This window comes from Cucurbita maxima, unplaced genomic scaffold (genome assembly GCF_002738345.1).
Source record: "Cucurbita maxima cultivar Rimu unplaced genomic scaffold, Cmax_1.0 Cma_Scf00056, whole genome shotgun sequence".
Classification (NCBI taxonomy): Eukaryota; Viridiplantae; Streptophyta; class Magnoliopsida; order Cucurbitales; family Cucurbitaceae; genus Cucurbita; species Cucurbita maxima.
In genome coordinates this window covers 268677-340765 of record NW_019272072.1, presented here as the reverse complement: position 1 = coordinate 340765, position 72089 = coordinate 268677, and the positions used below count along the sequence as shown (strand labels likewise).

The 72089-nt window shown below is 34.2% G+C and overlaps 3 non-coding genes across 3 annotated transcripts; 1 reads left to right on the top strand and 2 right to left on the bottom strand.

Moving 5' to 3' along the window:
* Nucleotides 1-11615: 11615 nt before the first annotated feature.
* Nucleotides 11616-11688, bottom strand: TRNAA-AGC. Its single transcript has one exon. It is a non-coding gene; the product is annotated as a tRNA-Ala (tRNA).
* Nucleotides 11689-47923: 36235 nt separating this feature from the next.
* Nucleotides 47924-47996, top strand: TRNAF-GAA. Its single transcript has one exon. It is a non-coding gene; the product is annotated as a tRNA-Phe (tRNA).
* A 5703-nt stretch (nt 47997-53699) lies between these two features.
* TRNAA-AGC lies at nt 53700-53772 on the bottom strand. The gene has a single exon. It is a non-coding gene; the product is annotated as a tRNA-Ala (tRNA).
* Between the last annotated feature and the right edge of the window lie 18317 nt (nt 53773-72089).

Genomic DNA, 72089 nt, shown 5'->3' with positions numbered 1-72089 from the left:
TTGCATAAGATCGGACCATGAAGAAAATCACTCTAACTTTATAATGTCGTTTACTGTTGAGACTGATTTTCTTTTCATTCGATGACCTAAGTAACTCGATCTTAATCTTGAGCTAACCATGAACTCCTTGTTTATTCGGAATTATCCTTAGATTTGCATGGGTGAGAGTGGCTCAAGTTCGCCAACTCAATAGGTCTCTCATTTCAGGGGTAAGACTGGGTAAATGGCTGAGGACGTGGGGTGCAAGATGGAATTCACACCTACCCACTTTTAGGGATAGAAGAGAGGTAGTTCCCTTAATTATTGACTCCAGGTCTTGAATAAGGAGCCCCACCCTCTCATTGGCCTGAGAGGGATCCGGTTTACTAGTTGGACCACAAACCAATTGTTCATTAGAGAATCAGTGAGACATAAGAAACAAGAAGTAACTTCAGGGGTAAAACGGTAAATTGACCCAGCTTTAGTTACGAACGACCTTCGAAGGATCGACTTACTAATCATGGTTATATCAAATGGACAAAAATATATCTATAGTGAGGGGAGTGCAACTACTAGGCTATAGTGGAATGTCCTAGTACTTAACGAATGTTGGTTAACAAAGATAATGAGTTTAACTGGTTAATCTTGGATCGTTGGAGCCCATGATCTATAGGTCCATTAGGTCCCTCTGGTAGCTCATATCAGACTAAACCATAGAACAGTGTGACGAGTGAGTTCGAAGTGTTCGAATTCAAATTAGGGAGAATGCACTACATATATACGATATATTTAACTGCATTTTTGTTTTATTTACGAATTAAACAAAAAGAAAGAATCTGAGATATTTAAATAAAATTTAATATCTTAATCAAATATGTGTCAGAATTAATTGAGATTGACATTTGAATTAATATTAAATATTAATTAAATATTTAATTAATCATTAAATATTACTTTAATTTGAAATTTATAATTCAAATTGATTGTTGAATCAAAATGAAGAAAGTCAAAATGTTGACTTCATTTAATAGAAAATCCATATTAGTGGAATTTTTGAGGTGTCAAAATTTTGTTTAACCAAACTTGCATGTTTGCCAAATAAACCCTACAAATTTGAGTGTCAAAATTTGGTTAACTCAAAGTATGCATGCTTGCCACGTAATCCCAAACATTTGAGTGAAATTTTTAGTGTCAAAATTTGGTGATCTCAAATTTGCATGAACATGCAAACATGACTCTATAAATAGAGTGATCATAAAACATGAAATGTCTTCTTCTTGGTGAAAAACCTTGAGAAAAACCTCTCACAAACACTCTCTTCATATATACAAAATCCCTCCCAAGTTTAGTCACTCACCGGATTCCACAATCCCGTTCTAAGGCCGGAGGATAGTGGAGAAGACACTAGTGGTGGTTCGAAACTGGTTTGTGAGGAAAAAGGAATTTGAACTAGAAAAGGTTAGTATTCAAACTCATTAAGTTTTAATACTCATGAACATGCTAGTTATTTACTATAATTGATGTTCTAAAAGTGCCTAAGATCCAAATTGCTTCCGCATGTGTTATATTAACACCATCATTATAATCTCATGTATTTGCTAAAACCACCCGACATAAATGAAGTTCTCAAATAATCAAATAAATTATAAAGGATAGGGGAATAACAATAAATGAAAAGAGCTATGATAGAACACAAATATCCTATAATAAAAGATCAAATATGATATATATTGTAAGTTATACTTTAGGACTAAATATCCTTAACATTAAAGAAAGACTTCTGACCTCACGAACCATTAGTATTTAATCATAAGGAAGAGTATTTGAAGCATTACATTGTTGCTACATGACTAAGCTATTGCAAACATACTAAAAGGGTTCCTCTAAATTTTCACAAAATTTACATTAATCTTTGAAGATTCAATCTAGCTAATTTTCATAACACTACATTATCCTCGAGCACTAAGATTCTTTCCAATTTACACCTTTCACAACTCAAGTTTTCATATTTCTTTTATAATTTCTTTGTGTTGACTTTGTTGCCTAACAATTGGTGTATTTCCCTCATTGACCTTATTATGATAATATTTGATATGGACCAACATACATCAATCATACAATATTCTTCAATGAAGATATGAAGAAAATATTGTTGAAATTATCAAAAGATATTTCAATTCATGGCACATTGAAGAAGAATGAAGTTTCATGTTATAAATTTTGGTGGATTACATTTTAGAGTAATTTAGAGTTATTGTATTTCATTAATGTATTTTAAGACTTTTTATTTACTTTAGGTTACAATTACATAATAGTTAATTATAGTCATAAAGGAACATAATTCTACCACTAAAAATACTTTTGTTTTCTTTGGAGATCATTTATTTGCACTTATCATGTTAAGTTTTTTTACTATTGTTTTTACAACACACAAAACCATTTGATAGAGCTTGTGGGGCATTCTGATTATGGAATTCCTGACCTCTTACACAGGAATTGAGAATCATACTATTTGACCAAATGTCTTTCTTACTAATCTATCATTTTTCGTTGCTAGTCCATGTGCTTTATGCACGTTAAGGTTTGAAATTTATCATTGTGTTTTTAGAATTTGTTCTCAAATCATTTGGATGTATTTCAATTAATATTGTTAAGAAATGTTGACATAAATAAAGTTCATATCATATCATGTTAAGTTTATTTAAGTTGTAATATGTAATCAGGTTCAATTGACTTGAAATGTCTATTTTATAGAGATAAAATTATTGGTTCTTGCTTGATGTATGTCTTGAAACTTAACCGAGTCAACGAACTAAATTAGCTTTTGTACATTTTCATTAATCCATGTTCAAGTTCTATGCAGACACATAGGCCCATGGATCCATACATCTCAATCGAAAAACAATAAATAGAAAAAGAGAGAATCGGAATTGATCGATGTGTTTTTTCAAACAAACTAAAAGAAAATGAAAGACAACATAAATCATGTATCAACTAAGTCAAGCCCACTCAAAAATTTGATTAAGAATAAGAAAGAGGAATCTCTCATCAAAATACTAAACCTAGTGTAATAATTTTGAACTCATTCAAACAATTTATAAGGAAAATTTTAATTATCTCACAATAAATTAAGAATTCAACCCATTGAATAATAAAAACATAATTTTTTTTGATTGGATGAGAACTAAGGAAGAAATACTAAGTTGTTCTATATTAATCTAGAACTTTGATTTAGAGTAATCCATGGATCATACCAATCAAATTCTTTCTTTTAAATTTGAATAAAAAAGAAAATTCCATTATTAGTAAAAATAAAAAAGAAAGTAATTGAAAAGAAAAAAAAAAAATCTCCTCTAATACTAGGCAAGAAAAAAACTCTGGAATGATTAACTTTTTTTAATCAATTGTATGATTAAAGTTAATCAATGGACTCTAGTGGCAATGCTGCTACTCTAGATGGATACGAATGATGCTTGCAACTTCATCTGCTCCTTCAACCGTGTAAATATTCACTTCTGAAGCTTCAAATGGTTCTTTCTCAATCTAATAAGGTTGTAACACATAAAATAATAGTTGAACTGAGCCTATCCAATTTTGTAGATGAAAAATGAATGCTTGTTGAATCTTCTTGGCCTTGGATCGTGTAATAGGTTCAGTTGGAACATTTGGAACAACGTGATCCTTATCATCTTCCCCCTCTTCAAAAAGATTCTTCCTCGAATCAGAAAATCATCACCTACATCAATAAGACTCAAATCAGCAACATTGAAAGTAGGATGTGCTGAAAATTCTCATGGAAGATCATTTTATATGCATTGTTATTAATTATTTCAAGAACTTGATAAGGGTCATCCCCTCTTGGATGTAACTTTGTCTTCCTTTGAGATGAGACTCACTCCTTGTGAAAATGTATCGAAACCCAGCTACCGGGTTGAAAAATGATTTCATTCCGTCCTTTGTTAATTCTTGAAGCAACATTGAAATTTTGTTTCTCAATTGTCTCCTTCCCCTCTTTATGCAATGTTTTGATCCCATTTGCCTTACTTGTGGCTGCTTTACTCACAAAAATATTAGAATGAATAGAAAGCAAATCAAGACACGTAAGTGGATTAATTCCATACACAACTTCAAAAAGAGAACAATGCGTGGTAAACATTCACCCCAAGACTTAATATTCTTACAAATAATAGCCCTAAGCAATGCTTCTAATGTTCTATTAACCATCAATGTTTGTTCATTAATCTGAAGGTGACATGCAGTTGAAAACAATAATTTGTTACCCAATTTATAACTTACTATTCTTATGAATAATAGCTCTAACTAATGCTCCTAATATTTTATTAACCACCTCAGTGTGCTCATGAGCGTGAGGATGACATGTAGTTGAAAACAATAATTTGTTACCCAATTTATCTATCATACTTCCCAAAAGTGACTTAAAAATTTAACATCCCTATTTTTTTTTTTTGTGTGCAGCAAACATTGGCAACATTGACTTCAAAACTTATAAACATCGTGCTTTATGGAAAAAGTCATATGGATAGCATTTTCTCCCATATCTTGGTTTTGCAAACTAAAGTTTTCCAATAACTCCCAAACTTCATTACCTTATATAACCTCTTGGGATAAGGATTCATATAACATTTCATAAAATAATATCTACTGATTAATTTCATAGCATTTGAAGGTCATCTAGATCATGAGCTGAAGGTAAATTACCTTAGGGGCATTGTGGTCATTTTACACAGTTTCTTGGTTTACCTACTTATCCTTATCCAATGACCACCAAATTTCATATCTAACCTCAACATACATTGTGGGTTATTTTAACGTTACTTAAATCTCGAGCTATTTGATCGGTTCAAGGTCTTAACTCAGGGTTCTTTGGGTTTTTTTTTCATATATCCTTAATTCATACTTGGTTTAGGATTCATATGAAAATTCAAGCGATTTCTACAAGTATTTCTTAACAAAGAGTCCAAGGTGGCTACTTTCCTCGTCGCCGACGTTTGGGATCTCTATTCTTGAGCTTCCAATATCTGAATTACTTCAAATTTCCTTCCACGTACTCCTTATTGTGTCTAGTTTATGAAACCATAATGTTTTTTTGAGAATCAGTCTGGAATGGGGTTAAAATTGAGAAAACCCAAAAAAAGGTCAAAATTTGAGTTGACTTGGATAGTTTAGTTTAACTGGCCATATCATCATTTTCTTCCTCTGAACAGGAAGAAGATTCACATTTTTCGCTTCGCCGCTATCTGAAACTCAACCTGGACAGCCACATTTACAGCATTTCTCTCCTTGATGTCTTCTTGAAACTTAAAGATGGGTGTTACAAGGAAGGGCTAGGGATTGATTTGATACCTTCTCGTAGATCGTAGCCTAAGATATTCTCTTCTAAAGTTTATCCAAAATATGATTTATCGCTGGAGATAAAAGAAAGTTTTTTTTATTGGGTAGCAGATTCTAGGGATTTCAAGGCCCTATTTCTTCATTGAACCTCTTCCATATCTTATATTCAAGCCAAAGGAATTGGTTTTGGAGGAACGTCTTTGAGTGTAGGACCTTAACTTCTACAAATCGTTCTCGGTATGCTACTCACTCGAAACGCCAGATTTCGATCTCGTGGGTAGTTTGTTCTACGACGTTTCAGCTCTCAATTCCTTCATCAAGTTTACTAAACTTCTTCCTCTGAAACTAGAGGAATCCTTAATTTGAAGGAAAAGAGATCGTAGATAGGAATTCGACTCTTATCCCTAATTTAATTTTGAAACCTATTTCCTTCAATTCGGCACGCTCTCGAGGTTATTTTTCTTCGTGGTCTTCTATGGAAGCATTCTTTGGAGGTGTAAAAACTGATTGGAATCATTTTTGCTCGACGAGTCATCATGTATCCTCGGATTGGATTTTCAAGTTTTTCTTAAAGTTCTTCAATGGCGGATTGAATTGGGGGAATGGTTTCTGGGCACTTTCAGCACTCTATTCCTTCATAGAACTTGTTGGTAATCTTGTTGAGAAACTGTAGGAATAAAATTGAAGAGAAATGGTGGAAGATTGCTCTCGAATTTGGAAGAAATCTAAGAGTAGGAGACCTATAATCTAAACGCTCATTGCCTTCAATTAGGGATCGACCTTTCTCGATTCTTAATTCGTATTGTTGCTCCTACTTCAGACTTTATAGGAGATGCTTAAACCGACTTTGAGAGCTCCAGAATCTTTGTTATTTAGAAGTTCGAAGATAAATGGTGGAGGATTGCTCTCGAATTTGGAAGAAATCTGCGAGTAGGAGACCCATAATCTAAATGCTTATTGCCTTCGATTAGGGGATCGACCTTTCTCGATTCTTATTTCGTATTGTTGCTCCTACTTCACACTTTATAGGAGGAGCTTAAACCGACATTGAGAGCTCTAGAATCTTCGTTATTTAGAGATCGAACTCTCTGGATAATTTTTCGGAGATATCAACTCGGATCATAGCCTTACCGACCTTGGCCTTGAATACTAGTCGTTGGATGTGATGATCCGTGCGTGTTCGTTCTAGATCATATCAAAATTTGGAGGAGATCCAACAGTTGAGATTTGTGTTTGAAGGATTTTGCTCGGATGGTCACAGTAGATGCTCTGATTCTAATTAGAGTGGCATTTCTCTAATTATCCATTCTTTCAGGGGTATTTTGGTAATTTTCCACTTTTCGAATATTTTATTATTATTTTTCTCGAAAAAAATCCATAATTTTTCTACAAATTCCTCATTGCTTTTTGATCATTTCCCCCTTATTTTGAATCTTGAGATTCCTTCTAGATAAGGAATTACAAATCGGGAAAGATTTTTTATAATTGATAAAATGACTTTTTTGCCGTTTTCATTTACTTTTTCATTTCCAATCCTTTTTAAAAGGCCTTTTAACTCCTTGAAATCACTTGTTAGGGTACTCAATTGACTAAGTCCCTTGTTCTTGCTTAAAACTTTAATTTTTTCCTTTCTATCCTTTGGGTCTTTCATGACTGGCTTATTCTTATGGGAGCTAATTTTCTTCATGTTTGGGGTGTTACATATACATACTCGTTACAAACACAAAATAAAAAGCATACTCAAAAGAAGAATAAAAAATACTATTTTAAAAACAGAGGTTAGTCCATGGCCACACTCCAAAGTCTGCTCTCATCCACGACCAACTCTTAGTTACTTGAAAAAAAAAAATGATAAACATGGAGTGAGTAAAACTTAGTAAGTAGCCTACTAATAGGGTCTTAATCGCGACCTTAAGCTAGGATATTACTTCTTGTTATGTTTACAGGATCTTGTAGCTAAGAGGTCATCGTGTCATGTATCATATACTGATCTTGAAAACCTTCCCCTAAAATAACCTTCAATTTTCTCCCCATGAACACATGAGTGGTGTCGTCATAATCATGTAAGCCTACTGGTAAATCGTGGTGCAGGACATCTCGTTTAGCTGATGGGAAAGGTAGGTCTATCATAACATCCAGCTCATGATACATATTGCAGGATATCCTACCTAAAGAGGAATAGGGGCCTTTTAGTACACATCGTAATGACAGATAATGGTTACTTATGAGTATGGATCCTAGCAACTTATTTAGCATGTTATTCACATAGTTCTAGGTACTTGGTACATGGATTATTGATGAACCTAGGTTTATACATAATGTCTTGGGATAGGCTTTAGGAGTTGAGGTTTTAGCTTAGGAAAACATTAGAGGGTAACCTAACATGGACTGATTTGTGTGAAAACCTACTAGCACTTTGAGGACCACTTTTTTTCACCAAACTTATGGGTAAACTTATTTAGAAGGTGCAGGAACAAGTTTGGAAATGAATAGTGGACTATAGTTCTCGAATTCGAGGTAAACCCATGAACACGATACCCCAAAACAAAAAACTTGTATCTCTCGATTGGGTACTCGATTAAGCTTGTTTCTTGCCCCTAATAGTCTACCCTAATTCATAATTTATAGACGGATTTTTCACTACCATTGAAACATCTAGAATTTCTATAATTTCATTATTGATTTTTATTAATCTTCTGCCAGAAAAATCTTCTCCCAGAAAAATCTTCTCCGATCGGAGCCTTCCTTTTTTAAGCACCTTGTAATTATTGTTCTATAAAAAATTGAATGATTCGGGAAGTTTATAAAAATTAGAAAAATTACCATTTTCTCAATGTTTTTTCAATTGTACTTGTTCTTTGCTTCTAGATACAACTTAATAAGGATTATACACGGTCTCTTATTGGAGACCTTGAGTGTTGTAAATTCTCCTCTCCTTTGAAAACTTTCGGTCATCGAAAGTGCTTATTCTAAAATAGATCAGGGTACAAGGTTCTTATTTGCCTTCTGTTTCCCAAGTGGCTTCTTCTACTCTATGATTCTTCCATAGGACCTTAACAAGAGCGATTTCCTTGTTTCTCAATCTTTTGAATTTCTTGTCTATTATTTGAATCGGGTCTTCTTTATACGTTAGGTCATCTCTCAAGAAGAGAGTTTCATGAGCTAGTACGTGCGAAGGATCTAGGGTATACTTCCGTAGTATGGATACATGAAAGATATTACGTACTGCAGACAAATTTGGGCATTGCCCGATTCTATAGGCCACATATCCAATCCTTTCTAATATCTCAAAAGGACGGATAAACCTAGGGCTTAGCTTACCTTTTTACCCTACCTGTGCACCTCTCTCATGTAGAACTTTTAGGAATATATGATCCCCTACCTACAATTCCATGTCCTTGCGCCTTAGGTCTACATAGCTTTTCTCTCGGCTTTGTGTGGTTTGTATCCTAGCTTTAATCTTCTGGACTGCGGCGTTGGTAATTTGCACCAGCTACTGCCCAATAGTTGTCGTTTGTCCCCTTCTTCCTAAAAGATAGGGGTTCGAAATCTTCGTCCGTAGAGAACCTCGTATGTGGTCATTTGTATGGTGGCTTGACAACTATTATTATAAGCAAATTTCATAAGGGGTAGGTACTTATCTCATTTTCCTGCAAAATCATTCACATATACCCTCAACATGTCTTCCAATATTTGCTTGAGCATTTCTGTTTGACCATCTGTTTATGGGTGGAATGTCGTACTATAACTGTGTACCCAATGCCTTTTGTTGAATTTTCCAGAAGCGAGATTTAAATCTGGCATCTCGGTCTAATACTATTGCCTTCTGTTGAATTTCCAGAAGCGTACCGAATACCTTTACTGATGAATATTCATTTTTAATGTTAGCAAGAGTAGCTTAGTTGGGAGATTGTTAGACGGAAGATTTGAAGGTCACACGTGTTTTATCCACGTTCAACGCACCTGATACAAGATTATTACCTGACCATACAATCTAAAAACATAACTTGCTTATTCAATCTAAAATTATTGATTATTTCTTTTTTAAATATAATGAATTAGTGGAAGTACCTTTACTTATGAATTTTCATTTTTAATATTAGCAGGGATAGCTCTATTGGGAGAGCGTCAGATTGAAGATTTGAAGGTCACGTGTTTGATCAACACGTTCATCACACCTGATTCTAGTTGCATAACCCGACTATTCAATCTAAAATTAGTCACTATTCCTTTCTGAAATCTCAATGAATTATCGGAAATACCTAATGTGTTCTAGTTCACCACACCTTATACATGTTGGATAACTTGTATATCTTATTAAAAATGAGTGATTATTTCTATTTAAAATTAAAATGAATTAGCGAAAATACCTTTAGGATGAATTTTCATTTTTAATGTTAGTGTGGATAGCTCAGTTGAGAGAGCGTTAGATTGAAGATCTAAAGGTCTCATATTCGATCTTGCATAATTTGACTCTTCAATTTAAAATTAGTGATTATTTCTTTCTAAAATTTCAATTAATTAACGGAAATACCTTTACTTAAAAACTTTCATTTTTAATGTTAGCAGGGATAGCTCAGTTTGGAGAGCGTCAAATTTAAGATTTGAAGGTCACGTGTTCGATCTCCATGTTCACCACACCTGTTTCGCAAAACCTGACTATTCAATAAAAAAATTAGTCATTATTCCTTGTTAAAATCTCAATGAATCAGCTAAAATACCTTTACTGATGAATTTTCATTTCTAGTGATTGCGGGGATAGCTCAGAGAGAGCGTCAGATTGAATATCTGAAGGTCACGTGTTTGATCCACTTTCACCACACTTGGTTCACGTTGCATAATTTGACTATAAAATTAGTGATTATTTATGTTTTTGATCCATGTTCACTACATTAGCGATTATTTCTTTTTAAAAACTCAACTCTAATGTTTCACCACACTTGGTTCACGTTGCATAATTTGACTATAAAATTAGTGATTATTTATGTTTTTGATCCATGTTCACTACATTAGCGATTATTTCTTTTTAAAAACTCAACTCTAATGATTGCAGGGATAGCTCAGTTGGGAGAGCGTCAAATTATAAATACCCACAAATTATTATGTAAAAGCATATTTGTGATCAATGAAATTGATCTCTCAAGTTGAGAGGTTCCCTCTTATACAAATCTGAGCATATCTTTGTCGTTTTCAAGTTTCATGCAATTCCTGTGGTAAATTGCATCTGAGATATTTAATCAAGCCTTGATGAAGTTTGATTGTGGAGTGACTCAATTTAGAAAAAGGTTTCAAATCTTGCTTCTCACTCTTGGATCTCATAATCTAATTCTAGCTTTATCTCTTGGTTTATCCAAAATTTGTATAAGAAGGTGTTAATTTCTTCAATTAAAGGTTCTTGCTTCTACAAAAGCTTGGCTTGTTGGGCTGAAGATTACGGTTGGTCTATCGTCCTTCAACGGGATCTTCTATCCCCATGACTGCTCTGTTGCAGTCGTTCTTCTAACGCCAGCGACACGTCCAGTTGTCGAGATTGGTAATGTGAGTTTGTAACGAATCCATTGAGGTTCTTGGAATGATTCTATAGCTTATCATTTCCATGTTGGAAGTTGGATCATGGGTCTAGGGCGAAGGAATCCTTGGTTGACCACCCCTTCGAGTTGAAGGAAGTGTCATAAGGCTAATTTTTTTTCAATTTTATTGATTTGTTTGAGTGATTTTATTTGATTTTATTTCAATTTTTTCAAACTCAATCGGGTGCTCATCTCAATCATTTCAGCCTTGTTGGCGTTCAATAAGAGAGACCTTGGAAATAACTGGTAACTGTTCAACTGGATTATCACATTAACAATTTGAATCAAATAAAGTAACATTAACCATTTGAATAACCTCAACCCCAATTGTTGAACTTGACCAAATGTCTATAACATAGCACTAACAAAGGTACGAAGTAATACAAACAAAAGTACAAAGTAACACTAATAAAGGTACAAAGTAATACAAATAAAGGTACAAAGTAACACTAACAAAGGTACAAAGCTCATAAAAGTTTTTTTAATCTAAAATACCATTGAACGGTCTTTTCAGTCTCATATAGGCTTTGTTCCCAAATTTTATATTATTGTGATAGAAACTATAAATGACCATTATATTCATTGGTCAGATATTGCAATTGTGAAGAAGTGAAGAAGTCCTCCTTATATAAGTATCTTTTCTTTTTCTCTCCTACCCACCTTATACATAACATGTTAAATTAACTCATACTGAAAAAAATCATTTCTTTCTTTTGGAGATGCGGGGTATCGATCCCCGTACCTCTCGCATGCTAAGCGAGCGCTCTACCATTTGAGCTACATCCCCACAATATTTGCATCACAAAACCCTAAATTTTTCATCATCAATAATAGTGAAAATGAAGAAATATTGCTACACAACAGGTCATGAATAAGGAAAAATTTGAAAAGAAACAATATATTTAATAATAGATAATCTTATTTTTGGAGATGCGGGGTATCAATCCCCGTACCTCTCACATGCAAATCGAGCGCTCTACCATCTGAGCTACATCCCCATGATTCTTACATCATAAAACCCTATTAATGTCCCATCATCAATAATAGTGAAAATAAAAAAATATCAAAATATTAATAACAAATAGTTTAGATATCCCCACAATTCTTACGTCACAAAGTCCTATGCATCTCGTCATCAGTAATAGTGAAAATGAAAAACTATCTCAGCTCATTATGTCCTAAATAAGAAAAAATTGAAAAGAAATAATATATTTAATAATCGATTCAATTGAAGATGCAAGGTATTGAGCCCCATACTTTCCACATGGGAAATGAACGCTATACCATTCGAACTACGTCCCTACGATTTTTACATCAAAAAACCCTAAACGTCCCTTCATCAATAATTATGAAAATGAAAAAGTATATATGCATATTATGTCATAAATAAGGAAATATTGAATAGAAATAAAATATTAATAATAAATAGTTTCTTTTGGAGATGCGAGTATCCATCCCCATACCTCTTGTATGCTAAGTCGTAACTCTCGCATGTTAAGCGACTTGCATCACAAAATCCTAAATTTTTCATCATCAATAATAGTGAAAATGAAGAAATATCACTACTCAACATGTCATGAATAAGGAAAAATTGAAAAGAAGTAATTTTCAATAATAGTGACATGAAAAACTATCCCTACTCATTATGTCGTATCCACATATTAGAAGTGAGCGCTCTACTATATGAGTTACATCCCCATAAATTTGTAATACAATCTCTTGAAGGGGCATTTTGAGAATCAAACTCGAGACCTCTCACTCCCAAAGCGAGAATCATACCACTAGACCAAATGCCCTTGTTATACCACTTGAAACGTATGTATGAAACCTTAGGCCTAGGTATTAAGTTTGTATTTTTTCGTATTGTAGGAAACACGTGAAGTCCTCAAAGGTAGAATGTGTCTTGGAGAATAAAGCCTTGGGATGGGATGTTGTATTAAGAGCATGATGGTAAGTATAAAATGTTGAATATGAAGTTAGGTTGATGTCGAATATGAAGTCCTTCGAAAAAAAAAGAATTAGACATAAGAGCATTTCAAGAATTGAACTCAAAACCTCCTCTTGCACCACAAGTGAGAATCATACCACTAAACTAAATGTCTTTTCTTGAACACCCAATATTTTTAACATCTACTTAAATATATTTTTCTCTCATGAAAAGTTGAATTGTTATAATATAAAAGGGTTATCAAACAACCCAACAAAAGAAACAAACTAATCAATTTGGGTTGGATTGATTCGGTTTAGTTCATCAGTTTGTTTGATTTAATTTTTCTATTTTGTCTCATATGACAAGAAAATAAAGTTGTATTGAATGCACCTTAGTTTCATTTATGACAAACTCATATGAAACATAATTGCATTAATAGTACTCAAAGTTGGAGTCTATAAGCATTTCATAAACTTTGGTGCAATTCATGCTTTATTAAAGATGAGATAAAATTTGGGGAATTTTAAATTACTTCATGTTGAGCTTCAATTACTATATGCTAGTTACAATCGTTAGGATTAATTAATTGGACACAAATTCATGAATTTAGGGAATTTTTTGTGTAATTATCAACTACAACTTATGTTTTCAAATTTTTAGGACATAATTTAGGTAGTTGTTTTTATGAGTCGTAAACTTGTTTCTTTGCATAATATGAATTTATTTAAACTATTATTATCGATAAGATGGAGAAAGAAATTTTCTTTGAAATGACTAATAGACTTAGGTTCATCGCTGTTGTTTTTTAACTTGTGATTTTGCAGAAAGTTTAACTAATATGAACTGTCATGTCACAAGAACTTTAAAGTAAATCAAGAATATACCCTAAACATCATTCAAGATGGCAATAAAATTGAGTTAAATTGAACGCACGTTAGTTTCATGTTTGGCGTGTTTAAGATAAAGCATAATTGTCTTAATGATCTTAAGAGAAATTCCTATTTTATTAGAGGAGACCAACTTTATTTAAGGTACTAGGAGTTTAAGAATCTGGATTTGAATCGGGTTAAGAAACAGTAAGATTTGTAAATTTTGAATTTTAGACCAAATTTGTATCTAATTATTTCCTTTTATGACTAATCATAAATTAAGAGAAAAATATTTTTGTAAAGATAGATTAAACTCTAAAACTTTGGTGACGAAACCATGTTTAGACTAGCAGTTTAAAGTCAGGAGATGCGGTCACAGGTGTGATTATTTTGGATGGGTTCGTATGAGGGAGCCTTCAAAGATTGTGCACTCACAGATGGGGTTGTTATGCAGCGTTAGTTTGTCTCTGTGTTTGATTTTTTTTGTACTTTTTTTTTTTTTTGTAATTCTATCCCAAACACTTTTTTTTTGTTTGGATAAATTTGAACAACACGGTCTTATAATTTAATTTAATTTTATATTTAATGTGGTGTTGTTTTTTCAATCTTATTTTAATTTTACAGCATTATTTTATATTAATTTACTTTTATTTTTATTTGTTTTAACTTTCAATTTTAGTTTCTATTTGAGTTTTGAACCCTTGAAATTTGGGTTGTGACAGATTGGTATCAGAGCAGCCGGATTTTAAATTATATAGATTTTTTCTTAAGATAAAGAGTCGTATATCTCTATGACTCATCTCGATGACACGTCTCTCCGCGACCAAGTAAGCAGTCTAACCCTATTTTGTAGTATATGATATGTTGTAAAACTTGTATGAATTTATTGTATGTTTTGATTTTCGTGGTAGTTATAAAATGTCCTTGGACATTAAAGAGTGAACGTTAACTATATAAGACCATAATGGATCAACGTTATAGTGTCTAGATATGGTGAGGAGAAAAAGAGTGGTCATGAGATATATGACTAGCCTTAGGAAAACAGAGAGTTTTCGTTGCAGAGTGCGAGACATCTAATCCATGAAATTTTGGTACTAGAAATGAAGAAACTGGAGATGGTCCCCAAACGTCTATATGGACCATTTCCAATCGCACTTTCTTTGGTTCTCTAGCAATTTTTGTGAAGCTAACTCGTTTATATTTTTCCATAACGCAGCTCTCACAAACACCCATATCAATAGATTTTAGGCCTTCTAAAACTCCATTTGCACCCATCATCTTCATTTCTTTGATGCTCATATGTTCAAGTCTATTGACACTACTGTATCATGCATAAACATGGTTGTTGTTGCTGTTACTTGAATTGGAAGCACTCTTAGCAACAACAACCATGTTTATACACTCTACATTAGTGTATAGGGTTCCCGATTTTAGGTCATGCTACCACCATGACACCCATCACAATATTCCCAAAACTCTTTCCAAACTCGGCTGCATAACCTGTGCTATCCAACTGACAAATAGAGATTAGATTCTTCCAGAGATCAGGAATATATCTGACATCCTATAATATCCACACACTCATTTCCTGTTAGAGTTTATATGTAGACATCTTTATTCTCTTCAATCTTCAACGTTTTGTTGTCGGCAATATACACCTTCCTAACATTTCCTTATTGGAAATTTTGAAACAATTCCTTACTTGGATTCGAATGAAACGATGCAACTGAATCTAAAATCCAAAATTCAATTGGGTTGTTCATGCTAAGGATTAAAGCATTCTCAGTATCTTCTGCTGAATATATGGAATTATCGTTATCTTCAAATTTGTGATTTTTCTTTTCATCAATTTTGTACGATCTGTCCGAAAGTGTTATTTTTCTTCACAATTTCAACACTTTACGTTTTGTTTGTTTGGAGATTTTTCCCAGTTTCTTAATTTTGATCGTCCATGTTTGTTTGGGCTCTTTGATTTACTTCTTCCCCTTCGATCAACAATGAGAGCATTGCCTGATGAATCTTCAATTTCCCGTTTGGGCTTTCGCTGACATCTCAAATTTCATTAAATTTCAGTTTAATAGATCCTCGTGAACTGTTGATTGCAGCAACAACAGTATACCACGACTCGAGTAAAGATGGCATCAAAATAAATGCTTTAATCTTATTTTTTAACATAATTTTCACCCAACTCAATTGACTTACAATCATGTTGAACTAATTTAAATTGATCTGCAACAAATCAACATTTGTAGATTGAACAACCTCTGCATCAAATACACCTTGTTCATAGCCGACATATTTTCGTACATATTTAACATCTTCAATAGGCCCGATGTCGTCTTCTCTTTGATGATGTTGAACGTCATGTTTCTGGACAGCGTCAACCACATTAACCCTATAGCATGACAATTCTTGAGCTTCCACTCCTCCGTGGTCATGGTATCCGGCTTCACCCTCAAAAGGGGTTCCTGAATATCTTTCTCGTACAGATAATCTTCAATCTGCATCTTCTAGAAATTGATATCAAATCCATCAAACTTTTCAATTCTTGAACTTTCCATCTTCACAGATCGTGATGAATCTCTCCTCGCTCTGATACTAGTTAATAGGATCACACAACATCGCACACAGTTGATCTAAATGAACACAAAAAACATGATAGAGAAATGTAAGAAGAAATATTCTAATGGTTTTGTATTAATGACTTCAGGGTTGTAAATAGAGAATATGGAGAATGAGAAATGTACATTTAGGAAGCACCAACAAATTGACTAATGGGTATATATATGATTTCAGTTTATTATATATAGCTTCACTATATGTAAATGCCTACTATATAGTTAGCCTTCATATCCAACATTCTAGAGCCCAAATAGTCAGGGATTGACATTCTACTAGAACACAAAGTCATTTACATGCCCCTAAAAAATGCCTAGTAGTAACGGAGTCTAACCTAATGATCATTCAGACAAACATCCATCAACCAAGAGGGGTGAAAATGATGATGATAGTACAGTTGAGAAAGAATCTTAGCCATGATGAATCTACACTTGCTGCCATTGTTGTATTTGAAAAGGGGAAGTGCAAGTGTGCGAACCTCAACAAAAACTTTATTTCCACTACATGAACACCACGACCCAAAACAAGAAGGTCAAATATTGGGTTTAACTTCACCAAGAGAGATAAATCACAAGATTAGTTTTATGTCGCCTGCCACAAACAGATGTCATGCGGCTTAGCCTGAGCTAGTTTAATTCTACAAATAGCAAAATGGCATGTTCACAGTCGGGTTTATTTGACCTGCAAAAGCTCTTGTCAGTGATCACTCAAATGCTTGGCAAAGACACCAAGCCAACACCTGTACTAAAGAAGCGAGACAAAAACAAACCACTAAAGCAACACATGTTCACGAAAAAATACCATCCATACGAATGAAGAGAAGGGTCGACCACAATAATTTCAAAGCAAATAGAGAATTAAAATAAGTTAAGGTCAGATCAACATTGAGTTCAAAGCAACAAGAACCAAAGACTGGTGCGAAAATTCTATGGACTAGTTGAAGTTATACACAAGATTAGAAAGACATCATATAAAATCCAATTGCTCTTATGGATACAGACTAACCCTGTTGTCCACGTCAGTAACTTGAAACGTTATTATTCCGACCAAGAAAACATCAAGTAGAAGCAGGTGGTATCACGTCATGCAAAGAAGAAAATGTTTCAAGAAAAGAAAGTAGGAAAGACACCAATAGAGAAGAGTTGAAGAGTTAACAAACCGAGAAGTGATTTTCAACAGCTTCTAGTAGGTTGGAAAAGACTCCTCAATACTGAGATCAGCTAGAAGCGCATCGCGAGACCTAAAGTCAGCCTCATCCTACAACGTTGAGTTTATGAAGAGCCAGTTGATAGAGATATTGACAAATTGTGTAAGGGCAGATGTCGCGGTCATGATTGGCCAAGGCGTGTTGCCTGTGGCTGCATGTTAGACGACTCAGCTATTCTTGTAAATGATTTGTGGTTCATGGTGGCATGCTCATTCCAAACCCCTTTTACTTGCATTCATCTTAGATAGACTTTTACTATTATTTTTGTGCCAATACGGGGTGTATGATTAGTCATCAAAATCATATCTACACCCATCATTACTAAAATGTCCCAAAATGTACTATGGGAGAACGTGACCAGTTGTTGTTTGTTCACTTTTAGCTTATAACATTACTCTATTTGAAAATGTTTTTAACGTATTTCCTCACTCACGTTTTCTAAAATATTTCTTCTAAACGTGATTCGAGCATACACCGTTATTGTTCCTTCAGTCTAAATTTTGCATGGTTGACTTGTTCATTGGATTAGAACAAATGTCACATAATAAGTGTCTCACTACTGCAAGAGTGCGATTGTGACACTTGTCTTCCGTTCAGTTGTGAGCTGCATCTTCTGACTAGTTACGTGAGTTTGGCTTGGAGCATACATGTAGATTGAAAAAGAAATGGTTGGATGCGGACTGCGAATAAGGGTTGGGCCACGGAAGGATTGTGACCACAGATGACCTATGTAGAAAATTTGTACTCCTTTCCTAAAACCTTTAGCAAACAACATACCCAAAACAGATGCGCTACACCTCGTCTCACCCCCCCGGAGCATATGGATCCACCCAATCGATGAACACTCAAACCAAACTCGCCCATACTTTTTGGCATAGGGACGTGAGAACCAATCCGAGTAATCTATAGTGGGGAGACCCCTTAAAGCAACAAACGAGAATGACTAGGTTGATAGCAAGGTTAAAGAAAATGTGAGTATAAAAAGACGTATCGCATAACCGTCCCTGTAATCAGCTTCATTTTTTCTTGATCTATGCACCGACTTTATGAAAAAAATCAGTCTTTCTGCTAAAAGTGTGACTATTGAGTATGGATAAGCGAACCTCTTGGTTCGGGAGAAACTGGAGATGTTGGCTAAGAAAACTAAGCAGGCAAGTATGGGATGGACAAAATGCACATACAAATTGATTGATATGATCCCTCTCTCTCTCTCTCTTTGGCTAGTTTGCTAGCTACGCGATAAGCGGGAAAGCATACCAGACAAGAAAAGAAAGGTTGCTCGATCTCCTGTAAGGCCAACCCTCAATGGCGAGCTCAACAGGCAATGCTATAAGTTCAATAGAAGTCCAAGGTTTCGTCTACTACGGACCTGGAAGCTCTTGGAGGAGCTAACATAAAATGAGAAATACATTCGATTACGACAACTAATAGATAGCAAACTTTTTGGTAGAAACTGATTGATCCCTTGGCTCCGGCAAGAAAAGGAAAAGGTAGTCGTAATCCTTTCTTTTTCGTCGGACGAGAGGAAAGTTTGAGCTGAAAGATTGAATCACACTTGGTAAGAAAGATGGGCTTAGCAGGTTTCTCCAAACATATAAACAAAAAGAGGATATCGATACGCATACATTCTCGCATGGAAAAACCTAGCTGAACCAGAACAAGGGTTCTAATCTAGTTCGACTGACCTTCTTTGGCTAGCCCCCGCACCTTGTAATGAGGTCAACCCGTATGTTCTTTTTCTTTTCGTTTAGCGAGATAACTTACCAGCTCTTTCAGCTCGTAGCAGGAGTATGAAAAGTGGAATCCTCATCTTGAGTCGAGTCCGCATTGCCATACGAATCGACATCAGCCAAACCAAGGGCTCCTATTTTTTCTTTAACGAAAGAAGATTTAACAGTTTCAATAAAACCAACCTCTTTTAAAGAAGGAGTCGCTCTACCTTGATCATTGTGGACATACGCAGCTCCCACTTTACCTTTCCCTACCGTGAAAAGGAAAGTTCCCTCACGATTGGCCCTCCCAGCTCCCGAAAGTCTTTCAATCAATCAAGAGAGGTATAGAATAGTACAACAAACCAAAAAGACAAGAATGGACTCATAAGATGGGCAGTCAGGGAATCGATTTCATTTGTGTTATCCGCCAAGGAAATGATCAAGGAATTCTCTATACACGGCTGAGAGATGACCATATTGTTGCACATCCCTAATAAAGTACCGTAGGCAAGCGGAGCTTTTGAAAATGAAAGCGTGTAAAACTCAGATCCACTTTCTCTTCAATTCATGAACTTCAGATCTGATCTTCCTTTCATCTCCGGGTGACTGAGAGAGAATTTAGGCCTGGCGTGCATCCTATTCAGTCAACAATAAGGTACAAAGAGGATTGATTAAATGGGCTTGAAGTACCATTATCGTTAGGTCGAAGATCTCTACTAGGTTTAGTGCACTTTGGTAGTTGCAAATGTTGCTGTAATCGAATGTCTTTCTCATTCGACATTCTCTCTTACCAAGCACTCATACTCGCCAGGGTTGAGGAGACAGTCCGTGAGCTAATTGGGCTTTGAGATTCCGCATACGCGAAAAGAGCTCGCTTTCGACTTTCTACCTTAACGTTTTGTGCTCGGTTCTGGTTCAGGAAAGGGTATGATCTCTTTCATCGGAGCACATTGATGCCGAAGGAGTCTTCGGAACCGGTGGAGAGGCTATTATGACTTCAGGCTATTCAAATAGCATGACTGATACCACAAAGAAAGAATATTTAAGTCACACTCGTGGAATTGCTTTTTCATAATAATTATCTCAATATATGATACAAAAAACTGATGACTGATAAGATAAGAGGTTTTAAAAGACAAAAGAGTGACAATTCTAGGTGTGATAGAAAAGGAGAACTTTTTTTTTTCAGTGTGCGCGGTTCGGTTCGAACCTATTGAAACTTTTTCATCGGTTATTTGGGCACATCTTCTGGGATTGTGATAATAGATAACCTATTTGGCCACATTTAAAATCATATTATCTTGCATAAATCATTTTGATATAATATAGTTGGGGGCATTTTGAGAATCAAACTTGAGACCTTTCACACTCAAAACGATAATCATACCACTAGACCAAATGCCTTTTGTAGCAAATCTATAATTCTTAGTTGCTAGTCTATGTGCCTCAATAGATGAAATTTATTTAAGTAGTGCATTGCCACGAATTCCTTTGGGTTAGGCCTCATTGAAAATTATTTTAGTACCTTATATAAGGTACAAAGCGGATTGATTAAATGGGCTTGAAGTACCATTATCGTTAGGTCGAAGATCTCTACTAGGTTTAGTGCACTTTAGTAGTTGCGAATGTTGCCGTAATCGAATGTCTTTCTCATTCGGCATTCTCTCTTACCAAGCACTCATACTCGCCAGGGTTGAGGAGACAGTCCGTGAGCTAATTGGGCTTTGAGATTGCGTATACGCGAAAAGAGCTCGCTTTCGACTTTCTACCTCAACGTTTTGTGCTCGGTTCTGGTTCAGGAAAGGGTATGATCTCTTTCATTGGAGCACATTGATGCCGAAGGAGTCTTCGGAACCGGTGGAGAGACTATTATGACTTCAGGCTATTCAAATAGCATGACTGATACCACAAAGAAAGGATATTTAAGTCACACTCGTGGAATTGCTTTTTCATAATAATTATCTCAATATATGATACAAAAAACTGATGACTGATAAGGTAAGAGGTTTTAAAAGACAAAAGAATGACAATTCTAGGTGTGATAGAAAAGGATAACTTTTTTTTTTTAGTGTGCGCGGTTCGGTTCAAATCTATGGTTCTCTGAAACTTTTTCATCGATTATTTTGGCGCATCTTCCGGGATTGTGATAATAGATAACCTATGTGGCCACATTTAAAACCATATTATCTTGCATAATTCATTTTGATATAATATTGTTGGGGGCATTTTGAGAATCAAACTTGAGACCTTTCACACTCAAAACGATAATCATACCACTAGACCAAATGCCTTTTGTAGCAAATCTATAATTCTTAGTTGCTAGTCTATGTGCCTCAATAGATGAAATTTATTTAAGTAGTGCATTGCCACGAATTCCTTTGGGTTAGGCCTCATTGAAAATTATTTTAGTACCTTATATAAGGTACAAAGTGGATTGATTAAATGGGCTTGAAGTACCATTATCGTTAGGTCGAAGATCTCTACTAGGTTTAGTGCACTTTGGTAGTTGCAAATGTTGCCGTAATCGAATGTCTTTCTCATTCGACATTCTCTCTTACCAAGCACTCATACTCGCCAGGGTTGAGGAGACAGTCCGTGAGCTAATTGGGTTTTGAGATTGCGTATACGCGAAAAGAGCTCGCTTTCGAATTTCTACCTCAACGTTTTGTGCTCGGTTCTGGTTCAGGAAAGGGTATGATCTCTTTCATTGGAGCACATTGATGCCGAAGGAGTCTTCGGAACCGGTGGAGAGGCTATTATGACTTCAGGCTATTCAAATAGCATGACTGATACCACAAAGAAAGGATATTTAAGTCACACTCGTGGAATTGCTTTTTCATAATAATTATCTCAATATATGATACAAAAAACTTATGACTGATAAGGTAAGAGGTTTTAAAAGACAAAAGAATGACAATTCTAGGTGTGATAGAAAAGGATAACTTTTTTTTTTTAGTGTGCGCGGTTCGGTTCAAATCTATGGTTCTCTGAAACTTTTTCATCGGTTATTTTGGCGCATCTTCCGGGATTGTGATAATAGATAACCTATGTGGCCACATTTAAAACCATATTATCTTGCATAATTCATTTTGATATAATATTGTTGGGGGCATTTTGAGAATCAAACTTGAGACCTTTCACACTCAAAACGATAATCATACCACTAGACCAAATGCCTTTTGTAGCAAATCTATAATTCTTAGTTGCTAGTCTATGTGCCTCAATAGATGAAATTTATTTAAGTAGTGCATTGCCACGAATTCCTTTGGGTTAGGCCTCATTGAAAATTATTTTAGTACCTTATATAAGGTACAAAGCGGATTGATTAAATGGGCTTGAAGTACCATTATCGTTAGGTCGAAGATCTCTACTAGGTTTAGTGCACTTTAGTAGTTGCGAATGTTGCCGTAATCGAATGTCTTTCTCATTCGGCATTCTCTCTTACCAAGCACTCATACTCGCCAGGGTTGAGGAGACAGTCCGTGAGCTAATTGGGCTTTGAGATTGCGTATACGCGAAAAGAGCTCGCTTTCGACTTTCTACCTCAACGTTTTGTGCTCGGTTCTGGTTCAGGAAAGGGTATGATCTCTTTCATTGGAGCACATTGATGCCGAAGGAGTCTTCGGAACCGGTGGAGAGACTATTATGACTTCAGGCTATTCAAATAGCATGACTGATACCACAAAGAAAGAATATTTAAGTCACACTCGTGAAATTGCTTTTTAATAATAATTTCTCAATATATGATACAAAAAACTGATGACTGATAAGGTAAGAGGTTTTAAAATTTGAAACTTTTTCATCGGTTATTTGGGCGCATCTTCTGGGATTGTGATAATAGATAACCTATGTGGCCACATTTAAAACCATACCTTTCACACTCAAAACGATAATCATACCACTAGACCAAATGCCTTTTGTAATAGATCTATTATTTTGAGTTGCTAGTCTATGTCCCTCAATAGATGAAATTTATATAAGTAGTGCATTGTCACGAATTCTTTTGGGTTAGGCCTCATTGACAATTATTTTAGTGCTTTTTTTCTTTGGAGTGACATTTCGAGAATCAAACTCAAGACCTCTTGCACCCAAAGCAAGAATCATACAACTAGACCAAATGCATTTATTATGGGCTATATATTAAGTTTTTTTTATGGAATGTACATCATTATTTCATTTATTTTCTTTGTTAATGAAATCCATGAGCAATAATCATTATTATATCTTTTAGATCTAGACTGCTGTTAAATTATTTACATAGGGTTTGCGACAATTACTATAGAAAGAAGAAAATAGTGTAAGTTTTAGTTTGAAAATAGTGTAAGCTTTAGTTTGATAGTTCCATTTGAGACACATATCGTGGAGACTCCACAAGTAAAGCAAATATCGAAAGTGGAAAAGATAAAATGATATTAAAAGAGCATCATCATTATAGTTTTAATTGCCTTAATTTTTTGTTTTTGAAGATTAAGATGGAAGAATATACACTAGGTTGTTGAGTTCTTTTCTCAAAGGCTCATTCTTTTGAGAATTGAACTCGGAACCTCTCCCACCTTAAACGAGAATCATACCACTAGACCAAATGCCCTTTCTAAAAAATTGCAACATTTTTAACTCATTATATTTTTTTCTCTCAAGTTTGAAATCTATTTTCTTGAGCAGTTGTTGGACTATAAAACAAGAAAAAGGCTGGCCCAACTTCAATGGGATATGGAACTTTGCTTATTTCTTTTTTTAAGGATCGACAAATCAGATTTGTGTTCCAATTTTGCCCTCTTCTTCTCCCTCTCAGTAAGTAAGGCATGTAATATTGAATTTTTCTAATATGCAAGTGTTCAAATAAACTACAACCCAACAAATGAATCAAATTAATCAGTTTGGGTTGGGTTGGATTTATTCGGCTCAGTTCATCAGTTTGTTTGATTTAATTCTTCTATTTTGCTTCCTATGACAAGAAAATAAAGTTGTATTGAATGTACCATAGTTTGATTTATGGCAAACTCATATGAAATGTAATTGCATTAATAGTACTCAGAGTTGGAGTCTGTAAATATTTCATGAACTTGAGTGCAACTCATGTTTCATTAAAGACGAGATAAACTTTAGTTAAGTAACTGGAACTTTAAATTACTTCATGTGGAGCTTCAATTACTCTATGTTAGTTACTATCTTTAGGATTGACTAATTGGACACAGAGTTCTTGGATTTAGGGGATTGTTTTATGTAATTTTGAACTACAACTTATGTTTTCAAATTTATAGGTCATAATTTAGGTAGTGGTTGTATATTATGGATGAACACTAGAGTTTCTATCCCGTTCACCACAACTACTCTAGTTTTTGTTTGAAGGCTATAATTGTCATCTATGTTGTATGACAATAAAATTTGTTTCGATGAAATTTTAGTTAAAGTTGCATATTTTACTTCTTGGAGTAAAAAATTTGTTTCTTAGCATAATATGAATTTAGTTGAAGAGTTATTAGGAATAAGATGGAGAAAGAAATTTTCTTTAAAATAATAAACAGACCAAATTCATCTTTGTTGTTGTCTAATTGTGATTTTGCAAAAACACTTAACTAATATGAAATATCAAGTTAAATCAAGAATATATCCTACACGTCATTCAAGATGACAATAAAATAGAGTTAAATTGAACGCAGTTTTAATTTCATGTTTGGTAGGTTCAATATGAAGCATAATTGTATTAATGATATTAAAGAGAAATTCGTGTTTTATTAGAAGAGACCAACTTCATTTAACGTACTAGGAGTTTAAGCTACTTCCATTGTAATTTCAATCACTCCACAATGATTACAAATTTAAGGTTGGCTAATTGAACATCAATTATCAACTTTAGGTTATAATCTAGGTAGTAGCCATTATAATATTAATGAGTATAAGAGTTACAATTCTTCCATGGACCATATGTCTTATAGTTAAATGAATATATATATATATTATGTATGTCGAGGTCTGGATAAAGCACAAAATAGTAAGAAACACCATTGTCAACTCTAGAGCCACCCACAACTCATGATAGAGACCGATACAAAATATTTTAACATCCTTTGGCATCAAGATACAGGAAAGATGAACACCGTCTTAAGAGTCACAATGAGAACTCTAATCAAGCTGGAGCCTTGGACTTGGCAAATTGTTTAGTGATAGTTGAAATGGATGACTTCGACGTCGTGTCAGGAATGAACGTCCTGCTGAAACACAAAGTAATTTACATGTCCCTAGCAAAATGCCTAGTAGTAACGGAGTCTAACCCAACGATCATTCAGAAAAACATCCATCAATCAAGAGGGTTGAAAATGATGTCGATACTATACGATATATAGGATATATTTAACAACATTTTTGTTTTATTTACGAATTAAACAAAAAGAGAGAATCTGAGATATTTAAATAAGATTTAATATCTTAATCAAATATGAGGGAATTAATTGGGATTGTCATTTGAATTAATATTAAATATTAATTAAATAATTTAATTAATCATTTAATATTACTTTATTTGAAATTAATAATTCAAATTGATTATTAAATCAATATGAAAAAAGTCAACATGTTCGACTTCATTTAATGGAAAAATCCATGTTAGTGAAATTTTGAGGTGTCAAAATTTTGTTTAACCAAACTTGCATGCTTGCCAAATAAACCCCACAAATTTGAGTGGAATTTTGAGTGTCAAACTTTTGTTAACTCAAGCATGCATGCTTGTCACATAATCCCAAACATTTGAGTGGAATTTTGAGTGTCAAAATTTGAACTTGCATGCTTGCCAAATAAACCTCACAAATTTGAGTGGAATTTTGAGTGTCAAACTTTGGATAACTCAAGCATGCATGCTTGTCACATAATCCCAAACATTTGAGTAGAATTTTGAGTGTCAAAATTTGGTGATCTCAAATTTGCATGAACATGCAAACATGACTCTATAAATAGAGTGATCATAATACATGAAAGATCTTCTTATTGGAGAAAAACCTTGAGAAAAACCTCTCACAAACACTCTCTTCATATATACAAAATCTCTCCCAAGTTTAGTCATTCACCGGATTCCACAATCTCATTCTAAGGCCGGAAGATAGTGGAGAAGACACTAGTGGTGGTTCGAAACCGGTTCGTGAGGAAAAAGGAATTTGAACTACAAAAGGTTAGTATTCAAACTCATTAAGTTTTAATACTTATGAACATGCTAGTTATTTACTATAATTGACGTTCTAAAAGTTCCTAAGATTCAAATTGCTTTCGCATGTGTTATATTAACACATTCATACTCAACTTCTTCCTCTGAAGCTACAGGAATCCTTAATTTGAAGGAAAAGAGATCGTAGATAGGAATTCGACTCTTATCCCTAATTTAATTTCGAAACCTATTTCCTTTAATTCAACACGCTCTCGAGGTTATTTTTCTTCGTGGTCTTCTATGGAAGTATTCCTTGGAGGTGCAGAAACTTATTGGAACCATTTTTGCTCGACGAGTCATCATGTCTCCTCGGATGGGATTTTCAAGTTTTTCTTGAAGTTCTTCAATGGCGGATTGAATTTGAGGAATGGTTTCTGGGCACTTTCAACACTCTATTACTCCATAGAACTTGTGGGTAATCTTGTTGAGAAACTGTAGGAATAAGTTTGAAGAGAAATGTTGGAGGATTGCTCTCGAATTTGGAAGAAATCTAAGAGTAGGAGACCTATAATCTAAACGCTCATTGCCTTCGATTGGGGGATCGACCTTTCTCGATTATTATTCTGTACTGTTGCTCCTACTTCAGACTTTATAGGAGATGCTTAAACCGACATTGAGAGCTCCAGAATCATCGTTATTTAGAAGTTCGAAGAGAAATGGTGGAGGATTGCTCTCGAATTTGGAAGAAATCTGAGAGTATGAGGCCCATAATCTAAACGCTTATTGTCTTTGATTAGGGGATCAAACTTTCTCAATTCTTATTCCGTATTGTTGCTCCTACTTCAAACTTTATAGGAGGAGCTTAAACCGACATTGAGAGCTCTAGAATCTTCGTTATTTAGAGATCGAACTTTATGGATAATTTTTCGGAGATATCAACTCCGATCATAGCCTTACAGACCTTGGCTTTGAATACTAATCGTTGGATGTGATGATCCGTGCATGTTCGTTCTAGATCATATCAAATTTTGGAGGAGATCTAATGGTTGAGATCTAATGGTCTAGATCATAATCATGTAATCCTACTGGTAAATCGTGGTGCAGGACATCTCATTTAGCTGATGGGAAAGGTAGGCCTATCATAACATCCAGCTCATGATACATATTGCAGGACATCCTACCTAAAGAGGAATAGGGGTCTTTTATTACACATCGTAATAGCAGATAATGGTTACTTATGGGTATGGATCCTAGAAACTTATTTAGAATGTTATTCACATAGTTCTAGGTACTTGGTACATGGATTATTAATGAACCTAGGTTTATACATAATGTCTTGGGTTAGGCTTTAGGAGTTGAGGTTTTAGCTTAGGAAAACATTAGAGGATAACCTAACATGGACTGATTCGTGTGTAAACCTACTAGCACTATGAGGACCTCTTTCCTTCACCAAACTTATGGGTAAACTTATTTAGAAGGTCCAGGAACAAGCTGGCTTCTTGCCCCTAATAGTCTACCCTAATTCATAATTTATAGACGAATTTTCCACTACCATTGAAACATCTAGAATTTCTATAATTTCATTCTTTATTTTTCTGAATCTTCTGCCAGAAAAGTCTTCTCCGATCATAGCCTTCCTTGTTTAAGCACCTTGTAATTATTATTCTATAAAAAATTTAATGATTCAGGAAGTTTATAAAAATTAGAAAAAGTACCATTTTCTCAATGTTTTTTTAATTCTACGTGTTCTTTGCTTCTAGATACAACCTAGTAGGGATTATACACTGTCTCTTATTGGAGACCTTGAGTGTTGCAAATTCTCCTCTCCTTTGAAAACTTTCGGTCATCGAAAGTGCTTATTCTAAAATAGGTCAGGGTAGAAGGTTCTTATTTGCCTTCTGTTTCCCAAGTGGCTTCTTCTACTCTATGATTCTTCCATAAGACCTTAACAAGAGCGATTTTCTTGTTTCTCAATCTTTTGACTTTCTTGTCTATTATTTGAATCAGGTCTTCTTTATAGGTTAGGTCATCTCTCAAGAAGAGAGTTTCATGAGCCAGTACGTGCGAAGGATCTAGGGTATACTTCCGTAGTATGGATACATGAAAGATATTATGTACTGTAGACAAATTTGGGCATTGTCCGATTCTATAGGCCACGGATCCAATCTTTTCTAATATCTCAAAGGGACGGATAAACCTAAGGCTTAGCTTCCCCTTTTTACCCCACTCGAGCACCTCTCTCATGGGGTGCTACTTTTAGGAATATATGATCCCCTACCTACAATTCCATGTCCTTGCGCCTTAGGTCTACATAGCTTTTCTCTCAGCTTTGTGCGGTTTGTATCCTAACTTTAATCTTTTGGACTGCGGTGTTGGTAATTTGCACCAGCTCTGGCCCAATAGTTATCGTTTGCCCCCCTTCTTCCCAAAAGATAGGTGATCAAAATCTTCGTCCATAGAGAACCTCGTATGTGGCCATTTGTATGGTGGCTTGGCAACTATTATTATAAGCAAATTTCATAAGGGGTAGGTACTTATCTCAGCTTTCTGCAAAATCCATCACATATACCCTCAACATGTCTTCCAATATTTGTTGAATTTTCCAGAAGTGAGATTTAAATCTGGCATCTCGGTCTAATACTATTGCCTTTAGTTGAATTTCCAGAAGCGTACCCAATACCTTTACTGATAAATATTCATTTTTAATGTTAGCAAGAGTAGCTTAGTTGGGAGATTATTAGACAGAAGATTTGAAGATCACACGTGTTTTATCCACGTTCAACGCACCTAATACAAGTTTATTACGTGACTATACAATCTAAAAACACAACTTTCTTATTTAATCTAAAATTAGTGATTATTTCTTTTTTAAATATAATGAATTAGCGGAAGTACCTTTACTTATGAATTTTCATTTTTAATATTAGCGGGGTTAGCTCAGTTGGGAAAGCATCAGACTGAAGATTTGAAGGTCACGTGTTTGATCTCCACGTTCACTGTACCTGATTCTAGTTGCATAACCCGACTATTCAATCTAAAATTAGTCATTATTCCTTTCTGAAATCTCAATGAATTATCGAAAATACCTAACGTGTTCTAGTTCATCGCACCTTATACAAGTTGGATAAGTTGAATATCTTATTAAGAATTAGTGATTATTTCTATTTAAAATTAAAATGAATTAGCGAAAATACCTTTACGGATGAATTTTCATTTTAATGTTAGTGTGGATAGCTCAGTTGAGAGAGCGTTAGATTGAAGATTTAAAGTTTACGTGTTTAATCTTCACGTTTACCGCACTTGTTTCCATTTGCATAAGCTTACCATTCAATAAAAAATTAGTTATTATTTATTTTTAAAATTTCAATGAAGAATGAAATAGCGAAAATACCCTTACACATGAATTTTGATTTTTAATGATTGCGGGGATAGCTCAGTTGGGATTGAATATCGGAAGGTTACATGTTTAATCCACGTTCATTGCACTTGGTTTACGTTACATAAGTCGATTAAGTTGCATAACTTTATTCAAACTAAAATTAGTGATTATTTCTTTTTAAAATATAATGAATGAGCTTAAATACCTTTATTTATGATTTTTTCCAAATATTAGTGAGGCTAACTCAGTTTTGAGAGCGTCAGATTGAAAATTCGAAGGTCACGTGTTCTTCGATCCACGTTCACCGCACCTGATTCAAGTCACATAACTTGACTCATGACTATTCAATCTAAAATTAGTGATTATTTCTTTTTAAAATTTCCGAATTTTCATTTTCAATGTTACAGGGGATAGCTTAGTTGGGAGAGAGTCACTAAAGATCTCAAGGGGTCACGGGTTTGATCCACGTTCAAGTTGACTAAGTTGCATAACTTGACTATTCAATCTAAAATTAGTGATTATTTCTTTTTAAAATATCAATGAAGTAGTGAAAATATCTTTACCGAAGAATTTTTATTTTTAATGTTAGCGGGATAACTCAGTTTGGAGAGCATTAGTGAAGATCTAAAAGTCACGTGTTTGATCCACATTCACGGCACCTAATTCAAGTTGACTAACTTGCATAACCTGAATATTCAATCTAAAATTAGTGATTATTTCTTTTTAAAATTTCTAAATTTTCATTTTTAATGTTACAGGGGATAGCTTAGTTGGGAGAGAGTAATATTGAAGATTTGAAGGTCACGTGTTCATTCGACCTTTACCACACCTGATTCAAGTAGTATAACTTACTATCTTATCTAAATTTAGAGATGAGTTCTTTTTAAAAATTTTTAAAATTTCAATGAATTAGCGTAAATAATTTTACTGATGAATTTTCATTTTAATGTTAAGCATAGATAGCTCAATTCAATTGGGAGTACGGTCTATAGATCTAAAAGATAGCTTGGATTCCTAATTCTTTATTTGACTATAAATGCTCTCTAACACATTTAGTAAAATGACTCATTATATTGCATGGAACAATAAAATTGATATTCCTATAGAATTGTCAATACATTCTACTTTCAATGTTGCTAAGTTGAGTCCCTTTGATGTACGTGATGATTTTTCTGATTTGAGAACGAATCCTGAAGAGGGGGATGATGATAATAATCATGGTGTACATTCTACTTTCAATGTTACTGAGTTGAGTTCTTTTGATGTAGGTGATGATTTTTCTGAATCGAGGACTAATCCTTTTGAAGAGGGGGATGATGATAAGAATCACGGTGTTCCAACTGAACCTATTACACAACCCAAGGCCAAGAAGATTCAACAAGCATTCATACTTCATCTACAAAATTGGATAGGCTAGGTTCAACCGTCATGTCATGTGTTACAAGCTGATTCGTTTGAGTCAAGATCATTTGGAGATTCAAAAGTAAATATTTGCACGGTTGAAGTAGCAGATGAAGTTGCAAGCAACATTTCATGAGTGGTTAGAAAAATTTATTTATTATTTTAATTTCAAAAAGTTTGTAATGCTCAAATTGACTTCGTCTTCTGCAGAGATTTAAAGGATCGAGATTAAATCACCGACACTAACATTTTATTGTGGGGAGACTATAAATACCCAAAATTATTATATAAAAACATATTTGTGATCAATGAAATTGATCTCTTAAGTTGAGAGGTCCCCCTTATAGAAATCTGAGCATATCTTTGTCGTTTTTAAGTTTCATGCAATTCTTGTGGTAGATTGCATCTGAGTTATTCAATCAAGCCTTGATAAGTTCGATTGTGAAGTGACTCAATTTAGAAAAAGGTTCCAAATCTTGCTTCTCACTCTTGGATCTCATAATCTAATTCTAGCTTTATATCTTGGTTTATCCAAATTTTGTATAAGAATGTGTTAATTTCTTTAATACAAAGGTTCTTGCTTCTACAAAACCTTGGGTCGTTGGGCTGAAGATTACGGTTGGTCTATCATCCTTCAACGGGATCTTCTATCTCCATGACTTGCTCTGATGCAGTCGTTCTTCTAACGTCGGTGACACGTCCAGTTGTCGAGATTGGTAAAGTGAGTTTGTAACCCATCCATTGAGGTTCTTTGAATGATTCTATAGCTTATCATTTCCATGTTGGGAGTTGGATCAGGAGTCTTGGGCGAAGGAATCCTTGGTTTACCGCCCCTTCAAGTTGAAGGAAGTGTCATAAGGCTAATTTTTTTTCAATTTTATTAATTTGTTTGAGTGATTTTATTTGATTTTATTTCAATTTTGTCAAACTCACACGGTGCTCATCTCAATCATTTCAGACTTGTTGGCGTTCAATAAGAGAGCCCTTTGAAATAACTGGTAACGGTTCAACTGGATTATCACATTAATAATTTGAATCAAATAAAGTGACATTAACCATTTGAATCACCTCAACCCCACTTGTTGAACTTGACCAAATGTCTATAACATAGCACTAACAAACATACAAAGTAATACAAACAAAAGGTACAAAGTAACACTAACAAAGGTACAAAGTTCATAAAAGATTCTTTTAATCTAAAATACCATTGAACTTGACCATTATAGTGCCTCTCAAACGTATGTAAAATTTAAATTTGAGTCTCCTTGTCAAACTCACTCGGGTGCTCATCTCAACCATGATGGCGTTCAACAAGAGAGACCTAAAAAATAGTCGGATTATCGCATTAACCATTTGAATCACCTAAACCCCACTTGTTTAAATTGAAAAAAATATCTATAACATAACACTAACATAGGTACGATGTTCATAAAAGTATTTTTAATCTAAGATACTATTCAACTTGACCATTAAAGTGCCTCTCAAACTTAGGCAAAGTTTAAATATAATTGGTGACAAAAGTTGAAACTATAAAATAAAAAGAAATATGAAAATAATATTCCATTTAATTAAACCAAAATCTCCTATGTGAAAGCAAAATATACAAACTTTAGGACAACAATGAATTTTAAGTGTAGTTGTCTTGGAGTCTTTTGTCTAATCGCTAATGAGTTTTACTATAATGTTTTGGGTAATGTCTAACTCTTCGACACGTCCTTTCATGTGTGTGATAGAATTCTCAGAGTTATCGAGACGTTTCGAGCTGTTCGATCGTTTGGCTCTTTCTTCAAAAGGATCAACATCAAACATCGGGTCCTTGATTGGCCACCCATCCAGAGGAGCGTTGATTATATCGATTCCATCAACAATCTTCCCATGAGTTTATGGTGCATAACCTTTTTTTTTTTTACCATTCACCTTCGAGAGCCACCATAGTTTTGCATCGTCCATGAGATGCATTGCGACCAACGTAACTCTTAGGTCCTATGAGCAAGTTCCAGTAACCTTCCAGTATTGTTCTACGTCAAAAATAAATCTTTTTAATTCCTTAGCATCCCAGTTTCCATTTAAGGGGTTGTGTTCTTGGATTTTATGTTTGTTAAGTCCACATGAACTTGGCTTGAGGTGTGGTTCTCTACAATCCAACTTGTCAAACAGGGTGCTCATCTCAACCATGATGTCGTTCAACAAGAGAGACAGCGAAAACGACTGGATTATCGCATTAACCATTTGAATCACCTGTTCATCTCAACCATGATGTCGTTCAACAAGAGAGACCTCTAAGACGATTGGATTATCGCATTAACCATTTGAATCACCACAACTCCACTTGTTGAAATCGAACCAAATATCTATAACATAACTCTAACAAAGGTACCAAGTTCATAAAAGTCTTTTTAATCTAAGATAGAAACTGTAAAATAAAATGAAATAAGAAACTAATACTTCATTGACAGGAATCGAACCCAATAAGAAAATAATTTTTCATTGATAGGGATCGAACCCAAGTCTCCTCAATGAAAGCCAGATATCCTAACCGCTAGATGACAATGGATTTTTGGTGAGGATGTCCTGAAGTCTTTTGTCAGATCGCTGAAGAGTTTTAGCATGATCTTTTGCTTAATGTCTAACTCTTTGACACGTCCTTCCTTGTGTGTGTTAGAGTTCTCAGAGCTACCACGATGCTTTGAGTTATTCAATTATGTGGCTCTTTCTTCAGAAGAGTCAACATCGAATGTTAGGTCTTTGATTGGCAACCCATCTGGGGAGCATTGATTCCATCGATTCCATCAACGATCTTCCCATGAGTTTATGGTGCATGACCCATTTTATATACCATTCACCTTCGAGCACTATCATAGTGTTGCATCGTCCATGAGATGCATTGTGGCTAACGTAACTCTCAGATCGTATGAGAAAGTTCTTGTAGCCCTCAACTCTCAGGTCGTATGGTAGATTTCTTAGAGCTACCGCGACATTTTGAGGTGTTCGATCGTGTGGTTTTTTCTTCAAAAGAGTCGACATCAAACCTCAGGTCTTTAATTGGCAACCCATCCAAGGGAGCGTCGATTGCATCAATTCCATCAACGGTCTTCCCATGAGTTTATGGTGCATGACCCATTTTTTATATCATCCACCTTCGAGTGCCATCGTCCATGAGATGCATTGTGGCCAACGTAACTCTTAGGTCCTACGAGCAAGTTCCTGTAACCTTCAAGTATTGTTCTACGTCAAAATAAAGTTTTTTAATTCCTTAGCATCCCAGTTCCCATTTAAGGGTTTGTGTTTTTGGATTTTAAGTTTGTTAAGCCCAAAATGAGCTTGGCTTGGGGTGGGGTTCTCTACGACCCTCCTTGTCAAACTCACTTGGGTGCTCATTTCAGTCATCTTAGCCATGATGGCGTTCAACAAAAGAGACCTTGAAAATGACCGGATTATCACATTAACCGTTTGAATCACCTCAACCCTACTTGTTGAAATTGAACCAAATATCTATGACATAACCCTATTAAAGGTTCACAGTTCATAAAAGTCATTTTAATCTAAGATACTATTGAACTTAATCATTATAGGGACTCTCAAACCAAGTTCATAAGAGTCTTTTGAATTTAAGATACTTTTGAACTCATCCATTATAGTGCTTCTCAAACCTAGGTAAAGTTTAAATATGAAACGATAAAATAAAAGAAATAAGAAAATAAAATTTCATTGTCGAGAATAAAACTCGGGTCTCCTCGATGAAAGCAAGATCTTCTATGTAATGTCTAACTCTTCGACACATTTTTTTATGAGTGTGATAGAGTTCTCAGAGCTATCGCTACGTTTCTTGTTCTTCGATCGTGTGTCTCTTTCATCAAAAGAGTCAACATCAAACATTAGGTCTTTGATTGGAAACCCATCAAGGGGAGCGTCGATTGCTTCAATTCCATCAATGGTCTTCCCATGATTTTTTGGTGCATGATTAGTTTTTTATACAATTCACCTTCGAGCACCACCATAGTTTTGCATTGTCTATGAGATGCATTGTGGGCCAACGTAACTCTCAAGTCCTCTGAGTAAGTTCCTATAGCCTTGAAGTATAATATCAAAACATATTAACGTATTTGATATGTTAAATATTAAAATAATTGACGTGTATCATAAACATTAAATAAAAATATATATTTGAAATTTGAATGAGATTCATATTAATTAAACATATATTATGATATTCTACGACATTTTAATATTATTTAAATAAGATATTATATCTTAATGTATTAGGTATTCAAATATATAATTTGACAAAAATTATCACAAGTTCACCGTAAATAGAACCCTAGGGTTAAGTCAAAAAGAATCAAACACTAAATACTTTGAAATTTTAGGTGATATTTTGTAGAGGAAGCTGATAAGGTCTTCAAAGAGCATGTGGTCGTGTCTGACATTTTAGGTTAACAACACGTTGAAAAGAAACCAGAAATTATGATCCTGGTAATTAACTACAAACCTTTGAATAAGGTTTTAGAATAAATAAGATATCCAATCCAAATAAAAAATGATTTGATAAAAAGAATTTAGAGTCGAATGTTTTTATAAAATTCGATATGAAATTGGGACTTCAAAAAATTCTAATTTCCTAAAAGGACAAATATAAAATAGCATTGAATGTCCAGTTTAGAAAATATAAGAGGAACGTCATGCGATTTAGGCTAAAAAACACTCCATCCGAATTTCAGATGATTATGAATGATATTTTCAATCCTTTCAAAAAATCTCAATAGTTTATATTGATGATGTGTTGATATTTTCTAAAACCATTAAGATCAACACTTTAAACATCTACATACATTCATTAATGTAATCAAAAGAAATTAGCTAGTTGTGTCCATACCCAAAATCAAATAATATCAAACTCAGATCCGTTTTCTTAGATTTTAAATTTATTTGAGCCTTTATAAAACCCATCCAATGGTCCATTGAGTTTAACTTTCATGATGACGTATCATAGAAAAGCCAACTTCAAAAAAAATTTAGGTTCTCTCAATTACGTGTCATAAATCCTTCAAGATATCAGGCACATTTACAAATGTCTTGATGAGTGTCTTGAAAATAATAATAAGTCTTGATTTGTAAAGGATATCTCTACCACCAAAAAAAAAAATCAAATCATTAGTCAAATAAACTCTCTACTTAAGTCTTATTGACACAAGGGTAGATCTCATAGTGAAATGTGACGCATCAAATATCAGATATGGAGGTATCTAAAATGGTCAAAGAGGACAGGGAATCACATATCATATTTGATTCAAAAGCCTCTAATAATACCATACAAATTACAAAACAGTAAAAAAAATATATATATATATACTATTTCCATTGTACTCCGTGCACAACAATTTTAAAGGAAATTTAAAATAAATCCAGCGTATTTTTCATACATTTAAGTTCAATTACAATAAATCAAGAAAAGAATTGAGTGACAATAAAATATCACTTGACATTGGAATGTAATTTGAAGACTTTTTATCTTTGAGAGTTGAATTACATTTAAGATTATTTATGTTATGTCTTATTTTCTTCAATTTGTATTTAATAGCTTTGGGTAGTTGGTAGATGAACTACATTATGTTTGAATTATCTTTTTGGCCTATTTAAATGCTTGTAATATTCATGATTGAAAACATTGTGGAATACAAAAACTGTGTTTGAAACTATTTGGGTGTTATGTTTCTTTCAAACCTTGTTTTAGGTTTGGTGTTAAAATCTATTCATTAGATTAGTTATGATCAAGCTAATTCTTGAGTGAGTCATCTTGGAATCTAAGAGTTACAATCATAGATTCCAAGTTCAATCTTAGAGTTATTTATCCTTTTAACCTGCTCCTAGTTGAAATCAATTCGTTAAGTTAGCTTTCTTTGTTAAAGTTTGCAAGGATACTACGACCTCTAGCTTTGCAAAATCTAGCGTTGTTGGCGCTTATCAAAATCGCTGCCAAAATAAAGTTTAACAAGTGGTTCTATGGTGTAGTGGTTAGCACTTTCGACTTTGAATCTAACGACCTATGTTTAATTTCCGATAGGTAATCCGCCAATTTATAAAAAATTGGTCCATAGTCAATTCGGTAGGGTCACTTTTTGGTCGATAATGTGTATAAGGGGTCACTAAGGTTGAGATCATACAAAATGGGTCCATAGCTCAATGTTAGAGCATTTGACTGTAGATCAAGAGGTCACCAATTCGAACCTAGTTGGGCCTTTCTATCTTGGATAGAAATTTGTTACACTTTTTGGACCGACATTATGTCTAAGGGGTCACTAAGGTTAAAATCCTACAAAATGTATCCATGGATCAGTGGTAGAGAATTTGACCGGTCACCCGTTTGAACTTTGTTGGGCCTTTCTATTTTGGATACACTCTGTAAAAGGGGTCACTAAGTGGAAATCATGTAAAATTGGTTCATAGCTCATTGGTAGAGCATTTGGTTGCAAATCAAGAGGTCACCAATTTGAATCAGGTTGGGCCCTTTTATTTTGGACAGACACTTTGTTCGATTTGCTCCCGACCACCGAGATCCAAGCACTCACTATGAACATGGTTAAAAACGCCCTTTTATTTTGGACAGACACTTTGTTCGATTTGCTCCCGACCACCGAGATCCAAGCACCCACTATGAACATGGTTAAAAACGCCCTTTTATTTTGGACAGACACTTTGTTCGATTTGCTCCCGACCACCGAGATCCAAGCACCCACTATGAACATGGTTAAAAACGCCCTTTTATTTTGGACAGACACTTTGTTCGATTTTCTCCCGACCACCAAGATCCAAGCACCCACTATGAACATGGTTAAAAACTTACAATTAGGTACTCACTCATATTTTCCATATTTTTCACGTAACTAAGAATAGTTGCCCTAGACCAACAACCCCCACCAAAACTATTTTTGATGTTTTAAAATGATTCCCTTATTTTGTAACAACACCCACCAAAACTATTTTTGATGTTGTAAAATGATTTTTTTTAACCTTTCCCTTATTTTGTACTATGAACCTATAATCTCTATTTTGAATATAATGTAAATATATATGTTTATTATATTTTAATTCTTTTTTTATTTCGAGAAAACATTTTACTTTGTGTTCAACCTCTTTTAACTTTCTTCGAGAACCCACCGGAAATGGCTCGTGACATAAACATAAAAAAATAATTTTTTAATATGAATATTAATATAAGTTGCATTCCTATATTGACAAAACCATTAGTACCTAAAATATTCATGAACTTTCAAAACTTGTGCCCTTTAACATTCTAAAATAAGGTTCTAACTAAGAGTGAGTTGCCTTTTTATTTTCACTCACTCATCTTCTTCAACCTATGACCCAATAATATCATTATATTTCATCTCCTTGTTTTTTTAGCTTTTTAAATACCCTTATTTCATTCTTAAATCTATAAAATGTGTCCTATTTTTATTCATTTTCTCTTTTCTTAAATATCTAAATCTTAAAAAAAAAAAAAAAAAAAACTCTCTAAAATATTCTTATTTGCCAGTAATTTTACATAATTTAACATTTTAAAAATCGGTAAATTAAAAAATCCTACATTTATATATTCGTAATTTCATGTAGTCTTCATAAGTTTGTCGGCAACATTGTTTGTTGTCGAGCTTGATAATGTGAGTTTGTAACCCATCCGTTAGGGTTCTTGGAATGATTCTCCATATTATCCCTTCCATGTTGGGAGTTGGGCCATGGGTCTTAGATGAAGGAACCGTTGGTTTACCGCCCCTAAGAGTTATCCATGTTGGGAGTTGGGCCATGGGTCTTAGATGAAGGAACCGTTGGTTTACCGCCCCTAAGAGTTAAGGAAGCATCTTGAGGCTAGTTTCACATAGTATCATTATCTTTGAGATAACAATTCTTTTTTATTTTATCTAAATTTTTTAAATATGGGTTCATTTCTAAATGCATGCTAACACCCTTGTTGTTAAATAAATGACATGAAACTAGTTTCACATAGTAACGTTGCCTTTTGCTCCTATTGGTGGAAGGATAATAGGTTTAAGCGTGACAACCAGACTAATTTTGCTTCATTTCTAAATGCATGCAAAAAAAGTAGAAAAATGAAAACATGAAAATATCGCTACTCATTATGTCATAAATAAGAAAAAATTGAATAGAAATAAAATAGTACATCATAGAACCCTAAATTTCCCATCATCAATAATAGTGAAAATGAAGAAAATCTAGAAATGCAGGGTATCGATCCCTATATCTCTTGCATGCAAAGCAAGCGCTCTACCATCTAAGCTGTATCCCCACAATTCTTACATCATAAAGTCCTAAGCATCTCGTCATCAGTAGTAGTGAAAATGAAAAACTATCCCAGTTCATTATGTCCTAAATAAGAAAAAATTGAAAAGATAAGAAAAATTAGTAATCGATTTAATTGAAGATGCAAGGTATTGATCCTCATACTTTCCACATGGGAAATAAACACCCTAAATGCCCCTAGATGCGAGGTATCGATCCCCGTACCTCTCGTATGCTAAGTCGTACCTCTCGCATGCTAAGCGAAGCTACATCCTTACAATTCTTGCATCACAAAACCCTAAATTTTCCATCATCAATAATAGTGAAAATGAACAAATATCACTACTCAACATGTCATGAATAAGGAAAAATTGAAAAGAAGTAATTTTTAAAATAGTGACATGAAAAACTATCCCGGCTAATTATGTCGTAAATAAGAAAAAATTGAAAAGAAATAATATATTTAGTGATTGATTCATTTTGGAGATATCACTACTCAACATGTCATGAATAAGGAAAAATTGAAAAGAAGTAATTTTTAAAATAGTGACATGAAAAACTATCCCGGCTAATTATGTCGTAAATAAGAAAAAATTGAAAAGAAGTAATTTTTAAAATAGTGACATGAAAAACTATCCCGGCTAATTATGTCGTAAATAAGAAAAAATTGAAAAGAAATAATATATTTAGTGATTGATTCATTTTGGAGATGCAAGGAATCAACCCTGTAACTTTCTACATCAGAAGTGAGCGCTCTACTATTTGAGCTACATCCCCACAATTCGTACTACAATCTCTTGAAGGGGCATTTTGAGAATCAAACTCGAGACCTCTCACACCCAAAGCAAGAATCATACCACTAGACCAAATGCCCTTGTTTTACTACTTGAAACGTATGTATGAAGCCTTAGGCCTAGGTATTAAGGTCGTATTTTGTTGTATTGCAGGAAACACATGAAGTCCTTAGATGTAGAATGTGTCTGGGAGAATAAAGCCTTGGGATGGGATGTTAAGAAAGACTTTGAGTATTAAGAGCATGATGGTAAGTATAAAATGATGTGTCTTGGAGAATAAAGCCTTGGGATAGGATGTTAAGAAAGACTATGAGTATTAAGAGCATGATGGTAAGCATAAAATGATGTGTCTTGGAGAATAAAGCCTTGGGATGAGATGTTAAGAAAGACTATGAGTACTAAGAGCATGATGGTAAGTATAAAATAATGTGTCTTGGAGAATAAAGTCTAGGGATGAGATGTTAAGAAAGACTATGAGTATTAAGAGCATGAGTGTAAGTATAAAATGTCGAATATGAAGTTAGGTTGATGTCGAATATGAAGTCCTTTGATAAGAAAAGATTTAGACATAGGGGCATTAATTGAAAATGTATTTAATATTTTTATTTTGTCAACAAAATGCATTAATTGAAAATATATTTAATATTTTTATTTTTAAGATTCAGACCCTAATATCTCTCAACAAAATGCATTAATTGAAAATGTATTTAATATTTTTATTTTGTCCTTTCTTTTTTGGAATAGTCTTATGTCTTCATTCCATTTGAAAATTGATATTTTGTTTGGTAATTTTAAACTCATTATTTTTGTTTGTTCATTCCACCTAATTTTAAACTCATGTTACTCCATTTGTATTTACTTCGTTTTATACAAAAGTTCACCGTAATTAATAAATTCATGTGCTTAATACATTCCCTAGAAAAATAAACTCGTTTGTATTAGGATAAATTACAATGAATACGGAGAAAAGAAATCCCAAAAATAAAGGTTGAGAATTTGACTCAACCACACAATATCAAAGCTTGACTAAATGGCTCACATGCAATTCTACCGCAAGAATGACATGAATCTTAAAAATGACATAGATGATGCTTAGATTTTGAAGGAAAACTTCTCAACTTGAGAGATCAATTTCATTCATCACAAATCTTATTTTTACATAATAATTTGTGGGTACTTATAGTCACCACACAAAAGAAGTTAGTGGCCGGGATTTAATCTCGATTCCCTTGAATCTCCACAAAAGACGAAGTCAATTTGACAATTCTACCATTACAAACTTTATGAAATTAAAAATAAATAAAGTTTTCTAACAACTCATGTATGTAATGATGCTTGTAACTTCATCTGCTCCTTCAACCATGTAAATATTCACTTTTGAAGCTCCAAATGGTTCTTTCTCAATCTAATAAGCTTGTAACACATGAAATAATAGTTGAACCGAGCTTATCTAATTTTGTAGATGAAGAATGAATGCTTGTTGATTCTTCCTGGCCTTGGATCGTGTAATAGGTCCAGTTGGAACATTTGGAACACCGTGATCTTTACCATCTTCCCCTTCTTCAGAAGGATTCATCCTCGAATCAGAAAATCATCACCTACATCAATAGGACTCAAGTCAGCAACATTGAAAGTAGGATGTGCTGAAAATTCTCATGGAAGATCATTTTATATGCATTGTTATTAATTCTTTCAAGAACTTGATAAGGGTCATCCCCTCTTGGATGCAACCTTGTCTTCCTTTGAGATGAGAATCACTCCTTGCGAAAATGTATCCAAACCCAATTACCGGGTTGAAAAATGATTTCATTCCGTCCTTTGTTAATTCTTGAAGCAACATTGAAATTTTGTTTCTCAATTGTCTCCTTCCTCTCTTTATGCAATGTTTTGATCCCACTTGCCTTACTTGTGGCAGCTTTTCTCACAAAAATATTAGAATGAATAGAAAGCAAATCAAGAAACGTAAGTAGATTAAATCCATAAACAACTTCAAGAAGAGAACAATGAGTGGCAAACATTCATCCCAAGACTTAATATTCTTACAAATAATAGCCCTAAGCAATGCTCCTAATGTTCTATTAATCATCTGCTCATTAATCTAAAGATCACATGCAGTTGAAAACAATAATTTGTTACCAATTTATGACTTAATATTCTTATAAATAATAGTTCTAACTCATGCTCATAATATTTTATTAACCACCTCAGTTTTTTCATGAGTCTGAGGATGACATGCAGTTGAAAACAAATTTGGTACCCAATTTATCTACCATACTTTCCAAAAGTGACTTCAAAATTTAAGATCCCTATCTTTTTCTTGTGTGCAGCAAACATTGACAACATTGACTACAAAACTTATAAACATCGTGCTTCATGGCAAAAGTCATGTGGATAGCATTTTCTCCCATACCTTGGTTTCGCTAACTAAAGTTTTCCAATAACTCCCAAACTTCATTACCTTATAATCTCTTGGGATAAGGATTTGTATAACATTTCATAAAATAAGATCTACTAATGAATTTCATGGCATTTGAAGGTCATCTAGGTCATGAGCTGAAGGTAAATTACCTTGGGGGCATTGTGGTCATTTTACACAGTTTCATGGTTTACCTACTCATCCTGATCCAATGACCACCAAATTTCATATCTAACCTTGACATACTATAATATGCTCAGTATTAAAATTTGATAGGCAGCGGAGCTCATATTGTGGTTTATTTTAACGTTACTTAAATCTCAAGCTATTTGATCGGTTCAGGGTCTTAACTCAGGGTTCTTTCATATATCCTTAACTTATACTTGTTTTAGGGTTCATATGAAAATCCAAGCGATTTCTACAAGTATTTCATAACAAAGAGTCCAAGGTGACAACTTTCCTCGTCGCCGACGTTTGGGACCTCTATTCTTGAGCTTTCAGTTGAACTGGCCATATCATCGTTTTCTTCCTCTGAACAGGAAGAAGATGCGCATTTTTCGCGTCGCCGCCATCTGAAACTCGGCCTGTACAGCCACATTTACAACATTTCTCTCCTTGATTTCTTCGTGAAACTTAAAGATGGGTGTTACAAGGAAGGGCTAGGATTAATTTGATACCTTCTCGTAGATCATAGCCTAAGATATTCACTTCCAAAGTTCATCCAAAATCTGATTTATCGCTGGAGATAAAACAAAGGATTTTTTATTGGGTAGCCGATTCTAGAGGATTTAAGGCCCTATTTCTTCATTGAACCTCTTCCATATCCTTTCTTCAAGCTAAAGGAATTGGTTTGGAAGAATGTCTTTGAGTCAAGGACCTTAATTTCCAGAATCGTTCCCAGTATGCAACTCACTCGAAACGCCAGATTTTCGATCTCTTGGGTAGCTTGTTCTACGATGCTTCAGCTCTCGATTCCTTCATCAAGTTTACTCAACTTATTCCTCTGAAGCTAGAGGAATCCTTAATTTGAAGGAAAAGAGATCATAGATAGAAATTCGACTCTTATCCCCAATTTAATTTTGAAACCTATTTCCTTCAATTCGGCACTCTCTCGAGGTTATTTTTCCTTGTGGTCTTCTATAGAAGCATTCCTTGGAGGTGCAAAAACTAATTCTTCATAGAACTTTTGGGTAATCTTGTTGAGAAACTGGAATTAAGTTTGAAGAGAAATGGTGGAGGATTTCTCTCGAATTTGGAAAAAATCTGAGAGTAGGAGACCGATAATCTAAACGCTCATTGCCTTCGATTGGGAGATCGACCTTTCACGATTCGTATTCCGTATTGTTGCTCCTACTTCAGACTTTATAGGAGATGCTTAAACCGACATTGAGAGCTCCAGAATCTACATTATTTAGAAGTTCGAAGAGAAGTGGCGAAGGATTGCTCTCGAATTTGGAAGAAATCTGAGAGTAGGAGACCCATAATCTAAACGCTTATTGTCTTCGATTCGGGGATCAATCTTTCTCGATTCTTATTCCGTATTGTTGCTCCTACTTCATTCTTTATAGGAGGAGCTTAAACCAACATTGAGAGCTCTAGAATCTTCGTTATTTAGAGATTGAACTCTCTGGATAATTTTTCGAAGACATCAACTCCGATCATAGCCTTACCGACCTTGGCTTTGAATACTAGCGTTGGATGTGATGATCTGTGCATGTTCGTTCTAAATCATATCAAATTTTGGAGGAGATCCAACAGTTGAGATTTGAGTTCGAAGGATTTTGCTCGAATGGTCATGGTAGATGCTCTGATTATAATTAGAGTGGCATTTATATAATTATCCATTATTTCAGGGGTATTTTGGTAATTTTCCACTTTTCGAATATTTTATTAGTATTTTTCTCGAAAAATCCATAATTTTTTTACAAATTTCTCATTGTTTTTTGATCACTTCCCCCTTATTTTGAATCTTGAGATTCCTTCTAGATAGGGAATTACAAATCTGGAAAGATTTTTTATAATTGATAAAATGACTTTTTTCCCCTTTTCATTTACTTTTTTCTTTCCAATTCTTTTTAAAAGGCCTTTTAACTTCTTGAAATCACTTGCTAGGGTACTCAATTGACTAAGTCCCTTGTTCTTGCTTAAAACTTTAATTTTTTTTCTTTCTATCCTTGGTCTTTGATGAGTGGCTTATTCTTATAGGAGCTAATTTTCTTCATGTTTGGGGTGTTACATATACATAATCGTTACAAACACAAAATAAGAAGCAGACTCAAAAGAAGAACAAAAAATACTATTTTAAAAACAGAGGTTAGTCCATGGCTCGCACTCCAAAGTCTGCTCTCATCCACGACCAACTCTTAGTTACTTGAAAAAAAAATGATAAACATGGAGTGAGTAAAACTTAGTAAGTAGCCTACTAATAGGGTCTTAATCGCGACCTTAAGCTAGGATATTACTTCTTGTTATGTTTTCAAGATCCTAGAACTAAGAGGTCATCGTGTCATGTATTATATACTGATCCTGAAAAACCTTCCCCTAAAATAACCTTCAATTTTCTCCCCATGAACACATGAGTGGTGTCGTCATAATCATGTAATCCTACTGGTAAATCGTGGTGCAGGACATCTCGTTTAGCTGATGGGAAAGGTAGGCCTATCATAACATCCAGCTCATGATACATATTGCAGGACATCCTACCTAAAGAGGAATATGGGACTTTTTGTACACATCGTAATGGAAAATAATGGTTACTTATGGGTATGGATCCTAGCAACTTATTTAGCATGTTATTCACATGGTTCTAGGTACTTGGTACATGGATTATTGATGAACTTAGGTTTATACCTAATGTCTTCGGTTAGGCTTTAAGAGTTGAGGTTTTAGCTTACGAAAACATTAGAGGGTAACCTAACATGGACTGATTCATGGGAAAACCTACTAGCACTTTGAGGACCTCTTTCCTTCACCAAACTTATGGGTAAACTTATTTAGAAGGTGCAGGAACAAGTTTGGAAATAAATAGTTGACTAGTTCTCGAATTCGAGGTAAACCCATGAGCACGATACCCCAAAACAAAAATCTTGTATCTCTCGATTTGGTACTCGATTAAGCTTGCTTCTTGCCCCTAATAGTCTACCCTAATTCATAATTTATAGACGGATTTTCCACTACCATTGAAACATCTAGAATTTCTATAATTTCATTCTTGATTTTTTTGAATCTTCTGCCAGAAAAGTCTTCTCCGATCGGAGCCTTCCTTTTTTAAGCCCCTTGTAATTATTATTCTATAAAAAATTTAATGATTCACGAAGTTTATAAAAATTAGAAAAAGTACCATTTTCTCAATGTTTTTTCAATTCTACTTGTTCTTGCTTCTAGATACAACTTAGTAGGGATTATACACGGTCTCTTATTGAAGACCTTGAGTGTTGCAAATTCTCCTCTCCTTTGAAAACTTTCGGTCATCGAATGTGCTTATTCTAAAATAGGCCATGGTACAAGGTTCTTATTTGCCTTTTGTTTCCCAAGTGGCTTCTTCTACTCTATGATTTTTCCATAGGACCTTAACAAGAGCGATTTTCTTGTTTCTCAATCTTTTGACTTTCTTGTCTATTATTTGAATCGTTTATTCTTTATACGTTAGGTCATCTCTCAAGAAGAGAGTTTCATGAGCCAGTACTTGCGAAGGATCTAGGGTATACTTCCGTAGTATGGATACATGAAAGATATTATGTACTGTAGACAAATTTGGGCATTGCCCGATTCTAGATCCAATCCTTTCTAATATCTCAAAGGGACAGATAAACCTAGGGCTTAGCTTCCCCTCTTTACCCTACCTGAGCACCCCTCTCATGGGGTGGTGCTACCTTTAGGACTATATGATCCCCTAGCAACAATTCCATGTCCTTGCGCCTTAGGTCTGCATAGCTTTTCTCTCGGCTTTGTGCGGTTTGTATCCTAGCTTTAATCTTTTGGACTGCGGCGTTGGTAATTTGCATAGCTCTGGCCCAATAGTTGTCGTTTGCCCCCCTTCTTCCTAAAAGATAGGGGATCAAAATCTTCGTCCGTGGAGAACCTCATATGTGGCCATTTTTATGGTTGCTTGGCAACTATTATTATAACAGAATTTCATAATGGATAGGTACTTATCCGAGCTTCCTGCTAAATCCATCACATATGCCCTCAACATGTCTTCCAATATTTGCTTGAGCGTTTCTGTTTGACCATTTGTTTATGGGTGGAATGTCGTACTATAACTGCGTACCCAATGCCTTTTGTTGAATTTTCTAGAAGCGAGATTTAAATCTGGCATCTCGGTCTAATACTATTGCCTTTTGTTGAATTTCCAGAAGCGTACCCAATACCTTTACTGATGAATATTCATTTTTAATGTTAGCAAGAGTAGCTCAGTTGGGAGATTGTTAGACGGAAGATTTGATGGTCACACGTGTTTTATCCACGTTCAACGCACCTAATACAAGTTTATTACCTGACTATACAATCTAAAAACACAACTTGCTTATTCAATCTAAAATTAGTGATTATTTCTTTTTTAAATATAATGAATTATCGGAAGTACCTTTACTTATGAATTTTCATTTTTAATATTAGTGGGGATAGCTCTGTTGGGAGAGCATCAGACTGAAGATTTGAAGGTCACGTGTTTGATCTCTACGTTCACCGCACCTGATTCTAGTTGCATAACTCAACTATTCAATCTAAAATTAGTCATTATTCCTTTCTGAAATCTCAATGAATTATCGGAAATACCTAACGTGTTCTAGTTCACCGCACCTTATACAAGTTGATAACTTGAATATCTTATTAAAAATTAGTGATTATTTATATTTAAAATTAAAATGAATTAGCGAAAATACCTTTACTGATGAATTTTCACTTTTAATGTTAGTGTGGATAGCTCAGTTGAGAGAGCATTAGATTGAAGATCTAAAGGTCTCATGTTCGATCTTGCATAATTTGACTATTCAATTTAAAATTAGTGATTATTTCTTTCTAAAATTTCAATTAATTAGCGTAAATACTTTTACTTAAAAATTTTCATTTTTAATGTTAGCAGGGATAACTCAGTTTGGAGAGCGTCAAATTTAAGATTTGAAGGTCACGTGTTCGATCTCCATGTTCACCACACCTATTTTGCATAACCTGACTATTCAATAGAAAATTAGTCATTATTTCTTTTTAAAATCTCAATGAATCATCTAAAATACCTTTACTGATGAATTTTTATTTTGAATGATTGCGGGGATAGCTCAGTTGGGAGAGCGTCAGACTGAAGATCTGAAGGTCACGTGTTCGATCCACGTTCACCGCACTTTGTTCAAGTGCAGAATCTGACTCTTAAAATTAGTGGCGCCATTAGCGATTAGATCTGTCACGTTTTTGTTCATTGCATTAGCCATATTAAAAATTTAAAGGTAACATTTGTTTGATCCACGTTCATTGCATTAGCGATTATTTCTTTTTAAAATCTCAATCTCAATGAATTAGAGGAAGATCTGTCACGTTTTTTATCCAACTGGCATAAGTTTACCTTTACTTTTTGAATTTTCAATTTTAATATTAGTGAGGAGAGCGTCATATTGAAGATTTAAAGGTAACGTGTTTGATCCACGTTCATTGCATTAGCGATTATTTCTTTTTAAAATCTCAATATCAATGAATTAGAGGAAGATCTATCACGTTTTTTATCCAACTGGCATAAGTTGACTAAGTTGCACAACCTGACTATTCAATCTAAAACATGTGATTATTCATTTTTTCATATTGAAGATTTAAAGGTAACGTGTTTGATCCACGTTCATTGCATTAGCGATTATTTCTTTTTAAAATCTCAATATCAATGAATTAGAGGAAGATCTATCACGTTTTTTATCCAACTGGCATAAGTTGACTAAGTTGCACAACCTGACTATTCAATCTAAAACATGTGATTATTCATTTTTTTATGTTAGTTGGGAGAGCATCAGATTGAATATTGGAAGGTCTTGTGTTTGATCGACATTCATTGTATCTTATAGTTTAGTTGATTATAAATTCTTCTTAAAATATAATGAATTAGTGGAAATAGCTTTACTTATGAATTTTTATTTTTAATCTTAGCGGGGATAGCTCAGCTGGGAGAGTCTCAAACTAAAGATTTGAAGGTCACATGTTTAATCTTCACGTTCACCTCACTAGTTTCCATAAGCTAACTATTCAATAAAAAATTAGTTATTATTTATTTTTAAAATTTCAATGAATAATGAATTAGCGGAAATACCCTTACACATGAATTTTGATTTTTAATGTTAGCGGGGATAGCTCAGTTGGGAATGAATATCGGAAGGTTACATGCTTAATCCATATTCACCGCACTTGGTGTACTTTGCATAAGTCTATTAAGGTGCATAACTTTCTTCAATCTAAAATTAGTGATTATTTCTTTTTAAAAATATAATGAATTAGTGGAAATACCTTTACTTATGATTTTTTTTTTCAAATATTAGTGTGGATAACTCAGTTTTGAGAGCGTCAGACTACAAATCTGAAAGTTGTTAAGCTGGGCATAACCTGACTATTCAATCTAAAATTAGTGATTGATAATTGCTTTTTAAAATCTCAATGAAGTAGTGAAAATATTTTTATTTTTAATGTTGGCTGGAGATTCAACTGGGAGTGAGTCTGTAGATCTAAAGATAGCGTGAATTCCTAATTCTTTATTTGACTATAAATGCTCTGTAAGACATTTAGTAAAATGACTCATTTGATTGCATGGAACAATAAAATTGATCTTCCCATAGAATTGTCAATACATTATACTTTCAATGTTGCTAAGTTGAGTCCCTTTGATGTAGATGATGATTTTTCTGATTCGAGGACGAATTTTAAAGACGGGGATGATGATAAGAATCACGGTGTACATTCTACTTTCAATGTTACTGAGTTGAGTTCTTTTGATGTAGGTGATGATTTTTCTGATTCGAGGACGAATTCTTTTAAAGAGGGGGATGATGATAAGAATCATGGTGTTCCAACTGAACCTATTACACAACCCAAGGCCAAGAAGATTCAACAAGCATTCATACTTCATCTACAAAATTGGATAGGCTAGGTTCAACCGTCATTTCATAAGTAAATATTTGCACGGTTGAAGTAGCGGATGAAGTTGCAAGCATCATTTCATGAGTGGTTAGAAAACTTTATTTATTATTTTAATTTCATAAAATTTGTAATGCTCAAATTGACTTCGTCTTCTATGGAGATTTAAAGGGATCGAAATTAAATCACGGGCACTAACTTTTTCTTGTGGGGAGACTATAAATACCACCAAATTATTATGTCAAAGCATATTTGTGGACAATGAAATTGATCTCTTAAGTTGAGACGTTTCCCCTTATAGAAATCCGAACATATCTTTGACGTTTTTAAGTTTGATGCAATTCTTGTGGTAGATTGCATCTGAGTGATTCAGTCAAGCCTTGATCAAGTTCGATTGTGGAGTGACTCAATTTTGAAAAAGGTTCCAAATCTTGCTTCTTACTCTTGGATCTCATAATCTAATTCTAGCTTTATTTCTTGGTTTATCCAAATTTTGTATAAGAAGGTGTTAATTTCTTTAATACAAGGGTTCTTGCTTCTACAAAAGCTTTGCTTGTTGGGCTGAAGATTACGGTTGGTCTATCATCCTTCAACAGGATCTTCTATCCCCATGGACTTTCTCTGATGCAGTAGTTCCTCTAACACCGGTGACACGTCCAGTTGTCGAGGTTGGTAATGTGAGTTTGTAACCCATCCATTGAGGTTCTTGGAATGATTCTATAGCTTATCATTTCCATGTTGGGAGTTGGATCATGGGTCTTGGGCGAAGGAATCCTTGGTTTACCGCCCCCTTCGAGTTGAAGGAAGTGTCATAAGGCTAATTTTTTTTCAATTTTATTGATTTGTTTGAGTGATTTTATTTGATTTTATTTCAATTTTGTCAAACTCAGTAATTACTTTATGTGCTAGATCAAAATAAGATGCATAAAAAAAACTTGCAGCAATTAGTTTATTCATCGACCTTTAATCTTAAAAGTAACTTAAAATATTGTAATATTGTGAGTCAATCGCACATTATGAAATTAGGCTCGAACTAAAAAAATAATATTTTTAAAAGATGGAAATATTCATGAGCCAACCAAAATATGTATTCAAAGATGAAGAATTCACAACAGCAATCACAAACAATATTAATAAGCATCTTGTCTTTTGGTTTGTCACAATTTCAAACATGAACAAACCTCAATTTCGAGCCGGTGAGTATTATGGATCATAATCGGCAATACTTTACAAGTAGCTTTGAGCATTCACAAAAGGTCGAAAGTTGAATTTCTTTAGAATGGTAACCAAATAACATATGATTATTGTTGAATTTCTAAAAAATACACCACAAATTTCATTTATAGATATAAATGGAACCATTGATATAAAACCCTGATTATATAATTGCATATTCACTAAGAAACCCACCTCAGAGTGATCATCTTCCCTAGAGGCTGCAAATTAAGTAGCCTTCTTGGATTACTTAAAAGTGAACTTTTAAGAAGCAATATTTGAGCAAGAAAAATCATGTTACATGTTTCTGGGATACCACGGAGACACCAATGCAAGCAATCACTACCACCGAAAGTTTCTTTGATATTGTAGTTGGATCTATGAGACTCATCCCTCTGATGTGAAAGAGTAGTTATATCCAACATTCTTAATTGTGTGCCTCTTATAGCACTCTCAACAAATGGATCGCTTGATCTATTATACTCTACTTTACTTCCTCTTGATAACGGTGTGGTATTGACATCTCATATTGCCGTTAATCATCACTTACATCCAAAACCAGAGTATAGCGGTCGACTATCGTCAATGACCCATTCACCATTTTCATTCCTATGGTCAAGGACCCATTCACCATTTCAATCATTTCTCTAAATTTTATGATGCTCTAGTGTTAGATTTCATGGGAATATTGCAGTAGTAAAGTCTTGAAATGTCTATATATCAAAACTGTTTAACACTTTTCAAATTTTGATTTTTGGCTGTTTGTTTTTTTGTTTTTACTTGTGTTTCTAATCTTCCTTCTGTGTTTTTGTTACATTTTTTTAATTGTGTTAGCCATTACTTTTGGCTAATTTAATCTATTCTATTTATTTATTTATTTAATTTTTTTTTTTTGCTATTGATGGAAGTATCTTTCTGAAACATACTAAATAAAACTAAATAATTGGTTAAGAGAGGATATGAGATATAACTTATGGTTAAATCTCTTTCCATATGAGAATAACTCATTCTCATGTCCATCTTTGCAACCATGTACTAAATTAAGGATTTTATTTCTCTTTGGTCAAAACCATCCTTAAGGGACAAAATTAATGTTGTAGTTAGTCAATTATAATATTTGACGTGCTAGTTTTCAAACTACTTTAAATAGGTGTAAAGAAAGCATGAGAATAACTTAGTTTCACTAATCTGACACGTGTTGGGCATGTACTCAACACTTGTTAATATAATGGATGCATTACAAATTTATAATCCAGCATTTCGTATCATACCCTTGAGTTTGAATATATTTTGAGAGTGAAACGTACCTTAAGCTTTTTTTTAAGTATACAAACGTATAAACTTATTTATATGAATTAATTTCTAATATAAAATTGATAAATTTTTTGAAATAATTCTTTTTAATTAATGTATCGTTATCACATCGGTGTCCTCGTTTTTTACAAATGACATGTTACCATATCTATTTGGTATCATATTTATGTCTCGTATCTATATCTCATTTTTATTTTTGTGAGTCTGAGATATTTTGCTTTTATAAATAGATATTTTCACGAAAATATGTTTAATTTATGTTGAGATGGAGAATAAAAATTGACACTTGAGGACGTTGATACTTGAGACTTTGATTCCTCTTAGTGTGAAGCTTGCATCTTGCAATTACTTGGGTAGAGAATGTGTTTCACTTAAAATTCACTCAAGAGAAAATAATCAAATAACGAACCATATGCGAGAGAGGATAACTTTTTTTTTTTTTTTAATCTTTGAGAAATAAGAAAGAATAAAAATTAAAACATGACATGAATGACATCTTCTTGAATCATTGTTTTGTTCTAGTAAATGTATATAAAAAAAAAAAAAACCTTATATATTTTTAGATATAATTAAAGATTACCTATTTAATAAAACTCCATCCAAACTTCTACTCATAAATTTAGTTATTATTTGTATACAATTGTTAATATGTAAGAAAATACACGTACAAAATATTTATACTATTGGTAATACACTAGTCTCGGTTGTTTGACTAAAACAATGCAATCATTGTTCAAACTAAAGAATTTGATTCGAAGCTATCTCCTAATAGAGGGAGGCTCAATTAGACTTTGTTGTAAGATTCGATCATATCAATTTAAATAACGTTCTCCACAACTATAAATATCGAACTCCAAAGTATTCACGAGCAAAGAAGTTTGTTGAAACTATCTATAAAAGTGTTCCAAAGTGAGTTGTGGAGAAGATTTGCCTTCAAATCTAGTTCCAATTAAGGATGTCAACGATGAAGTGCAAGCTGTTGGAAGGTTTGCCGTGGAAAATTTCAGAGGTGGTAGATATAATTTAATTTACAAGCTTGTGGTGAACGATCTTTTCAGTCCCAAATAGGCTTTGACCCCAAATTTTATATTGTTGTGATAGAAGCTATAAATGACAATTATATTCATTGGTAACATATTGCAATTGTGAAGAAGTTCCGTCATATGCATTGGACGCTACCGCCATCCTATAAGCTCTTATCTTTTGAGGAAGTCATCAAATTCCCTCTCCACAAGTAGCAGTATAACTACTAGAATTACTCTCTTTTATCTATAAAAATGGCATAGCCATAATGATATAATAATCATTAAATTTATCCTTATATAAGTATGTTTTCTTTTTTTCTCGTACCCACCTTATACATAACATGTTAAATTAACTCATACTTAAAAAAATAATTTCTTTCTTTTGGAGATGCGGGGTATCGATCCCCGTACCTCTCACATGCTAAGCGAGCGCTCTACCATCTGAGCTACATCCCCACAATTTTTGCATCACAAAACCCTAAATTTTTCGTGATCAATAATAGTGAAAATGAAGAAATATTGCTACACAACAGGTCATGAATAAGGAAAAATTGAAAAGAAACAATATTATTTAATAATAGATAGTCTTATTTTTGGAGATGTAGGGTATCGATCCCTATATCTCTCACATGCAAAGCGAGCGCTCTACCATTTGAGCTACATCCCCATGATTCTTACAACTTAAAACCCTAAATGTTTCATTATCAATAATAGTGAAAATAAAAAAATATCAAAATATTAATAACAAATAATTTGTTTTGGTGATGTGGGGCATAGATAATTGTGAAAATGAAAAAATATTATAACAAATTAAATACTTTCTTTCGGAGATGCAGGTTATCAATCTTCGTACAACTCGCATGCAAAGCGAGCGCTCTACCGTCTAAGCTAATATCGCTACTCATTATGTCATAAATAAGAAAAAATTTAATAGAAATAAAATAGTAATAGCGAATAGTTTCTTTTGGAGATATGGGGTATCGATCCAATCCCCGTACCTCTCGCATGCTAAATGAGCAAATAGAAATAAAATATTACATCATAGAACCCTAAATTTCTCATCATCAATAATAGTGAAAATGAAGAAAATCTAGAAATGCAGGGTATCAATCCCCATATCTCTTGCATGCAAAGCAAGCGCTCTACCATCTAACCTGTATCCCCACAATTCTTACATCATAAACTCCTAAGCATCTCGTCATCAGTAATAGTGAAAATGAAAAACTATCCCAGCTCATTATGTCCTAAATAAGAAAAAAATTGAAAAGATAAGAAAAAATTGAATATAAATAATATATTTAGTAATCGATTCAATTGAAGATGCAAGGTATTGATCCCCATACTTTCCACATGGGAAATGAACACCCTAAATGCCCCTAGATGCGAGGTATCGATCCCCGTACCCCTCGTATGCTAAGCCATACCTCTCGCTTGCTAAGCGAAGCTACATCCCTACAATTCTTGCATCACAAAACCCTAAATTTTCCATCATCAATAATAGTGAAAATGAACAAATATCGCTACTCAACATGTCATGAATAAGGAAAAATTGAAAAGAAGTAATTTTCAAAATAGTGACATGAAAAACTATCCCGGCTCATTATGTCGTAAATAAGAAAAAATTGAGAAGAAATAATATATTTAGTGATTAATTCATTTTGGAGATGCAAGGTATCAACCCCGTAACTTTCCACATTAGAAGTGAGAGGTCTACTATCTGAGCTACATCCCCACAATTCGTACTACAATCTCTTGAAGGGACATTTTGAGAATCAAACTCAAGACCTCTCACACCCAAAGCAAGAATCATACCACTAGACCAAATGCCCTTGTTTTACCACTTGAAACGTAGGTATGAAGCCTTAGGCCTATGTATTAAGGTCGTATATTGTTTTATTGCAGGAAACACATGAAGTCCTTAGATGTAGAATGTGTCTGGGATTATAAAGCCTTGGGATGGGATGTTAAGAAAGACTATGAGTATTAAGAGCATGATGGTAAGTATAAAATGATTTGTCTTGGAGAATAAAGCCTTGGGATGGGATGTTAAGAAAGACTATGAGTATTAAGAGCATGATGGTAAGTATAAAATGATTTGTCTTGGAGAATAAAGCCTTGGGATGGGATGTTAAGAAAGACTATGAGTATTAAGAGCATGATGGTAAGCATAAAATGATGTGTCTGGGAGAATAAAGCATTGGGATGGGATGTTAAGAAAGACTATGAGTACTAAGAGCATGATGGTAAGTATAAAATAATGTGTCTTGGAGAATAAATCCTAGGGATGGGATGTTAAGAAAGACTATGAGTACTAAGAGCATGATGGTAAGTATAAAATGTCGAATATGAAGTTAGGTTGATGTCGAATATGAAGTCCTTTGATAAGAAAAGATTTAGACACAGGGACATTTGAAGAATTGAACTGAACTCAAAACCTCTTGTACCCCAAATGAGAATCACACCACTAAACCAAATGCCTTTTCTTGAACATCAAATATTTTTAGCTTTTACTCAAATATATTTTCTCTTAGTAGTTGGGTTATCAAATAAACCAACAACCCAACAAAAAAAAAAACAAACTAACTCAATTTGGGTTGGATTGATTTGGTTCAGTTCATCCGTTTGTTTGATTAAATTTTTCCATTTTGTCTCGTATGACAAGAAAATAAAGTTGTATTGAATGCACCTTAGTTTCATTTATGACAAACTCAATGAAACATAATTGCATTAATAGTACTCAGAGTTGGAGTCTATAAGAATTTCATGAACTTCAATGCAATTCATGCTTCATTGAAGATGAGATAAACTTCGGGGAACTTTAAATTACTTCATGTGGAGTTTCAATTACTATATGCTAGTTACCATCTTTCGGATTAACTAATTGGACACGAGTTTATGAATTTAGGGAAATTTTTGTGTAATTATCAACTACAACTTATGTTTTCAAATTTTTAGGACATAATTTAGGTAGTTGTTTTTATGAGTCGTAAACTTGTTTATTTGCATAATATGGATTTAGTTGAATTATTATTATCGATAAGATGGAGAAAGAAATTGTCTTTGAAATGACTAATAGACCTAGGTTCATCGTTGTTGTTTTTTAACTTGTGATTTTGCAGAAAGTTTAACTAATATGAACTGTCATGTCACAACAGCTTTAAGGTAAATCAAGAATATACCCTAAACACCATTCAAGATGACAATAAAATGGAGTTCAATTGAACGCACTTTAGTTTCATGTTTGGCGTGTTTAAGATAAAGCATAATTGTATTAATGATATTGAGCCTATAGTCTATAAGAATTTAATGATCTTAAGAGAAATTCCTATTTTATTAGAGGAGAGCAACTTTATTTAAGGTATAAGGAGTTCAAGAATCTAGATTTGAATCTGGTTAAGGAACAGCAAGATTTGAAAGTTTTGAATTCTAAACCAAATTTGTACCTAATTATTACTTTTGATGACTAATTATAAATTAAGAGAAAAATATTTTTGTAAAGATAGATTAAACTCTAAAGTTTTGGTGACGAAACTATGTTTAGACTAGCAGTTTAAAGTCAGGAGATGCGGTCACAGGTGTGATTATTTTGGATGGGTTCGTATGAGGGAGCCTTCAAAGGATGTACACTCACAGGAGTTGTTATGCAGCGTTAGTCTGTCTTTGTGTTTGAGTTTTTTTGTATTTTTTTTTTTGTAATTCTATCCCAAACACTTTTTTTTTGTTTGGATAAATTTGAACAACACCGTCTTATAATTTAATTTAATTTTATATTTAATGTGGTGTTGTTTTCTCAATCTTATTTTAATTTTACAACATTATTTTATATTAATTTACTTTTATTTTTATTTGTTTTCACTTTCAATTTTAGTTTCTATTTGAGTTTTGAACCTTTGAAATTTGGGTTGTGACAGATTGGTATCAGAGCAGCCGGATTTTAAATTATATAAATTTTTTCTTAGGATAAAGAGTCGTATATCTCTATGACTCAGCTCAATGACACGTCTCTCCGCGACCAAGTAAGGAGTCTAACCCTATTTTGTAGTATATGATATGTTGTAAAACTTGTATAAATTTATTGTATGTTTTGATTTTCGTGGTAGTTATAAAATGTCCTTGGACGTTAAAGAGTGAACATTAACTATATAAGACAATACTGGATCAATGTTATAGTGTCTAGATATCGTGAGGAGGAAAAGAGTGGTCATGAGATATATGACTAGCCTTAGGAAAACAGAGAGTTTTCGTTGTGCGAGACATCTAATCCATGAAATTTTGGTACTATAAATGAAAATACTAGAGATGGTCCCAAAACGTCTATATGGACCATTTCCAATCGCACTTTCTTTGGTTCTCTAGCAGCTTTTGTGAAGCTAACTCGTTTATATTTTTCCATAACGCAGCTCTTACAAACACCCATATCAATAGATTTTAGGCCTTCTAAAACTCCATTTGCACCCATCATCTTCATTTCTTTGATGCTCATATGTGCAAGTCTATTGACACTGCTGTAGGGTGTAAAAACTTGGTTGTTGTTGCTGTTACTTGAATTGGAAACACTCTTAGCAACAAAAACCTTTTTTATACACTCTAGTTGGTGTATAGGGTTCCATATTTTAGGTCATGCTACCACCATGACACCCTTCACAATCTTTCCCAAACTCTTTCCAAACTCGGTTGCATAATCTGTGTTATCCAACTGACCAATAGAGATCAGATTCTTATTGAGATCAAAAATATTTCTGACATTCTATAATGTCCACTCACTCATTTCCTGTTAGAGTTTATATGTAGACATCTCTCTTCCCTTCAATCTCCAACGTTTTGTTGTCGGCAATATACACCTTCGTAACATTTTCTTATTTGAAGTTTTGAAAAAATTTCTTACTTGGAGACGAATGAAACGATGCAACTGAATCTAAAATCCAAAATTCAATTGGGCTATTCACGTTAAGGATTTAAGTATTCTCAGTATCTTCTGCTGAATATGTGGAATTAAAGTATTTGATTTACTTCTTCCCCTTCGATCAACAATGAGAGCATTGTCTGATGAATCTCCAATTTCCCGTTTGGGCTTTCGCTGACATCTTGAATTTCATTAAATTTCAATTTATTAGATCCTCGTGAACTGTTGATTGCAGCAACAATAGTATACCACGACTCGAGTAAAGATTACATAAAAATCAATGGTTTAATTTCATTTTTTAACATAATTTCCACCAACTCAATTGATTTACAATCATGTTGAACTAATTTATATGATTTGCAACAAATCGACATTTGTAGATTGAACAACCTCTGCATCAAATACACCTTGTTCATAGCCGACGTATTTTCGTACATATTTGACAACACCTTCAATAGGCCCGATGTTGTCTTCTCTTTGATGATGTTGAACGTCATGTTTATGGACAGCGTCAACCAGATTAACCCTACGACGTGTATGATTAGTCCTCAAAATCATATCTACACCCATCAGAACTAAAATGTCCCAAAATGTACTATAGGAGAACGTGACCAGTTGTTGTTTATTCACTTTTAGCTTATAACATTGCTCTATTTGAAATGTTTTTTAACGTCTTTCCTCGCTCACGTTTTCTAAAATATTTCTTCTAAACGTGATTTGAGCATACACTGCTATTGTTCGTTCAGTCTGAATTTTGCATGGTTGACTTGTTCACTGGATTATAACAAATGTCACATAATTATTGTCTCACTACTGCAAGAGTGCGATTGGGACACTTGTCTTCCTTTCAATTGTGGGCCGCATCTTCTGACTAGTTACGTGAGTTTGGCTTGGAGCATACGTGTAGGTTGAAAAAGAAATGGTTGGATGTGGACTGCGAATAAGGGTTGGGCCACGGAAGGTTTTTTTTTTTTTTTTACAACATATGAACTTTGGGCTAGAGAGTCTTAAATTTGGGTTCGTTTGAAAAATTTTGGTTCGTTTTTTAGTTCAAACGAACCCAAATTAAACCTACTAGTTCCTTCTTCCTTGCACGACTCACTCCTATTCTCTGTTCTATCTCTTCTTGCTCTCTGAAACTTCTTTAAAGGCTATTGTTCACCGATTATTTGAAAGCATCTTTCTTAAAAGAATTGTGACCACAGATGACCTATGTAGAAAATTTGTACCCATTTCCTAAAACCTTTAGCGGACAACATACCCAAAACAGATGCGCTACACTCGTCTCACCCCTCCGGAGCATATGAATCCACCAAATTGATGAACGCTCAAACCAAACTCGTCCATACTTTTTGGCACAGGGATGCGAGAACCAATTCGAGTAATCTACAAGGGGGAGACCCCTTAAAGCAACAAACGAGAATGGCTCGGTTGATAGCAGGGTTAAAGAAAAGGCGAGTATGAAAAGACTTATCGCGTAACCGTCCCTGTAAGCAACTTCATTCTTTCTTGATCTATGAACTGACTTTATTAAAAAAAAAATCAGTTTTCAGCTGAAAGTGTGACATGATCCCTCTCCCTCTCAGTTTGGATAGTTGGCAAGTTACACGATAAGCGGAAAAGCATACCAGGCAAGGAAAGAAAGGCTGCTCGATCTCTTGTAAGGCCAACCCTCAACGGCGAGCTCACCAGGCAATGCTATAAGTCCAATAGAAGTCCAAGGTTTCGTCTACTACGGACTAGGAAGCTCTTGGAGGATCTAACATGAAATGAGAAATACATTCGATTACGGCAACTAATAGATAACGAACTATTTGGTAGAAACTGAATGATCCCTTGGCTCGGGCAAGAAAAGGAAAAGGTAGTCGTACTCCTAATTTTTTCGTCGGACGAGAAGAAAGTTTGAGCTGAAAGATTGAATCACACTAGATAAGAAAGGTGGGCTTAGCAGGTTTCTCCAAACGTATAAACAAAAAGAAGATACGAATACACATACATTTTCGCATGGAAGAACCTAGCTGAACCAAATCAAGGGTCCTAACCTAGTTCGACTGACCTTCTTTGGCTAGCCCCCGCCACTTGTAACAAGGTCAACCCATATGTGCTTTTTCTTTTCGTTTAGTGAGATAGCTTACCAACTCTTTCATCTCATAGCAGCAGTACGAAAAGCGGAATCCTCATCCTGAGTCGAGTCCACATTGCCATACGAATTGACATCGGCCAAACCAAGGGCTTCTATTTTTTCCTTAACGAAATCGGATTTAACAGTTTCGATAAAACCAACCTCTTTTAAAGGAGTCGCTCTACCCTGATCACCGTGGACATACGCATCTCCCTCTTTAAATTTGCCTACCATGATAAGGAAAGTTCCCTCAGATAGGCCCTACAAGCTGTTGAACGTCTTTCGATCAATCGAGAGAGGTATAGAATAGTACAACAAACCAACAAGACAAGAATGGACTCATGAGATGGGCGGTCAGAGAATCGATTTCATTTGTGTTATCCGCCAAGGAAATGATCAATGAATTCTCTATACACGGCTAAGAGATGACTATATTGTTGCACATTCTGAATAAAGTACCGTAGCCAAGAGAAGCTTTTGAAAATCAAAGCATGTATAACTCGGATCCATTTTCTCTTCGATTCGTAAACTTCAGATCTGATCTTACTTTCATCTCCGGGTGACTGAGAGAGAATTTGGGCCTGGCGTGCAACTGGTTCGGTCAACAATAAGATACAAAGCGGATTGATTAAATGGGCTTGAAGTTCCATTATCGTTAGGTCGAAGATCTCTACTAGGTTTAGTGCATTGTGGTAGTTGCGAATGTTGCCGTAATCGAATTTCTTTCTCATTTGACATTCTCTCCACCAAGCACTCATACTTGCAAGGGTTGAGAAGATAGTCCGTGAGGTAATTGGGCTTCAAGATTGCGCATACGCGAAAAGAGCTCGCTTTCGACTTTCTACCTCGGCGTTTTGTGCCCGGTTCTGGTTCAGAAAAGGGTCTGATCTCTTTCATTGAAGCACATTGATGCCAAAGGAGTCTTTGGAACCGGTGGAGAGGCTATGATGACTTCAGGCTATTCAAATAGCATTACTAAGTCATACTCGGAATTTTGTTTCATAAACCTGCCTGATGTATAAGGTAAGGTATTTTAAAAGACAAAAGAATGACAATTTCTTTTTCATAAACCTGCCTGATGATTAATAAGTCACACCCGAAGCTTTTGAAAATGAAAGCGTGTATAACTCAGATCCCTTTTCTCTTCGATTTGTAAACTTCAGATCTGATCTTACTTCCGTCTCCGGGTGACTCAGAGAGAATTTGGGCCTGGCATGCAACTGGTTCGGTCAACAATAAGGTACAAAGCGGATTGATTAATTGGGCTTGAAGTTCCATTATCGTTAGATCGAAGATCTCTACTAGGTTTAGTGCACTTTGGTAGTTGTGAATGTTGCCGTAATCGAATGTCTTTCTCATTCGACATTCTCTCTTACCAAACACTCATACTCGTAAGGGTTGAGGAGACAGCCCGTGAGGTAATTGGGCTTCGAGATTGCGCATACGCGAAAAGAGCTCGCTTTTGACTTTCTACCTCGGCGTTTTGTGCCCGGTTCTGGTTCAGAAAAGGGTCTGATCTCTTTCATTGGAGCACATTGATGCCGAAGAAGTCTTCGGAACCGGTGGAGAGGCTATGATGACTTCAGGCTATTCAAATAGCATGACTAAGTCATACTCGGAATTTCTTTTTCATAAACCTGCCTGATGATTGATAAGGTAAGGGATTTTAAAAGACAAAAGAATGACAATTTCTTTTTCATAAACCTGCCTGATGATTAATAAGTCACACTTGAAGCTTTTGAAAATGAAAGCGTGTATAACTCAGATCCATTTTCTCTTCGATTCGTAAACTTCAGATCTGATCTTACTTTCGTCTCCGGGTGACTGAGAGAGAATTTGGGCCTGGCGTGCAACTGGTTCGGTCAACAATAAGGTACAAAGCGGATTGATTAAATGGGCTTGAAGTTCCATTATCGTTAGGTCGAAGATCTCTACTAGGTTTAGTGCACTTTGGTAGTTGCGAATGTTGCCGTAATCGAATGTCTTTCTCAGTCGACATTCTCTCTTACCAAGCACTCATACTCGCAAGGGTTGAGGAGACTGTCCGTGAGGTAATTGGGCTTCGAGATTGTGCATACGCGAAAAGAGCTCACTTTCGACTTTCTACCTCGGCGTTTTGTGCCCGGTTCTGGTTCAGGAAAGGGTCTGATCTCTTTCATTGGAGCCTATTGATGCCGAAGGAGTCTTCGGAACCGGTGGAGAGGCTATGATGTTTTCAGGCTATTCAAATAGCATGACTAAGTCATACTCGGAATTTCTTTTTCATAAAAATTGTTATGCTTTATATCTTAAGTTTCATCGGTATCTGTCTTAATTCTTTCCTTTCTTCAAGTAGTTTTTTCGTCGCCAAATTTCCTGAGGCCTACGCTTTTTTTGAATCCAATAGTAGATATTATGCCAGTAATACCTCTATTCTTTTTTCTATTTGCTTTTGTTTGGCAAGCTGCCGTAAGCTTTCGATAAGATTTTTAATACTGTCCGAGACAATTTCATGATTTACTAGAAAAAATAAATTCTAACTCGTTATAAGATCAGATAAATCGTACATATAGTCTGAACCTTTGAGTTGAGTCCAATATTGAAATTCTTCTATAAAGAGAAAAAATACAATTAGAGATTTGGTGAGATTATCAAATTTTTAAGATACTTATTTTGGATGAGCCGAGCTAATAGGATGAACTAAATGAGTTCTACATTATGAACTATGTATCACGCATATCACTTAGATGTGCTTTAGAAAGTCACGTAGGGGGAAATGAAGAAATCTAATATGAAAAGAGGAAAAATCAAAATACATGAAAAGAGAATCGGATTCTATTTGTACTGTATCTTAACGGAACCCTTTTTTTTTAAGACCCACTCGTTAGTAGTTAATAATCCGAGTGATTGGATTTAGATCCTATTCCTCCTGATAGGAAATGAGACAAATAAAAGAGGCAGAGAAACTCTTGGAAGTATCAAAGGAGTGTTAGTACCATGTAGGAATAATAAGACCTAGTCTTTCTTTTGTTGTCCTGCATTTCATTATCTCTCTTCTATGAGAATTTTTTTTAACAGTGGAATCTACGAAAAAGTTACATGTTAAAAAAATAGAAAAAAAATTGTATATTGTTTCTGCACATCAAATCGAATCTATTTATAGTACCCAATAAGATTGGAATATCATAATAATGGTAGAAATGGATAAATATTTTCAGTGGAGTTGAATACCTCATTCAAGAATTGTTTTTGATCCAATCCGTAGGAATCAATAGAAAAGGAAAATCCCTTATGATACACCAGATCCGGCTCGGTTATTGATAGAGTGAATAGATCTGCCATTTCTTGAAATCTCTCTTCTGATTCAAAATCGTGGTGTAACGTGTATCCCCTCCTGTTCCGGTCATGGAATAGATGAAATAAATAAATAAATGGATTGTTGATTCCAATGAATCTGAAATGAAATAATCGAAAGGCCACTAATCCTTTTTTTAGCATTCAAAAGAAGTAATTGATTGAGCAATTGACAGATGATCCAGGGGTTCGGTTCCGTAGGAACTTTTTATCTTCGGATTTCGAAAAGAATTAGTAAACCCCATCTTTAACGTTTGAACCATGATATGAAATGAGTTCGATAAAACAAGCAGAAATCCTATTTTGAAAATAACTAAAATACTAAGAATAATAAATAAAACAAGTGGTAAGCACATAATATGTGGGTGGCCTCTCTCTCTAAGAACCGTGCGTTCCAAGGTGTGAAGTGAGAGAGAAAAGTGGGAGAGAACCCATTTCGGTACTAAGAGTCGGTTGATAATCCACAGCCGAAGGCATTCTACCCAGTAACACGGATACTTCGGATCCCGCTTGAACGAAACGGAAGATATTGTCGATAAATAGAAGCACGTCTATGTTCATTCATCTCGGAAATATCTATAAGAACAGTGCGTTCCAAGGTTTGAAGTGAGAGAGAAAAGTGGGAGAGAAGGGGGTATAATTAACCTCTTTTGCTTAACTCAGAAAAAATATGGACCCTTTGAGCGAAATGCGGCAAAAGGAAGGAAAATTCATGGACCGACCCCATCGTCTCTACCCCGTAGGAACTACGAGATCACCCCTAAGGACGCCTTCGGTAAATCTATAAAGCGGGTTCTTTTGAATGCATTCAGACGGAAAGGATGACATAGATATTATGTATGGGTGGCATTTTTTTTTTCTTTATGGTGATATAACGAAGGGTCTTCCAAAAGTGGAACAAGTATTAGAAGTGCATTCGATTGATTCAATATCAATGAACCTAGAAAAGAGAATTGAGGGTTGGAACGAGCATATAACAAGAATTCTTGGAATTCCTGGGAGAAAATAAGTTTCTTGAAATTTTCAATTTCGAATTGTATCCCTACAAAAAGGAATATTGCAAGTCAAAAGACTACTTCACCTAATCATTCGAGATGCGGAAAAAACAAAAGTAAAGTCAAGTGGGGTGGGTCGAATGAATAAATGGATAGAGCCCTATGCTCCAATTATAGAGAAATAAAAAGTAACGGGTCATTATATTCTTGTAGAGTCAAAAGGGGATCGATTCCATAAAAGATGAGATAAGTAAATGGAAATTAACTAAAATTTTATCTTTGTAAGATCGTCAATATTGTACCGGTGAACCAGATACCTACTACAGGCCAAGCAGCTAGGAAGAAGTGTAAAGAACGAGAGTTGTTGAAGCTAGCATATTGGAAGATCAATCGGCCAAAATAACCATGAGCAGCTACGATATTATTAGTTTCTTCCCCATATAAACCAATTATCCAAGCGTTCTCTTGACTTTTTGGGCTATATTTCAAGTGTGTGATTAAATCCTTCAGTGGTATGGAGTCAGATGCTAGAAAATTCATTTCTAATAGATAATGCTACCAAGAAAATCGATACAACTAGAGATCAGAAATTGTTGAAGAAAGAACAAGATGTTTCTTTTGTCCCTTACAGGGGATCGGAAAATAAAGAAATAGTTAATATATTCAAGATAATTACGTATTTACAAAATACCGTCTGGGTTCGAGTCCCGGGCAACCCATATTAATGATAATATTGAACTAATTTATCATATTGAAATAATATATCAAGTCTAATTCGACTTCGATTTTGTAATGAATGAAAAGAATTAAAAGCCAATCCAATATTTTGTATCGTTTTTGCGCCATGGCCGAGCGGTTAGGCGGGGGACTACAAATCCCTTTTTCCCCAGTTCAAATACTTTCTGCTATTTTGCAGATATAACTTTATCATTTTTTTCCAGGAGAAGAAAAAAAAAAGCAAGCCTCTTTATATTTGCTTGATTCTAAGCATCTTTGGGGTTCTGTAGGAACTTTTGCTCGCATTGTATCATTTGGTCTACGTGAAATTGAGCATAATTTTGCAAAGAAATAGCCCACTTGTTTCTCTAGAAGAGATGGGAAACATGCAAAATGTGACTGGGAGAGAAATTGGGCCTGGCGTGCAACTGGTTCGGTCAACAATAAGGTACAAAGCGGATTGATTAAATGGGCTTGAAGTTCCATTATCGTTAGGTCGAAGATCTCTACTAGGTTTAGTGCACTTTGGTAGTTGCGAATGTTGTCGTAATCGAATGTCTTTCTCAGTCGACATTCTCTCTTACCAAGCACTCATACTCAAAGGGTTGAGGAGACAGTCCGTGAGGTAATTGGGCTTCGAGATTGCGCATACGCGAAAAGAGCTCGCTTTCAACTTTCTACCTCGGCGTTTTGTGCCCGGTTCTGGTTCAGGAAAGGGTCTGATCTCTTTCATTGGAGCACATTGATGCCAGAGGAGTCTTCGGAACCGGTGGAGAGGCTATGATGACTTCAGGCTATTCAAATAGCATGACTAAGTCATACTCGGAATTTCTTTTTCATAAACCTGTCTGATGATTGATAAGGTAAGGGATTTTAAAAGACAAAAGAATGACAATTTCTTTTTCATAAACCTGTCTGATGATTAATAAGTCACACCCGAAGCTTTTGAAAATGAAAGCTTTTGAAAATGAAAGCGTGTATAACTCAGATTCATTTTCTCTTCGATTCATAAACTTTAGATCTGATCTTATTTTCATCTCCGGGTGACTGAGAGAGAATTTGGGCCTGGCGTGCAACTAGTTCAGTCAACAATAAGGTACAAAGCGGATTGATTAAATGAGCTTGTAGTTTCATTATCGTTAGGTCGAAGATCTCTACTAGGTTTAGTGCACTTTGGTAGTAGCGAATGTTTCCGTAATCGAATGTCTTTCTCAGTCGACATTCTCTCTTACCAAGCACTCATACTCACAAGGGTTGAGGAGACAGTCCGTGAGGTAATTGGGCTTCGAGATTGCGTATACGCGAAAAGAGCTCGCTTTCAACTTTCTACCTCGACGTTTTGTGCCCGGTTCTGGTTAAGGAAAGGGTCTGATCTCTTTCGATGGGGCACATTGATGCCGAAGGAGTTTTCGGAACCGGTGGAGAGGCTATGATGACTTCAGGCTATTCAAATAGCATGACTAAGTCATACTCGGAATTTCATTTTCATAAACCTGTCAAATGATTGATAAGGTGAGGGATTTTAAAAGACAAAAGAATGACAATTTCTTTTTCATAAACCTGCCTGATGATTAATAAGTCACACCCGAAGCTTTCAATTTGGGCCTGGCGTGCAATTGGTTCGATCAACAATAAGGTACAAAGCAGATTGATTAAATGGGCTTGAAGTTCCATTATCGTTAGGTCGAAGATTGAATGTCTTTCTCATTCGACATTCTCTCTTACCAAGCACTCATACTCGCAAGGGTTGAGGAGACTGTCCGTGAGGTAATTGGGCTTCGAGATTGCGTATACGCGAAAAAGACCTCGGCGTTTTGTGCCCGATTCTAGTTTAGGAAAGGGTCTGATCTCTTTTCATTGGAGCACATTGATGCCGAAGGAGTCTTCGAAATCGGTGGAGAGGCTATAATGACTTCAGGCTATTCAAATAGCATCGAAACTTCTTTTTATTAAACCTACCTAATGATCACACCCGAAATGATAAACCAAATGCTTTTATATAGTATGCTTCTTTTTATTAAACCTACCTAATGATCACACCCAAAATGATAAACCAAATGCTTTTATTAGTAGAAAGAAACATCATGCTAATTCATTTTAATACAATGTACTTGAGACCTCTCACACCCGAAACGCGATAATTTTTTATGTGCTTTTTTTCTTTGGAGGGGCATTCGGAGAATCGAACTCGAGACCTATTGAACCAAAGCAAGAATCATACCACTAGACCAAATGCCCTTAGTATGGATTTTAAAAGACAAAAGAATGACAATTTCTTTTTCATAAACCTGCCTGATTAATAAGAGTCACACCCGAAACGATAATCATACCCCACTAGACCAAATGCCTTTATAGTAGAAACTTCATATGCTAATTCATTTTAATACAATATACTTGAGACCTCTCACACCCGAAACGATAATTAATTATTTTAGTGCTTTTTTTTTTGTTGCAAGGGCATTCCGAGAATTGAACTTGATACCTCTTGCACCCAAAGCAAGAATCATACCAATAGACCAAATGCCCTTAGTATGGGCTATATATTAAGTTTTTTATGGAATGTATCATCATTATTATATCTTTTAGATCTAGACCGTTGTTAAATTATTTACATAGGGTTTGCGACAATTACTGTATTGAGAAGAAAATAGTAGGCATGCTTATTGGAAGAATATACACTTTGGTGTTGAATTGTTTTCTTTGAGACTCGTTCATTTGAGAATTGAACTCGGGACCTCTCACACCCTATGTGAGAATCATACCACTAGACCAAATGCCCTTTCTAAAAAATTGCAACATTTTTAACTCCTTCTCAGTATATTTTTTTCTCTCAAGTTTGAAATCTATTTTCTTCAGCGATTGTTGGACTATGAACTCGGCTGAAACCACCACACTTAAATGAAGTTCTCAAATAATCAAATAAATTATAAAGGATAGGGGAATAACAATAAATGAAAAGAGCCTGTAATAAAAGGCAAACATGATACCTATGGTGAGCTGTAATAGAAGACAAATATCCTATAATAAAAGATCAAATATGATATATATGGTAAAATATAATTGTTGGGTTTTATGTCCTAAAACTCATAGTGTGTAAACAAAAACATATTTTATTTTCAATAAAGTTATTATTGTTGTTTATTTATTAAAGATTGTTATTGAATAAAGTGAACTTTACGTTCATTAATCTAAATCCAATAAATTTGGCTAACTCAAGTATGCATGCTTGCCACGTTATCCCAAACATTTGAGTGGAATTTTTAGTGTCAAAATTTGGTGATCTCATTTGCATGAACATGCAAACATGACTCTATAAATAGAGTGATCATAAAACATGAAATGTCTTCTTCTTGGTGAAAAACCTTGAGAAAAACCTCTCACAAACACTCTCTTCATATATACAAAATCCCTCCCAAGTTTAGTCACTCACCGGATTCCACAATCCCGTTCTAAGGCCGGAGGATAGTGGAGAAGACACTAGTGGTGGTTTGAAACCGGTTTGTGAGGAAAAAGGAATTTGAACTACAAAAGGTTAGTATTCAAACTCATTAAGTTTTAATACTCATGAACATGCTAGTTATTTACTATAATTGATGTTCTAAAAGTGCCTAAGATCCAAATTGCTTCCGCATGTGTTATATTAACACCATCATTATAATCTCATGTATTTTCTAAAACCACACGACATAAATGAAGTTCTCAAATAATCAAATAAATTATAAAGGATAGGGGAATAACCTAAAACCACACGACATAAATGAAGTTCTCAAATAATCAAATAAATTATAAAGGATAGGGGAATAACAATAAATGAAAAGAGCTGTGATAGAACACAAATATCCTATAATAAAAGATCAAATATGATCTATATGGTAAGTTATACTTTAGGACTAAATATCCTTAACATTAAAGAAAGTCTTCTGACCTCACGAACCATTAGTATTTAATCATAAGGAAGAGTATTTGAAGCATTACGTTGTTGCTGCATGACTAAGCTATTGCAAACATACTAAAAGGGTTCCTCTAAATTTTCACAAAATTTACATTAATCTTTGAAGATTCAATCTAGCTAGTTTTCATAACACTACATTATCCTCGAGCACTAAGATTCTTTCCAATTTACACCTTTCACAACTCAAGTTTTCATATTTCTTTTCTAATTTCTTTGTGTTGACTTTGTTGCCCAACAATTGGTGTATTCCCCTCATTGACCTTATTATGATAATATTTGATATGGACCAACATACATCAATCATACAATATTCTTCAATGAAGATATGAAGAAAATATTGTTGAAATTATCAAAAGATATTTCAATTCATGGCACATTGAAGAAGAATGAAGTTTCATGTTATAAATTTTGGTGGATTACATTTTAGAGTAATTTAGAGTTATTGTATTTCATTAATGTATTTTAAGACTTTTTATTTACTTTAGGTTACAATTACATAATAGTTAATTATAGTCATAAAGTATGAATGTTACAACTCTTGGAATGCCTTTAATAGTTTCATTTTGAGACTATATAAAGCCATGTATGTTGTATTTATAGGGAGACTTGGAAAATATAGTAAAAGGAGCATTTGTGCTCTTCTTTAGCTAATGGCTAAGTTTCTTTGCAATTATATGTAGTTTAGGTTCATGTAGAATCATTCAAGCTCGACATGATCAATCTTGCTTGTGGAGTGATTCGAATCTCAAACAAGTGTTTTTGTGTTGAGATATTTGATCAACAAGAATCATTCAAGCTAGACATGATCGATTTTGCTTGTGGAGTGATTCGAATCTCAAACAATGTTCTTGCCTTGAGATATTCGATCAACAAGGTAATCCGAATCTTACTCTCCTTATAGTGATTCCTTAACTTATCAATATTTGTATAATTATGAACTCAAATATTTAGAAACATTATCTTTTTAATATATTATACTACTTTTTTTATTTTGTAATGTGTCTCGAGTAGCAGACCTGTCACTTCATACAAATGACAATCATGAAAATTCTAAATATAAAAACATACTCGATTACTTTCTTTAAGGCATCCCGTATATACTTTCCCATTACTTGGTATACTAGGGCAATAAAGTCTAAAGAACATAATTCTACCACTAAAAATACTTTTGTTTTCTTTGGAGATCATTTATTTGCAGTTATCATGTTAAGTGTTTTTACTATTGTTTTTACAACACACAAAACCATTTGATAGAGCTTGTGGGGCATTCTGATTATGGAATTCCTGATCTCTTACACAGGAATTGAGAATCATACTATTTGACCAAATGTCTTTCTTACTAATCTATCGTTTTTCGTTGCTAGTCCATGTGCTTTATGCACGTTAAGGTTTGAAATTTATCATTGTGTTTTTAGAATTTGTTCTCAAATCATTTGGATGTATTTCAATTAATATTGTTAAGAAATGTTGACATAAATAAAGTTCATATCATATCATGTTAAGTTTATTTAAGTTGTAATATGTAATTAGGTTCAATTGACTTGAAATGTCTGTTTAATAGAGATAAAATTATTGGTTCTTGCTTGATGTATGTCTTGAAACTTAACCGAGTCAACGAACTAAATTAGCTTTTGCACATTTTCATTAATCCATGTTCAAGTTCTATGCAGACACATAGGCCCATGGATCCATGCATCTCAATCGAAAAACAATAAATAGAAAAAGAAAGAATCGGAATTGATCGATGTGTTTTTTCAAACAAACTAAAAGAAAATGAAAGACAACATAAATCATGTATCAACTAAGTCAAGCCCACTCAAAAATTTGATTAAGAATAAGAAAGAGGAATCTCTCATCAAAATACTAAACCTAGGGTAATAATTTTGAACTCATTGAAAAAATTTATAAGAAAAATTTTAATTATCTCACAATTAATTAAGAATTCAACACATTGAACAATAAAAAAATAATTTTTTTTGATTGGATGAGAACTTAAGGAAGAAATACTAAGATGTTCTATATTAATCTAGAACTTTGATTTAGAGTAATCCATAGATCATACCAATCAAATTCTTTCTTTTAAATTTGAATAGAAAAGAAAATTCCATTATTAGTAAAAATAAAAAAGAAAGTAATTGAAAAGAAAAAAAAAATCTCCTCAAAAAAAAAAAAACTCTGGAATGATTTGACTTAAATATAGTAGAAAGAAAAAACAATACAAGAAGAACACATAAGAGGAACTTTATTTCTTCCTAAATAGATATTTTATTTTTTAATTGAGATAGTATAATTCCTTAATTGGCATGAATAATATCAATGTATATTGTCTCTAGCTTAAACGGATAAATCTCATAAAATTTACTGTATCTTGTATTTAAAGATGAGAAATGAATTTGGAGATTCTATAGTTCCCATGGAGTTTCAGGTTAATAAGGAATTATTAAAAAATAAATATTTATTATTGAACATGTTCGTCTGTTGTACAAAATGATGGACAATTTATTATATATCAAACCATATGTATTTTATTAATTCATAAAAATAAGTACTAAATTAATCAAATATATCAAGAAAAAGACTATCCTTACTTCCAGAGTTTTAGTAAATCCATTGCAATAAATCAAAAAATGAATGAAAAGAGAACAAAAAATCATTATGATTTACTTCGGGAAAATTTCCTATCACCCAAAAGTCTGTGAGAGTTCAGAATTCTAATGTGTTTCAATTCTAGAAATAGAAATGATATCCATA